Source organism: Nelumbo nucifera, chromosome 4 (genome assembly GCF_055504915.1).
Source record: "Nelumbo nucifera cultivar China Antique chromosome 4, China Antique-T2T, whole genome shotgun sequence".
In the NCBI taxonomy this organism is placed as follows: domain Eukaryota; kingdom Viridiplantae; phylum Streptophyta; class Magnoliopsida; order Proteales; family Nelumbonaceae; genus Nelumbo; species Nelumbo nucifera.
In genome coordinates this window covers 35,700,564-35,757,715 of record NC_142652.1, presented here as the reverse complement: position 1 = coordinate 35,757,715, position 57,152 = coordinate 35,700,564, and the positions used below count along the sequence as shown (strand labels likewise).

The window sequence follows — 57,152 nt, the reverse complement described above, 5'->3', positions numbered from 1 at the left end:
TATATTCACTAACTATTGGCCCGGCCCGGTTGTAGGCCCGGCCAAAACCAAAGCTAGGTAGACCTAATAAGTAATGGGCCCATCAACCATGATGACCCCTACTTCTCACCATTAAAAAGCGACAGAGTCCTTGCAAGTAAAAACTTCATACATACTCTGAAAGCATAAGAATCCAGTCGCATTGGGAGCATCTCCCCTTGAAAAAACGGCCTCTGAACGCTAAACATTTTTCTGAGGAAAGGCCTCAAAAAGAAGAGTTGTAGGCGCCCGGCCCGGCCCGGCCTATGAGGACCCCTAGTTCAGTAGTTCAGTAGTTCAGTAATTCTCCATCGGGCTTGAAAGAGAACTGGTTGCAAGCCTGCAATGCCAACTCACCAAGCACGCCATATGTCAGCTTGATTGGACCGGTTGCTAACCCTCTCAACGCATGAGCATTGAGTTTTTACAATTTCATAATTATTATTATTATTAATATCTATTTATTATTGGTGGTGGTATACGGAAAACTGTTGAGTGTTGACTATGGCTCAGCCTTGTATTTTCACGGTAAAAATTCGACAAATAAATATTTGGCAAATGGCAAGCTTGTATCATCCCTTAGCTTTTAATAGGCACATTTGGGCCCAATCCCTCCCTTAAAAACCCTTTTAAAACTTTTATTCTTTTATTCAAAATAAAAATTATGAAAAAAATAGGGAGAATGACCGATACCCCAGTGTCAGAATTTGTAGGTTTAATGTACGGTCAGGATAGGTGCCAATTCGGAATTGATGTCAATTCATAAGCGGGCGTGGATGCATAGAATGTGGGTATCAGTCAATTTGAATGTTTATAGCCCTTTTTCAAAAAAAATATGACTAAAGGCATCCTCATTGTGATCAACTCATCATTATCTTTATCCGAGCTTTGTTCCAACCATATTTACCAAAAATGCCTCGTCCCCACTATATGGGTCCACAACGGTTGTATTCGGTAGTAGTGTCATTCTTCCTAACACATTTGGGGTTGAAACAATAAAAATTGATGGGACATGCATTTTTTAATAGATGTGTGATTGTTTAGTGGTACAACATCAAATTTGAGGTTTCATTTTTTATGTGATGTAAAAGTTAGACCTGTTCATGGGATGGATTAGTTAGTTGGGCTTGGGCATGCCTGCGGTTTCGAACTCGGTCCCAAAACACCAAGTTTCTTTGTTTTTTGGGTCAGGATTTGTCAAAAAAACCTGAGTCAAATTTATTTTATATAATAAAAATATATAAATATTTATATATAATATTTTTGAGAGAATATTATATATAAAATTGTTCATATATTTAAAATTTTTTATAATTATTATTATCTCAAAACCCTAAACGACATTTCCCTTTTCCCTCTTTGTTCGACCTAGAATTTCTTACTTCCAAGTTCTCTTCTCACCCACTGGTGGCGGTCAAGGCAAGGGTATTAGCAGCAGTGCCCCTTCTCTTTGTTCAACAGCAATGGCGGTAGCAGCACGCTCACCACCACAACAGAGCACCACCTCCCCAATCCCAACCAAGCAATGTTATTAGCACCACTGCACCCCTTCTCCCCATGTGGCAGTGACGATGATGCCCCTTTTCTCCACCCCTTCTCTCTGTTTAGGCAATCTCATTGGCACCACACTCACCATCACAACACCTCAGTGGCCCCACAACCATGACACCTCAATGGTGCCTCAACAACATTCTAGTTTCAACTTATATTGGTGCTCACTGCTCATCCCAACCAACCACCATCCTTCACCTCCTTACTGAGATTTCATCTTGGGCTCGAGCTTTGTGCTTTTATGAGTTGGGCTTGGATAATGGTCGGACTGAGCTAGGGCTCAGGCTTGAAAAAAATTTGTTAATAAAGAGTGAAAACTCAACCGTAGAACAGGTCTAGTGAAAACATATTTTTTTATCAATTTAAATTGATTAACCCCCACCATTTCAAGAAGAAATGACAATGATACCAAATACAATCTACATGAATGATCCCTAATGTTCTTGTGCAAGTCTGCTCCTTGCTGAAAGAATTTATAGAGTTTTAAAGAAATTATTTTATCTCATAGTCAATGGATAATGGGAAAAGGTAATGTTTTGTTTTGGTTTGACAATTGGACTAGTCAAGGGCCCCGTTTTTTAATTACAAACATGCAAGATACATTGGACTTCTCTGTTAAAGGACATTTTAATGCAAGGTAGAAGTTGGCACTTTAATGTTATCTATCTATACTATCTATAAAGGTGCAAATAGGTGTCCCTGGTTTATCAAATTATCAATGGACAACAAATGTCCCCTTTCTAAAGTTCAAATTGGAAAACAAGGAAAATTTGTTATTTTACATATTTATTTAGTAATGATTATTTGATAAAAAGATACAAAAATATTTTTTTTTTGTTCAATAATGGAAAACAAACTATAGAAAAAATGTCATTTTACACTTTTCATTTAATGCTTATTTATACTATTATTAAAAGTGTGAATAATGGTGTTGAACTTTTGTTTGACTAAATTACCCCAAATTTTGAATTTGATCCTTGTCTAATTTTAAGGATGGAAATGTAATTTGACAAACCACTTTTCTCTTCATTCAAGTCCCTCTCATTAAGTCTTATTAACTCCTATTAACATTCATTGGATGTTTTTCTCGTCTAGAATGTCCCTAGTTTTGAATTTGGTTCATCTCTAATTGTGAGGGCACAAAATATAAATTGAACTACTACATTTTATTTTTTGTCATTTAATTCCCTGCTATTAAATCTTATCTTAGGATATTAACACCCATTCTTTTGTTGACTCCTACTATTTAAGATATTATTTTCACAAAATAAAAACAGATAAATTCACATCCAATCTATATATACTACTTATAAGAGTATGAATGAGGTCTTATTTTTTGAAATTTTCATTGAATATAATTAACACTTTGATCTTAAGCTCTCTTAGCCTTAGGGATAAATTTGTATTTTGATAAAGAAGCTTTGAGATCATTAAAAGTTGTAGCAGTGTATTGCTCATGAGATTAAAAGTTACACACGCCATTTAACTCCACCATAAAAACGTTCCTTCACAGACACGATTACCTAATTAAGAAACCTCTACATAAGCTAAAATATAAATCAAAATTACAATACAAAGAGAACCAAAAAATTAAGGCCCACTATGACTGTTAATAAAAACCAATCTTCAGTTTCCCATCCATTATTTGCTACGTTATATTCTATTATATACAAATTAAAAATAAAAGATGATGAAAATTTAAATGTCATTTGCAATACATTAACACATCATATCCGTTCGTATTCAATACATTGTCGTGCACAATCCCTTTAGATGCAGAGGGCAAAGAGCGTGGATCAATCCCATCAAATATATTATTTAGAGCGTTCTGTCAAGGGAGCTTCTTGCTCATCTTCATTAATTTACAAGAAGGTAAAAACAGCGAAAACATATGTAAAAAGGAGATTTTGCAATTTAGTTGAGTGTATTTTGGGTACGTCGGTTAAAAAATCATTGTAAGGTCATATGAATAATCAACCACACTGCATAAATGAGGAATCCGGATCTCCTGCCCACATGTACAAACTCTGCCACGTTTATTGCAGTTATACATGGAGAACACCTCATCCTCTGCATGGTATTATCTAGGGGGAGATGTTCTCAATTCACGGGGGTAATGTGTTGTGGGTAGACGTGGGCAGAAGATCCGGACTCATAAATGAGCCAAATGCACGATTACCAAATTCGTGTTGATCTCACCACATGTCCATGCATGATGTATTCAAAATCAACTTGTGTATTCAAGATCAACATGAAAAGTTGAAAACTAAACAAACTAACTTGCCCTTTCGTTTGGGTAGCGATAAATTGTTCAACAATCTGCCACCTCCAATGGGCCAACCAATGGTCTAATAGTTAAATAATAAAAGTTTAAAAATATGAAAGTTACAATAATTTTGTAAAAAAATTATGTATAATATCTAATATTATATATTTATTATATTAAACAAAAATAAGCTTGATAAATAAAAAGTATTTTTATTAATGATGAAAATGAAATATAAAATTTAAAATTAACCTAAAAACTATTTTCCTATTCAAGTGGTGGGTCAATGGTTCAACCTTTTAGGTCAAATGGGTAAACCCATGATATCATAATTAAATAATAAATTATTTTTATAAAAAGATAAAAATTATAGAAATTTTGTAGAAGATATTTGGATGTATCCATTATATTAAACAAAAATAAGTGATGAATAAAAAGTTATACTCGCTTGAAAGGAAAATTGTTTTTTTGATGGTCAATGATCCATAGGGTACAACTTGGAAAAGTTTAACTCGAGCCCAAACTGATAGTGGTTACAATTTTAGATAAGTTCGTTTGGATTTTTGGTCCTTGAGCTGGGCCTAAGCCTAGGCCCAAAAGTCTAGGCCTTTTTTGTTTTTTGGGCTGGGCCCAAGCCTAACTCTTAGATAAACCAAGTCAAGCTTGATTATATATGTGCATGCATATATAAATACATATTTGCATACACAAATGCATAACTCAAGCCCAAACCCAATTCGAGTGCATTATTTCAATTTGGATTGGGCTTGAACCTCACACCCAATGCAAAGGGTTGGGGCTGGGTTAAGCTTAAACTCAGCCCAAGTTACCCGACTTGCACCACAATGGCCTAATCATTTAGGTAAAATGGGTCAATCAATGATGTCATAATTAAAAAAATTACAAAATGCATAAAAGTATAGAAAATTTCACATATCTAAAATATTTTGAATTTATCATATTGGACAAAGATAAGCATGATAAATAAGAATTGTGGAAATGAAATAGGAAACTTAAACTTGCCCAAAAATGAGTTTGCTTTTTCTTTCAAGTCAAATAGGTCAACACATGATGTTGTAACTATATCATAAAAGAAACACAAATAAAAATTATAGAAAACACAAAATTTTGTCAAAAATATTTGTGCACATCTCTAATACTATGTATTTATCATTTTAAACAAAAATAAATATGATAAGCATTTTTATTAACAATGAAAATGAATAAAAAAAAATTAATTCCACTAGAGCACCAAGCTTTGATAACTTATTAATGGGTTTTGATAAGGATACTAAAATTATTATTATTATTATTATTATTATTATTATTATTATTATTATTATTATTATTATTATTATTATTATTATTATTATCTAGAATTGTTACGTGCACATTTCTCGTTGGATTTTAATCTCAAATTATTAAATTTATTTTGAGTTTTTAAATAGGAGTTTATTTACACTCTTTAGAAATATAAGAAGAGAGTATGGAGGCTTGCTACTGTGCAACACGTGCACATGCATGTGTGTGGCGCAATGATGTGCTTTAGACGCGCACTTTGCGTGCACCGGCATGGTTTGTGAAAAGTGGCTTTTGACTTTTGATGTGAGGCTAACTATTGATGTTTCAACAGTCACGATTCGAACGGATCAAGAGGCACTATTCAAAATTAATTAATTGTTAATTGCCTTTTAACAATCATAATGTTTGAAATTGTGACTAATCAAAGAGATTTTTCTGAACGAACACCTTCCTCTGCTCCATGATTTTTCATAAATTACTTAAGGAGCGTGAATCAAGAAAATGAACACAAGAATTTCGAAAATCACTCTTGTCTCTCTCAGTCTCCTACTGTCTCATAAAATGTTTCATCGAAGACTTTTCAACTTTGTTGATTGCAGATTCTCGCCCAAGGCTCTATTATATCATGGGAATAGATTTTCTTGTAAACCAACAACAAACTCAGTAAAACTGAGTAGGGGCAAATAACATTTACCCTTAAAATTTTTGAACTAATTTGGGAGTAGTTTTGACATTCCTATACATAGATCTCAACATGTTAGACATCGAGTCATCAAGTGGTGGGATCTATGCGATAGAGATATCAAATGAAGACAAGTGTTTAACTATTCTTTCAATTCTTCTTTGGGAAGTGATGATGCGCGTTTTGACAGCTCCTGTTGGATAGCAGCTCAGATGCCGAGCAAGTGGCTTTCTTGTTAAGAGGTGATTCAGATGTCGAGTTGGAGAATTTCTTAACCGGGAAATGATTCGGATGCTGAGCTGACTAGGTCGGTGTGCTATATATCCTTCCAAAGAGCCCTGCAAGGAGGCAGTGTCAGAGTATCCCAGGTTTCTTTACTCAGGGTGGGTACTCTGATGCTTAAGTCAGTGACTTCAAGATTTTATGAGAGAGTTGAAAGTAAAAGAGTTAGAGGGCTGTGAGAGCTGAGTTGTGCATCTTACTTCTTCCCCTATCAGGTTGGAGGTTAGGCCTTTATATAGGCTTTGTTTGGTGTGGGCTTCACGCATTGTGCCCATGTTCTCCAGGAGGTCATGCCCAACTGGTCCGAAGTCCACAAAGGTATCTATACACGTAGACCAGTCTTTGCACCTTGCTCAATCTCCTTTGGAACATTTGGTACAAGGGCCAACTTTCGAGAGACCCAGTAGTGACGAGTCATGTATGCAGAATTGGTCAACAAGCACGTTTCGCAGGTCGCCACCTGGACTTCAATCAGGTCGGCAAGCCCTCGAGGGAGGTCGTTCCTCGTGTCAATGTCACTTCGGCAAGTGACGAGGTGCTACAAGTCGGCCCTGGATGAGGTGCTTCTAACTGGCCTAAGTTGTGGTCGAGGTCTCTAGGTCAAGACGAAGAAGAACCACGATCTGAGACTCCAAATCATTGCTTAAGTAGTATTTGTGTGTCATCTAGCTGTTCCAAGATGCTATGTGTTATGATATCATTGGAGGACCAAATGCACTCTCATCAGGAAGCTTGGCTTGAAAGATGTCGAAGAACCTATAAAAACATTTGTATAACGATCACTAAAGTTATTAAGAAAATCAAAAGTTGGATCCAAGAACTGAACAAGGCTGCTCCTCCTCCTCCTCCTCCTTATGAAGATCCATTGTTTGACTTGTTTAATTCAAGTCGCAAGAAAAACCACTTGCAAAACGAACTGTGAAGTGGGTAAAATGGATACCTCAATGGTAGCATGGTTGCAACTTTCTCGATGTCTTATGATTTTTACTCTTTAACTCAAGTTGAGTTCTTTACGGTTCTGGGTGGATTAACTCTTGGCCTCCAACTTTAGCCATAGCCTGTAATAGTGGAGAGTGATAGTAAAATTTTGGTTGAAGTGATGAATGGTTTGATCTCAGTTCGATGGATCATTCATTATACCTTCGTCAAGATTAAAGATTTGGTCTCTTCTAGGAATGTTATTTCCATTAATACTTTCCGTGAAGCTAACAAACCAATTGACACTTTAGTAAATACAGGTATTGATGAAGAGGTGTTTTGTGTTTATTTTAATCTCACAAAGCTCCTAAAACCAAAATTTTAGTTATAGAGGGCCTAATTGGTCTTCACTTTGTTATGATTAGATGGATGTAATTTTGTCATTGGGTTGTATGAGGCCGGGAAAATTCGTAATCTCGAGTTTTGGGGCAAGGATGGCTAAGTCCTCCCTTCTGTGTTATAATTTTGAGTTAAATTAATAAAATTTTTTTGCGTCACCTCTCCACCTGGAACAAAATTTGGAGTTAAAAAAGAATCATCTCCTTTTGTTTAATGCAATATCCATTGTTAAATTATGACTTCTCAAGTCATTTTTCACTATTTTGTCTGATAGCAATTTTTAACCCAACCCACTTGATCCATCCATCTATCTTGCGAGTGAATCTGGGTCAAGCAATCCATTAGGGTTAGGGTAGGTCAAAGGTACCCGTAGTGTCATCATTCATCGTTTAGGTATACGGTTTGAATTTTGATTCTCTTGTCTTCGTCACCATTGTTGCCATTGTCTTGAAAGAAGAAATGTAAAAGCGAAGAAGGTGAGAGAGAAAAAGAGAGGAGAGAGAGAGAGAGTGACCATTACAAATATGATGGTTTTTTTCATTTTCCTTTTGCTTTCAAGGGTTCTTCTTTTGTTACAAACTTATAGATAGGAAAAGGGGGTGATGATTTGTAGAAAATAGGGGCACCAACTCCACATTTTTTTGTTGTTCTTCTCACCGAAGTTAGGGCTTGCTACTTGATTGGACTCTTCACTTAAATGCCTAGATTGAATTGTCAATACTCAGCTTCGTTTTTCATCTAAAATCACTTTTCTCCAAAGTTCAAACCATTTAAGACAAGAGCAACCGATTGGTTCCTGGATTGGCTAAATTATGACCCGACCCTCTGGCCAGTTCAGTCGGTTTTATGAAAATGCCTGAGTTATAACATAAATAGAAACTTCAAAATGATGATGATAATATTTGAACCCAATACCTCTTATTTATATAAATATATTGTCTTTGATACCATTAATCAATCTCTTTGATCGCTTTTATTTGTGCCTCTTTAATGAATTCAATCATTTATTGCTTAAGAGAATTTAAATCATGGTCAAACAATGATGATGTGGCAGTGGCATATGCACAAATGAATTTAATCATTTGTGAAGTTCTTTTTTTTTTTCTAAAGCATATATTTTTTTATCAACTTATGTAATTTTCTGCAATTTCTAGATATTGATTCTTTTTTCATTTTTCTATCGTTTCTCATTTATGCTTTTGTTTCTTAGAATATATGGGTTGGCACCGACCGGCTGTGATGGATGGTTTGACCCGAACTTGGATGATGTGGCAATCAGCAGAATGTATAACATTTTTTTTTCTTTTAAATTTGGTCAGTTATGGGTATACAAGTTGACCTGGCCCGACTCTACAACTTGCTAGTCAAGAAGGACAGGCATCTCTGTTTTTTCTCTTCGTTGGGAACTTTAGTAAGCGGGACGACATGTTATTATCATATTTAATTTCATTTATTTTATTAATTATTAGAGCTATTCCTTTGTTCCTTCCAATCATTTTATTTTCTATGATCCTTTCTATCTATTTCAATTATCCTTCCTCACACATATATACATACATACATACATATTATATATATATATATATATATATATATATATATATATATATATATATATATATTAAGCACATGCGTTGCATGTGAGAAATTTTTCTTTATATTAATTACTTGAATTTTAGATATATCATAGTTAAGAGTATTTAAAAATTAACAAAAGTAATAATATGATTAAAAATAAACTTAAATATTTATTATTCAATTATAACATCATGGATTTCGTTGAAAAGTTGGATCATTGACCCACTATCTAGATAAGAAAATAGCTTTGCTTTTGGATAAGTTTTAAATTAGGGAAAATTATAGTCGGAGCCGACTGTACATTTAAAATTAGGCTACAAGTTGGTCCATAAACCAAAAAAACTCTGACAAGCGACTCTATATTTCAAATTATAAAAACCATTGCCATGTCATCAGAGGCTTATGTGGCTATTGCCAACATGAGAATCTTAATTAGACTTGTTCATGGGCCGGGTAGCTCGACAGGCCAGTCCAACCCGACCTTATCTAAGTTGGGCTTATACAAGATTTTAGGCCTGCGGGCTTGGGCATAAAATATTGGGCTCGGCTTTTTTTTTGGTCTAGGCTCGAGCTTTCTCAAAAAAGCCTAGCCTGAGCTCGAGCCTGACTTGATAATGTATTATATAACAAAAAATATATAATAATTTTTTCTTTATTTTTCTTCTCTTTTTTCAAGTAATAATGAGATCCTTCATTTTTTTTTAGGTTTTGAGGTCTTTTAATATAAATAAGTTAATTTTTAATTGAATTAAAAAGGAAAAAATATTTTTTCCAAATTTCTAGTTGGGTTCGGGCTCGAGCCCAGGCTTCGGGCTTTATATAAGGATCGGGCTTGGGCTCAAGACCTAGGCCCGATGGTTGGGCTAGGCTTGGGCTCGAGCCTGAGCATATTTTGTTAATGTAGAGGCAAAGCTCGGCCTAGCCCGACCCATGAACAAGTCTGCTCTTAATCCATATTGGACACAACAAAAAGCTTATACTGAAATTGCCCTTCAATGTTGGGCAATTGAAAAACAAAAAACGGTTTTTAGTCTCTCTCTTTCTCTTTCTCAGTCTCCCTCACACTCTCTCACTCATAGTTATCTTTATCTGCTCAATGACTATGTGATTTGAAAATAAATAAAAAAAGTTTTTTTTTTTTGTTTCTATATTTACATTCTCTATATCAATTTCATTCATTCTCTCTCTCTACTTATCGTTCTCCCTTAATCTCCCTCATTCTTTTTCTCAATTTCTCTCATTCTCTCTCATTATTTTATTTTCTTACACACTTATATGGTATTAATCAGATTGTATAAAAGAACATGAGACCAACTTGGTATAGTTAAAAAATTATTACGCTAATTTGATAAAAATTCACAAGAAGCTATTGGCATGGCTATGAAATTTACACCAACTAGAGAATGATAGAGATTGAGGGAGAAGGAAATATTGACTGAGAGAGTGAGAGAGTGAGGGAGAAGAATGAGAAAGATTGAGGGAGAACAATAGAGAGAGAGAGAGAGAGGTTTTGATTTAGCTACAGGCTAAAGTTGAGAAAGTGGGGGAGACAAAGGGAGCAGGATATCGAGAGATGACTGTGACAGTGGGAGAGAAACTGAAAACCTATTTTCAGTATAGGTTTTTTTGTTGTGTCCAACATGGACTAAGAGTCCCATGTTAGCAACAACCACATAAGCCTCCGATGACATGATAGGGATTTTTATAATTTGAAATGTAGAGCCAATTGTCAAAGTAGTATATCGAGAGATGATTGCGACAGTGGGAGAGAAACTGAAAACCTAATTTTGGTATAGTTTTTTTTGTTGTGTCCAACATGGACTAAGAGTCCCATGTTAGCAACAATCACATAAGCCTCCGATGACATGGTAGGGATTTTTATAATTTGAAATGTAGAGCCAATTGTCAAAGTTTTATTGGTTTTTTGACCAACTTGCAACCTAATTTTAAATGTACAATTGACTTTGACTATAATTTTCCCTTTAAATTATATATTTCATTTACATTATATAAAATATTTTTTATTTATCACACTTAATTTTTGTTTGTTTATGGTATCATTTGACTCAAACCACTAACCCACCATCTAAAAATAAAAATTGTTTGATTTCTATGTTGACTATATTACATTTCCATCATTGATAAAAATATTTCTTATGTATAAAACTTTTTTTCAATATAATGAATGCAGAATATTAGAGATGTACCCAATATTTTATTTTTTATAAATATATAACATTAGATTTATGCCCAAAATTTTCTCTATTTTTTCTTATTTTTGTGATTCTTTGTATTTTCTATTGTTAAAAATTTTATTATTTGACTATGATATCATTTCATTTCTAGGTAGATTTTGAATTTGGCATTCCATTTTCATCATTAATAAAAATACCTCTTACATTCCATAGTTATTTATGTTAATTTTTTATTATTTAATTATGACATTATTTATTAATCCATTTGACCCCAAATGGTCGAATTGCTTGCCCACCACCGGGAGAGAAGAAAATGGTTTTATTTTCAAATTACTTTTCAAAATATTTTCTTTTATACTACTAAAATTAATATTGTAGATTTAATTACAAGAATTTAATGATAAGAAAAATATATCTTAAATATAGGATTTAATAAGAGATAATAGGAAAATATTTTTATTTCCAATTGGTTTTAAATTTTACGTTCCATTTCCATCATTAATAAAAATATTTCTTATTTACCATCCTTATTATTGTTTAATATGTATGTTAAAAATGTTTCCATTTTTTTCACTTTATCTATTTTTTTTATTTTATTATTTAATTGTGGCAACATGGATTAACCCATTTAACCCAAAATGATTTAATTTATTACCACCACCTAGTTGAAAATACTATTTTTTGCCATTTAGACTTTAAAAGTATAAGCTTTTATGTTATTAGAATTATTAATTTATTAAGTATGAATTTAATTAATAGAACTTAATAATGAGAAGAAAAAAAAATGACTTATATATATGATTTAATGAACATAAATGCAAGTTAATAACTTAAATGTTGGATTTAACGAGAGAAAATTGAATGCATTGAATATCTTTAAATTACCTCTTTTCAACTTATTTAATATCAAGAACTGATTATCTTATTTTCCCTCATTTTTTATCAATAAATTTAAATATAAAGGGGTGAATTTTGTCCTAAGAAAATTACAGAAATATTCTTGAGATCATTCGTGCTTTTTAAAGTAGTATATATATATATATATATATATATATATTTTTGCTACACTCATTTTCTTAACATGTTTCTTGACGCGGAACACTCTTCTCCATACAGAATATGTGACCTTACAACTGTTCTATAAAATTTTCTTTTTGATCTATGCATGGTTAAAGACAACTTAATACAAATAAAGTTATTTTAAAGTAATCGGTTTGCTCTATAATGAATCATGTGGTACACCTAACTCACTCTCTCGTTCACTTCTCTCTACTTAAAAATCTCTGCTATAACCTACACCTAACTCCTGAGAATTTATTCCCTCCCTCTCTTAGATTCTCTTACTCTCAGAAGGAAATTGAACTTGAAGTAAACAGTACTAAGATGAAATCAAATAAGATGCAGTTTTCTTCTCCATTCAACCAGACTATTCTTCAGTGAACTTCAGTCTGAGACTTCATCTGTTCTTTGCCAAGTTGCCAACTCAGTTCAGCTGGAAAATGGAGCCCACTTAACAACACCAACTTGTGCATCAGATAGGCAGTAAGGAAAGCTTCCTAAACGCAACCACCCACTTCTGCCTCATGAAATAATAATGCCAAGAATGCAGGACATCAACTATGAACCACCCAATCTTTGTACCAGACCTTGTATTGAAGTTTGCACATACGTTCAAAATTTCAACTCAAATTCAAACGATGCCCATATATATTGTACAACTTTGGAAGAGACAGAGCTGTTTTTAGGCTGAGAATTGATCTACCGTTAAATGATGGTGACTAGTGAGCCCAACCCCTTGAATATCGAAGCTGCTACCTTATTAATTTTTCATCTGAAGGAGTAGATGCTTTTTTTCCTTTTTTTTTTTGTGAACTGAAGGACTAGAGATCAAACCAACTAAACGCCAGCCAAGCTTATAGCTCAGTCTGGGCTTGGGTTGAGCTTCTGGTCCAGCTTGTAATCCTGAAAAATTGAAAGACCAAAGGCTTGTGCAGATGGTTAGAAACCAAATATTAAGCCATTGTTGCGGATAAATGGTTCTTATATATAGGATAAGTGTTTATCCTAATAAGGATAAAGTGTTTATGAGTAGGGGTGGATTCGAGCCGAGCCGAGCGAAATAGTACGAGGCTTGAGCTTGGCTCGCCAAAGCACTACAAGGCTCGAGTTTGATTCGAGTTAGAACCTTGAGCTCGAGCTTGGTTCGAGTCAAAAATTCGTAAGTTTGAGTTCAATTTAAGAATTTTTTTTATAAAAATAAAAAAATATTATATATAAAAAAATATTAAATATTTAAAAAATTAAGAATTATAATATTTTTATTATATATATTGTTTTCTAAAATACATATATTCGAGATCGGTTCGCGAGACGAACCCTATTAAGCTCAACCTCAACTCAAAACTCGATTAAAACCAAACCGAACCGAACTCACATAGCTCATAAAGAGCTCAGCTCATAACCACCCTTACTTATAAATGTTTGGTGAAAGAACATTTATTTTAAATGGGGGATAGTATAGGTGTTCTGAAAGCATTTGAAAAAGAGCCAAAATTTTAAACTTATTAAAAATGTTTATTTCCTGAACAAGTGCTCATTCGAACTTATTTTAAAAACATATATAAGTGCTTCTTATTGTAGTTCCGGCTTAAAATAAGTGCTTAAAGATAAGCACCCCAAATAATGACTAAAACCCATTTGTTATATTTTCTTGGTTGGTTATTTTTTTCTTAAACATTTAAAATTAATGTTAATTTTCTCTAAAATATTGCAATTTTAAGATAGTTTCGTTGAGAAAAAAAAAAAAAACCTTTATTTTACCTCATGTCATAATTACTTATAATAATTATTTCACGTTAAAACTGTTACTTTCTCTGCGGGAGAAGAAAGAAATGTAGGGAGGCCAGTCACATACATTTTAAATGATGGTTGATGACCAGGCGAGCCCAGTCCAAGATGGTGCAGCGCCTGGTCGTACTGTTTCTCCTGCGTCCGTACTCCGGACGGTAGAAAACCATATCTTGCGTGAATGGTTTGATACTTTTTCAAAAGCACGGGCACGGGTAAAGTCAGGCAATGGCGTACCAATAAAACAACTAATATTTGCTACCACTCTAGCCTTTGATTTGTTGTCAACTTGTCATTGCCCCCACATTAAATTAGATATGAATTAACTTCTGCTTGGTGGGCCATTGCAGTACATCAATGTCGTAGCAAAACGGAATCTCGCAATAAAAGCCATTCTTCCCCACGTAAAAGTTTCTAAGACAATAGTGTATTTAACCACCAAGGGATACGTTTATTTATAAGAAGATACCTGTCTAAGTGGTTTACATATATAATTAATCCTCACCGATCTATCAACCTTATTAACTAATATACGCACATGTGGTAGGGCCTAGATCATGCCATGTGGCAAGGCAGCAAGCAATCATGGCCATCGGCCCCTAACCAACTCCAACTCATCCCTAGCGAGCTCAAGTATAAATAAGTGGCGTCACTCTTTAGGTAAGTTATCTTGGCTTCTATTGTTCTAACCTCCCTACTAGTGGCTTCATCTGAGCTATCTCTACTTAGGCCTCATCCGACCCCTTGCTACACATTTACTAACTTGACCGTCCGAGTCTCTGCACCCAGGGCCTTTGACGTGTTCTCTTGCTCACAGGTCAGACATTGGAGTCCTCAGATTTATCAACCCTTGGACTCAATTAGCCATCGTCTAGGAAAACACATCTGTGGGAATAGTAAACACTTGCTTTAAAAACAACTAAGCTTCCAACGCAATAGTTGATAACTAGAATAACATTCAAAATGCTTAGGACCTGGTCACCATGGACCAATTCAATATGGTCCTCGACCGATTCGACAACATTACTCAAAGGTTGGAGGAGGTGGGACGCCTGATAGGAGGCCGCCCACAGGGTAGCCACCCCCGCTAGGAGCCATGGGCATCACAATGGACACTCCGCACACGCTTCGCTAGTTCAACGCCCCCTCGGCCCCAAGAAAGTTGAACCCTCTGTATCCAATAGTAGCAGTCAACGCATCAGCCAACCGCCAAAGACCTCCTACCTCCCTAACCGATGGGGGAGGGGGGGAGATCTAGCAGGGTCCTGTGATAACCGCTGGTACCATGAACAACATTATCGAGTGGAGAGCCCCCGGGGCAAAGGCAGGTGCTCTGACCACTACAATCCCTCTTCGAGGGTTGGAGGCCGATGCCATGCCTCTCCCTCAGATATGTCAAATCTCCGCGACCTCCTTAATGACTATCGGGCCCAAATGAACTAGGATGTGCCTGCGTCAGAAAACTCTGGGAACCGGTCAGACCCATTCTGCATTTAAGAGGACCATGACAAGGGTTAGGCTCCCATCGATTGTAGGATTGTCAACCTACAAGCGTAGATAGGCGCCATGCAAGATGAACTTAAGCAAGTTAAGGAGGGCCGAGGTGATGCTTCCACAAGTCAGAACCCTCGTCCAACAAATGTCTTTACTGACTCCATTACCTCGAAGCCTCTTCTACCTCACTTTAAAGCTCATACTTTGTAGATGTATGACAGAACCACTAACCCGGACAACCACTTGGAAAGCTTCAGAGCACTCATGCTCCTTCACATATATTTTGACGCCTTGATGTGTCAAGCCTTCTAGGCGACCTTCAAGGGAGTAGCCCGCCGATGGTTCTCCAGGCACCCACCTTGATTCATAAGCTTGTGGGAGCAATTCGCCAATCTTTTCCTCTCCCATGTCAGCAGCCAACGGTGCTAGAAGACCGTCATCTCCCTCATGTCCATCTGACCGAAGCATGGAGAGAGCTTGTCGTCCTAGATTGACCACTTCAAGAAGGAAGAACTTGAGGTCTGAGACCTTTACCCCTCAGTTTCAATGCACACAACAATCAATGGCCTCCATCTTGGACCCCTCAAGTGGAGTGTCGCCAAGACACTACCCAAGACCAAGGCGAAATTTTTGAAAACGGCACAAAAGTACTTTGCTGCCGAGGAGGCCTCGGCCGATGAGTGCCAGGAAGGCGAGGCCAACCCTAGCCAAGAGGGTCAGAAAAGAAAAGAAAGGATAGAGATGATCGCGACCATGGCCACAACAACAACAAGGATTCCGACAAGAAGCCGCCGACTCTGTTATTCAATAAATATACACCACTCAACTCCATTACATGAAGTGGCTGACAAAGATGAAGAGGAACTTCAAGAGGGGTAACCCAAAGAAGTGCTACAAGTATCACCGCATCATTGGCCATGACACGGAGTACTGCTATGACCTCAAGGATGAGATTAAGTCCCTCATCTGCCGTGGTCACTTGAAGAAATATGTGGGGGGCGACGCTGACACCTCATCCTCACAATAGCAACAACAACATCACAACAACTTGGTCAAGGTCATCGACGTCATTATGGGGGGCACGGCTTCGGATGGAGCCTCGGCCTCAGCCCGAAAGGCCTAATCCAGGCAACTCAACATCCAAGGGTCGGCTCCCAAGAAGACAAAGAAAGAGGAGGTCATCTCCTTCTCAGATGATGCCCTGAAAGGGGTCCCCCATAATGATGAATTGGTGGTGCCGACCATCGCCAATTTCATGGTGAAGAGGATCCTCATCAACAGCGGATCATCAATCGAATCCTCTTCCTTAACACTTTTGAGAAGATGAAGCTAACACCAGAGCGGTTACAACCAGCCAACATGTCACACGTCAGATTCTTTGAAAATGTCATCAAATCGGAGGAAAGAATCACCCTACCAGTCACGTAGGAACATGGCCTTGGAATGTCACAAGGATGACCAAGCTCTTGGTCGTGAAGATAGGCTCCCCCTACAATGCTATCATCGGGAGGCCGGCCCTTCATGCACTCAAGGTGGCCATTTCCTCTTACCACCTCACCTTGAAGTTCCTAACTGAGCACGGCATCAGAGTCGTTTGGGGGGATCAACAAACAACTAGATAATGTTATGTGACAGCACTAAAGGGAAAGAATAAAGAAATCTTGTCGTTAGAAGGGCTTGATCTCAGGGTGAACCAGCGAACTAAGGCTAGCCGGCTGAGGACCTCATCTCAGTACTCGTAGACGAGGTCGAGCTTGAGAAGACCTCGCCTACGAGTAAGCATCCTCAAAACTAATGCCGACATCTTTGCTTGTTCTGCTGCTGACATGCCCGAAATTGACCCCTCGGTCATTACTCACTAGCTGAGCATGGACCCGAGCTATAGGCCAGTTCGACAGAAAAAGAGAAACTTTGAACTGAAACATTGGAAAGCCATCGAAGAGGTGGTAGATAACATACTTGACGCCGACTTCATCCGAGAGGTACACTACCCTACTAGTTGTCCAATGTGGTTATGGTTAAGAAGGATAATGGCAAATGGAGGATCTATATTGATTTCACAGACCTCAACCAATCCTGTCCCAAAGACAGCTTTCCTTCGTTGAGGATTGACCACCTTGTTGACGCCACCACAAGGTATGAGCTATTGAGATTCATGGATGCCTTCTTCGGATACAACCAGATCAAGATGCATGTCGAGGATGAGGAGAATATGTCATTCATCACTAAGCATGGCACCTATTGCTACAAAGTCATGCCCTTCAGCCTAGATGGGAAGAATGCTAGAACCACTTATCAACGACTTGTGAACAAAGTCTTCAAGCACTAGATGGGAAGAAGCGTCGAAGCCTATGTGGACAACATGGTTGTAAAGAGCCTGAAGGTTGACTAGCACACCTCAGACCTAGCCGAGATCTTTGCAATACTGATGAAGTACAACATGATGCTTAATTCTAGCAAATGTGCTTTTGGCATCACCTCAAGAAAATTCTTGGGCTTCTTCGTTACATAGCAGGGTATTGAGGTCAACACAAAGAAGATTCAGACTATACTTGACATGGCACCACCTTAGTCTATCAAGTAGACATAGAGACTTACCGGCCGAGTGGTTGCCCTCACCGGATTCATGTCGAAGTTGGTTGACCACTGCCTACCATTCTTCCAAGCCATCAAGAAACTGAAGGATTTCCAATGGACCAAAGAATTCCAACAATCCTTTGATGAGCTGAAGTCTTACCTTGCCTTGCCCCCTTTGCTCACTTGGCCGCTTCCAGGAGACACATTGCTCCTATACCTCTCCATCGGGGATGATGCCGTCAGTTTTGTTTTGTTAAGATAAGGAGTGAAGAGACCTATTTATTATGTCAGCAAGGTCCTAAGCGACTCTCAACTAGTGGTGAACCAAATAAATGGCGAGTTTGAGGCCAGAGAACCCAACATGGCTAAGTACATGGCCAAGGTGTGAGAGCTAGCCCATCACTTTCAACGCTTTGCCTTGCTACAAGTCCAACGGGTCGAGAACATGAGGGCTGACACCCTATCCAAATTGGCAAGTACCTCGGGTCCAACCCTCGGCCACACTGTCTGTGTTGAAAAGCTAGCACAACCCAACACTGAAGATGTTCAAGTGCTCCCTGTGTAGGTCGATCCCTGTTGGATCGATCCCATCCTCGCCTATTTACAACATGAGCAACTCCCCTCTGACAGAAATGAAGCCAAACGAGTTCGATGGTAGGTAGTCCATTATGCTTTGCTTGAAGGGAAACTGTACAGAAGTCCTTTACCTTACCCTTCCCTCGATGCCTTCTTCAGGAGGAGGGTGAGTATGTACTTCGAGAGACCCATGAAGGCATCTGTAGCAACCACCTCGGAGTTAGAGCCTTAGCCTAGAAAGCACTAAGGCATGGGTATTTTTGGCCGACCATACAGAATGATGCAATTGGGCTAGTGCAGAAGTGTGACTGATGCCAGAGACACTCTAACATCTCCCATCAGCTAGCCACAACCCTCTTAGCCCTCAGTAGTCCATAGCCCTTTGCCAAATGGGGAATGGATCTCCTCGAACCCTTCCCTCAAGCCACTAGGAACATTAAATACCTTGTCCTCGCAATTGATTACTTCACCAAATGGGTCAAGGCCAAGCCCTTGGCAACCATCACAGCTAGGATGATTTAGAATTTCTTTTGGAAGAACATCATTTGTCGCTTCGGCATCCCCTACATGCTTGTCACTAACAACAACAAGCAATTCGATAGGGGTGTTCACGGGTCGCGTTGGGTCGGTTTGACTCATTTTATTCAACCGACCCAATCTAGTCGGTTTATTTATTGACACTTTCATGGGGAGATTCATTGCCCTGCCAGCTGCACTCGATGCCTCTAGGAGCAGTTCTCTCCTTCAGAACCTAGATCTCGGGCCTCGAAGGTAAGCCCTCGAACTCACTACTGTAGCTCTCGCTATTATTGACGGATGTGGTGGTATGAGGTGAGCTAGCGCTTGAGAAGTTAGGAAGCTCGTAGCACTCAAGGCCGGAGTTAGAGTAAGACATGGCTAAGGTTGGAGCCTTTACCTACTGGTTGAGGTCTCTAAAGGTTAAAGAATTGGCTAAAGATGATGGCCAGGTCTCATAAAGCTCAAGACGAAGAAGGCAAATGGTGATCTTTGCCTCGAGTGCTACGAGCATCCGACCTGATAGCCCAATCCGACGCATAACACACGTCGTCGACCTAGGGGATGCAAAACGATGTTGAGCGGTTCAGCCAGTTCGTCCACCGACTCTAGGCCAGGAATGACCCAACCTAGACGAATCGACACTCATCTCGGACATAGCTACGACCAGTCAACGCCGACATATGTTCCACATATGGTCCCAACTCATTGATGCCAACATTTGTCTCGTGCACGACTACGACAAGTCGATTCATCGCTTGCATCACACATGACAACAATCAATCGATGATGACGCTTGACCTGCACACGGGATCGTCAATACTTCTACGAAGCACATGACCGAGGGCACAAGCATCTCGTACCCGTATTAGGCACGGTACCGAGCCCTTGGCCCACTCTAACTCTCTCAAGAGGTGGAGTCATTAGCAACACATCTACCATTAAAGCAACTAAGGGAAGCCCTTGGAAGTCGATGTCGACGCCTTCGTGCATCTAATCTAAGGCTATCTCCGACAATGCCGAAGCTGAGGTGCTCGCTGAAATACACCACTTAGCGCCTCCCGATAATGGTGTTATGTTCTCTTCGACCAAAGCTGAGGTCCCTACTCAGACCTCCACCACGGCCTCAAGAGTGGGGGGGCAAATGATATAGGTGCATGTGGCAGGGCTGGGGAGTAATCCTGGCCGCTTGCTGCTGACCAACTCCAGCTCATCCCTGGTGAGCTCAAGTATAAATAAGTGGTGTCACTCCCTAAGTAAGCTATCTTGGCTTCTATTTCTTTATTCTCCGTAGCTCTCTACTAACCTCGTCTAAGCTACCTCTACTCAGGCCTCATCCGACCCCTTGCTACGCACTTACTAACTTGACTGTCGGAGTCTCGACCCTTGGGATAACACCCGGGGCCTTTGACGTGTTCTCTTGGTCACAGGTCAAACATTGGAGCCCCTAAATCTATCAGCCCTCGGACTCAATTAGCCCTCATCTATGGAAGCACAATTACATTGTTTCCCTTGACCCAACCTTGGCAGCAACATTAACTAAGGAAAATTTATGATGCGGGAAAGACATGTTATGGGAAGAGTTTTAACCAATCAAAACCCACCCATGAATTTTGATAAGTAATACCTGATTGGCTATTACGTTTATGATTCCATTGGACTGGTCATAGGGATGCAAATGGATTTGATCAGATTTGAATCAGGGTATGGGTATATTCAAATCCAATCCGACATTGTTCATATTGAATATGATCTTATCCAAAATCCAATCAGATCTTATAGGACTCGATTTGAATTTGAATCCTATCGGTAAGTCGGATCTTTTGAATCTGATTCGGTCCGACTTGTTTTCTTTAAAAATTAATAAATTATTAAAAAAATATACTAGTTTAAATAAAGTAAAAACAAAAAATACAAGTATTTTTTAATTATTTTCATCATATATACATGTTTTTATAAAAAAAATAAATAATACGATTTCTAAAAATAAAATATAAAAATATTTATAAATAAATAAATAACATATATATGTATTATATATATTTATATTTATAAATATATAATATACATCGGATCGGATCTTCTCGAATTGGATAGAAGGGATCCCCGATACAATTTCTAATCGAATCATATTATCCGATCCGATCCAAAGATCCAAACAGGGGTGATCCAAATTTGACCAAATAGGATCGGATCTCGAATAGAATCGGATCATGATCCAATCCATTTGCACCCCTAACTAGTCAAAATTTTTTTAGATATCATGTCTTTCCCATATCATAGTCGAACCCATTTTTCTATATTGAAAATATCCATAATAGGGTGATCAATGGGTCAGGTATATTCGGATAGTATAGAACCAACTAAATCAATTATATCAGTTTTGGTTCAATGGTTTTATTCCAATTAATAATTGGGTTGGAACCGATCCAGTTTTTGTTGTTATAAACGGATTATATAGTTAATAAAATAAATAGTTTATTAGTTTATTGTCATTTGTAAGTGAAATATCAACATGGATTCTAGGAAGTAGGGTTGTCAATGGACTCCAAAGGCCTGATGCCCAATTCGACTCTGAATTTGACTATCTTGGATTTGGATGTTAGAATTTACATTTGATTAAAAATTGGATCTAATATGTACACACAATTGATAAGTTTAATATTTTACATTAATATACATTTATTATACATATATAAGTTTAAAATAATTAAGTTTTTTGAGCTTTTTTTTAATTTTGTAGTCATTTTAAACACAATAAGATGGGTATGGATTACATTTGAATCCAATCCAAATTAGACATGATAATTGGATGCAAATGGCAATCGAGAGGTTTTGTTATCGGATGTATATGTAATTGGATCCAATCCAAATCCAATGAGTTTATAACCCTAGTATCAAGGTAGGGGGCATGGCTCCCCTCCACCACCCTTGGGCTTGCTCTTGTGTGTGTATGGGTGTTCAAATTTGGTTTGCAAACTTAATAAGTCAATTTGGTTTGGTAATTTTATAAATATCTGATCAGGGGTGATTTGGCCCATCGGTGACAATACGCCAAGTGGCATTCTAAAACCATTGCATTACATGTTGGCACCACGTAGGCAGGATACGATCGACAAGCTCAAGACTGTGGGCCGATTGGTGACCTACACGATGCAGTGACCGACCTCCACTATGTGTGGTCTATCGTCGTCCTCCAGGATCACTTTGCCTTATTGACAGAGCTGACTTCCGCCCCACTCGCTTCGGAAGCAACCGGATAAGTTCTATCGCTTTATGCAGAAGCCGTCTCCGAGCACGAAATCACCTCTACGCGAGGCGGGCCAATAAACCATGCCCTCCTGGAGATCTCGGACACGCAACATGAAGGCCATGATAACTGTGCCTATATAAAGGCATCCCATTGTTCAGAGAAGGTATGCACGATTTTACTCTTACAATTCTCTAGCTCTCTTAAAGCTCTTCGTTGACGTAAGCATCGAAGTGCCCATCTCAGGTACTCTGACTATTGTCTTCTTACAACTTGGCTATCCAACCTCGTCAGACTAACGTTCGAACTGTCCTTCATCAAAGAGTACTAAATCGCATACCATCAATATCGATTGGGAAAAATTTGAATCGAACCAAACTGAAAACCAAATTAACCTGAACATATACATATATTTATATTTTAATTGTAAATATTGACATTAATATTAACATTACTATCTATTAATATTAGCATATAATAATATTAATACATAATATGTATTTTAATTATAAATATTGATACATTTTAATAATAATATAACATACATGCATATTTTAATCAATTAAACTAACCGAAATGTAGTTAGGTTCCATTTTCCAACGGAAGCGACGGATTAAACACCTCCCACCTGCATGAAACTGATTAATAATTGGTTAGGTATTGGTATTACCCTGTACTATGCTACGCTAGACCCCAACATTGACAGATTTACCTAAATTCATTTCTTTTCATTCTGACTCTGCCACAAACACTGACATATATAACAGGCTTGCATAATCAAACACTAGTAAACACATATATGGGACCACGGAGCACAGTACTTGAAGAGGGTATTACGGTAATTAACCTTGTAGAGACCTGTTTGCTTTAACAGAAAAATGCCTGCCCGGGAGGTGTTTTAAAGTTCCCGAAAAAGTGAGGGAGATTTTCAGATAAAAACCCTAGAAATTACACAACAACAGGCACCTACCGCTTACCATGGCCCACCTTAATATTTGACTCCGTCAATCTGAAAATCAACCGTTGATCATGTGTTGGGTAGAAAGTAGAAACATAGAAAAGTGCCTCGGGATAATTCCAGTCAAAAAAATTACTTTTCTTTTCCCACTTCACTCCCAAAAGCTGGTTCTCTTTTCGAATTTTAATCTAATTAAAAACCTCTATTTTTCACAAAAAAAAAGGAATATCTATCTTGTACAATGGACACCTTTTGTTCTATTCCGCCTTGATCACAGACAGAATATCCCTTCTCCTTCCATTAATTTTGTACTGGCAAAAGAGATTCCAATCCATCGGTTAGTTTATTTGGTCTACAGTCTTGAGTATAGATTATATATTACAGAACCGAACGTGCATGCCACTGAGGAACCTTCCAAGAAGTTTCCAAAACCAATTAGGATAGTTAACGAAGATATATCGGAATTTAAGAAAGATTAGAAAACCGTGTGTCCCTCAGGAGTTATGCTGAGGGAGTCTGTTAAATACTCTCTCTCTCTCTCTCGTTGGGAGTTTTCCGAACTCGAAACTCAACCATCTAAATTTAGATTGTAACGCTCCAAGTCTACCGGCATACAGATTCACGCAACTCCTCCTGATAAGGGTTCTTGTTTTGACTATTAACCACCTTGAAGCTTTACCTTTTTTATCTTCTTCATCCCTAGCTAGCTGGCTAATATACACACTCTCTCGCCGTCTATCTCGCCTTGTATCGTTTTGGGTCTCTATATCTGGAGTCTTTCTTCTCCGATATCTGCTGTTTTTCACGCTTGGAACACATATCTGCTGTTTTTCACGCTTGGAACATAGAAGAGAATTATGGGTATTCGATCCCCTTTTTCTCGGAAAAAGAAGAGCAAGTCTGTTCCGGGCTCCCCTCGCGAGAACTCGGGTAGCTCGAGGTCGTCTTCTTTGCACGAGCCGGGGAACTCAAGAACCCTGGTCGAGGAACTTGGAGCAGTTTTCAAGAAATTTGATATGAATGGGGATGGGAAGATTTCTTGGTCTGAACTGGGTTCGATAATGGAGAATTTGGGAAACCCGGTGACGGAAGAAGAATTGCAGAAAATGGTGAAGGTGGTTGATTTGGATGGCAATGGATTTATCGATTTAAACGAGTTTATTGACTTGAACACGAACGGGGTTGATTCGGAAAAAGCTGTAGAGGATCTGAGACACGCGTTTATGATATTTGACACAGATGGAAACGGGTCTATATCACCGGAAGAATTGCAGGCGGTGTTCAGGAGTCTGGGGGACGATAAGTGTTCGATCGCAGACTGTAAGAAAATGATTCGTGGCGTTGATTGCGATGGAGATGGGTTGATAAGTTTTGAAGAATTCAAGAATATGATGATGAACTCGCGCTCTCCCGTTCATCCTCTCCAATAACATCATCACTTCAAGTTCAAACAGTAATGGTGAACAGTGATGGCTGATAATGCGTATCTTTGATTTTCTCTCTTCAATTCATCTGTTTGTCTCGTTTTATTTAGAGTAGTTTTTGGGTTGTTCATACCGTTCTGACTTCTGAAATTGGTTTCACTAGAGGACATCAACTGGCTTTTTATATTGGGCACTCTGTATATTCCGCACCTGACGTTTCTTTAATCTTGTTTGTCAAAATGCCATCCCAACGTTTCTTCTAAAACCTTTTACACAAAAGGCAAGCTCTCTCTCTCTGTTAATTCTTGAATGATTTTAGTCTTTGTTTAGCCTTGGCCTTTTTTTTGGTTTTTTGATGGCTGCCTTGGCCCTTGTGACTTGATCTTATAAGAGGTTGAATATGTTAATGATATTAAAAGATTCAAACTAAGAAATTCTTGATGAACTTCTTCAAGTGTGTTAAGATTAGATTATAATCATGGTCCATTGGAGCCATATTCTATAAATGTTAATATACGTGAGTGGGCCATGATTGCACTAGATTGATCCACTATGCCCACCAACCGGTTGGGTAGTGCATGCTATAGATTATGTTTTAGGTGCTTTTGTGGGTCCCTTTTAAAAGATTATGTGGAGCCAACTCTTATTGTATTCAACTGTTCAAACTTTCACATGGAGACTTGGAGTGATGACTTGATCAAAGCCAGACAAGCAGGCACCAATTACAGTGACCAGGAAAGCCCAGGGCCAGAGAATCCATTTGCATCTCCCCATAGCAAGCAGCATTTCTACTACAGTGATATAGAATTCTGAAGAATTATAGAGGTACACTACTGAATTGCAAAGTTAAATTGGTTCGGTTGGCAAGAAAGGGACTTTTTCTTTCTTTCTTTGGCAACTTATCTCATGGATGGATCAAACTCCTATTGAATTCATTTTAAGCCTTAGAGGTGTTTGGAAGTATAAGTCTGAAAATTATTTTCAGATCTGAAATAATAAGACTTGGGCCAGGTGCTGAATGTGTTCAATGCGTTTCAAACCTGATCAAAAGTCTAAAATACCCTTGAAAACATGCTTGCATTTCTCTCTCACTGTTCATCTTCTCCACTTAACATAGCAGCGAACCAATGGCAACAAGTGACTCCTCTGACGAACTAGCGACAACGAGTTCAGGCCTTTTTCTTCTTCCTTTATGGTTTCGTGGCTTCCGTCCATTGTTTTTCATTTTCGACCACCGCTATAACTCTTGAAAGTGGCAGCAAGTGATTCCTCCGGCAAACCTGCAGCGGTGACTCCTCCGTCGCAAGTGACTCTCGTGAACCAGCGGCGGCAAATGTCTTAAACAAGTGACTCCTCTAATACAACTCCTCTGTCGTCCACTGTTTTTCCTCTTCTTCCTTAAGACATTATTTTTCTAATTATTAAATACTTTTTATTGTTTTATGGACTTTATTATTATTTTAACTTTTAATAATTTATTTTTTTATTTTTATAATTTATTCATATTTTTTAATATTATTTTGAATTTAATAAATTATTTTTATGAAATAGTACAAGTTGAAATCAAAATTACCGAATAGTCTAATTTTGGGGTAAAATAGTGAATTTTAGATGTTGAAGGTTTTATCCAACACAAGCAACCTTTTTTTTTTATTTAAAGCCTCTAAAAAGGCAAAAAACAACTGTCTCTTTTCAAATTTCATACACTTTTAATATCTTTTTAATTTTAGAGATTTCAGATTTATCAAATGCCACATAAGGCCATGTTTGGGATTGCTTAAGGCTGCGTTTGGAAACGATGCAAATGGAGTGTAAATCCGGTTCAGGGTAAATTTGCATTCTGGTTCACTTTTGCCTGTTTGGTAAGGAGGTAAATTTGTTAGTGCAAAACTAACCCAACTTTGCAATTTATATGAACCATTTTACATTCTAAATATTTGCATTCATATTTATTTGCATCGTTTCCAAACGCAACCTAAGTTAAAAATAAGTGGTTAAAAACAAGTGATCAGAAAAAAAAAAAATGTGAAGAATTGTCTCAATAACAAATCAAATCTGATTTTAGTTTCTTGACTCGGATAAAAAATAAGAAAAATTTTCAGCGGAATGGGACATTCTTCTTGATTGACTTAGGTTGTATTAATTTGTATCCTTGATGTTTTTATCGTAAACTTATTGGGCTGATCAAATTAGTGAAAATGTGTTAATAGCAATTTGTATTGATGAACCCAAAACGTTTCAAGTAGAAATAGAAATGACTCCAAAAACAACCTTAATCTCTTTTTTAGTCATAATGGTGCTTCAATGTTTATCCCTTGCTCCTGGGTATTGGATATTGGGTCTCAAACAAAATATGTCCAAGGTGCTAAATGTAATGCGGATTTACCGGATTTATAGATTTTAACTGCATAGGGCTCTTCTTACCGTGAGCCCTAAGTACAAAAATACAAGATTTTTACACTTATTTACTTATGTACTCCTTACAAACTGAGCCTAAGAGTTGAATGATTGAGCTTCGCTTGGGCTAAAAGCATTTCTACGTAGTACGTAAGCCATCATAATTCATAAGCTTCCCCAGCGTAAAGCGTAGCCCAACAGATGTGAGCCTGAGCTAGTCAACCCAAGCCCAAATGCATTCAACTTGGTCCGGGCCTCACAGTTGAGCCCAGGTTGTTTGAGTTCTAAACTTTTTCCTGCTTATATATATTTCGGCCATGTCTACATACCTAGGTTCATTCCAAACTAAAGAGAAAATAATGAAAATATCAAAAAAAATATGTGCCAAATCCAAAAGAATACCAAATCGACCCTTTCATAGTTTCATTGTTGAGGGATGAGGATTTTATGGGAAAATTGGTTTCACAAATTTCTATAGAAAACGATATACGCTTCTTTTCTTTTTCTTAGATCATAGAACCAGTCAAGACCAAGTTGATTCCTAGTGTCTTTTAATGTATCTATTTCAATTTCTTAAATCGTTCTTGCAAATCACCAACCTTTAGCAGCAGTATGTAGTAGAACGGAGAGTGGGTCACTCGAAAAACACTCCATTATATGACTCCGGATCTCTTGCCCACAAGAACTCTGTCCAAGCCTACCTACAATACACTACCTCCCGTGAATTGGAAACATCTCCCCTACATAACACTATGCAGAGATAGGTAAGTTTTGTACCCACACAGCTACACCACACCATGTTAAAAAAAAAATCCAGCCACGCACATATACACATAGGGCTAGCTAATTGTTTGAGCATCCAAAAAAGACCTAGCAAAAGGTTAACCCAATCACCCAATCCGATCTAACCCAAAAAAAAAAATAAGGTTAAGGTCCAATATTAACTATCTGAATTTGAGAATAACTTCACTCGATCCAACTTGAATAAAAAATGAGTTGGGTCATGGGTTGACCTGTTGATTCTGTTATCAGGTCTAATTGGAATTATTTATGTATTTTTAAAAGTTTGTACTAATCTTTATTTTATGAATTTTTGTTTTATATTTGAGATTTTAAGATTAATTCCTTTGATTTTGTTATATATATATATATATATATATATATATATATATATATATATATATATATATATATCAGTTATTTTAAGATTGACTTGAATTGCCCACGGATCAATCCTAACCTAAACAATTTAAGGTTAGGGTGTAGCATATTCTGATCCAACCCAATTGGCGGGTATAATTCCCATGGATTTTGACTTACTACCGCATTAGGTGATGCCACCTCTTGACCATTAAACTCCTTAGCTACTGCTTTAATGCATGGATTTCGAAAATCAAATCCGATCTTTATTCTCTTGCCATTATTTACCCGCCCACATTCCAACAAGATCTTTATCTTAGAATCTTCCTGCCTATCAACAAACTCTTTACACACACAAAAACAGCTATGCTCGGACTTGGTTCCACTTAAAATTTTTATTATCAAAAGAAAAAAAAAAATTGCTTCCACTTACTAGAAGCCTTTTTTTAGGGTAAAATACAAAAATCATAATTTTTTTCCAAAATTCCTGTTTTACCCTTTTATAAAATGGGTACTGAAATCAGATGCCCTCGGGTACTGAAATCAAATACCCGCTACTATAGAAGACTTTCTAGTTGAAAGTCGCTCTTGCTAGGGCTGTTCATAAGAAGATCCAATCCGACCAAATCGACCAACTCGGATTGACCCAATCCGAGTCGGCCAGGTTTTCTTCAGCACCGGTCGGTTTCGGGTTATAAAAAATCATAAACCGATGATTCGATTCGTTTTCGGTTTTCATGTGTGAAAACTAAAACCGATTTGAACCGAACCGACTTAGTAGTTAGCTCCTAGTTAGTAGTTACACTATAAATCTCTCATATCTATAGTGTAAGTGGACACCAGTTGGCAAATAGTACTCTCAAACTCTACTCCTTTCACAACTGGATCCATGGATGGGCAACAAAACATTAAGGAAATACTGGTTTCCTTTGAGAATATAGAACCAGAAATGAATACTTGAACAACAACTAAGTCACCACTAAGTAGAGCAAAAACTAACCCAAACTGACTCAAATTGATCAGGTCGATTTTACTTAACACAGGGTTGGTTTTGGTTTCAATTTCAGGTAACCCGACTAGGTCGGATTGGTTGGAAAAATATCAGTAAACCAACTCAACCCGACCCGTGAACAGTCCTAACTCTTGCTTCTCCATTGGCATCTCTCCGCAACTCTGGCCAAGACTTTGAGAGCGAGAGCTCAACAACATTTTCCCTACGATAGTTCTCTTCATCCTCATCTTTAGTGCTATCCTTTGGCGTGACTTTTTGGAGACTTTCTTGTCACCACCACCAACAACAGAGGAGCTTTTGGAAGGACTTTTGCAGAGATTAGCCGTAGAATGAACCCAAGTGAAGTTCTTTGATTTGTAACTATTATATCAAAGTGATGTGAATGCTTCAACTTTTATATGGTTAGTGATGAAGGGAAATTTGGCTCGACCTCGCAATCACCCGACACGTGGCAAAAGCAAGCAACTCGGGGCAGCAGAGCGCCCAAAACGAGCACCGAAAGTAACGAAGTCCAAGCTCACTACTGAGCCCGAACTCCACCAGACCGGATTCTCTACTAGGAGCCCGAGCTCCCTACCAAGAATCCGAGCTCCTACTGGGAGTCCGAGCTCCCTACCGAGAACCCGAGCTCCCTACTAGGAGTCCGAGCTCCCTATTAAGAACTCGAGCTCCCTACTGAGAACCCGAGCTCCCTACAAGGAGCCCGAACTATCTCGGGTTCTAAGCCACAGCCGGGACCCGAGCTGGCCCATGGCAGCTCGGAACACTCCCCAAACCGAACTCAAGACATCTCGCTCGCCACTCCAGCACTTCGCTTCCGAAACACCAGACTGACCAAACATACCTGACACCGAGGACGTCCGTATCCAAGGGCGGCGCACATGACTGATTTGGGATCTGACGCCTAACAGCCGCACTTCAAACGGCCTCCTGCTACCGCCACCTGCCACCGTCGTTACCAGCCGCAGAGACGGCTCCGACAAAAGGAGCAGTGGCGGTTCTGTCCGGCTAGAGGGGATGGCATCCGAACTGGCAGGAGCTCAGAGATAATCATGCCCGATCTGACAGAAGCCTGGAAGTGAGTGCGCGAGGTGGTTATAAAAGGATCCCTACCCCCCAAGAACAAGGTATGCTAACTTTTGCGCTATCTGGCTTATCTTGCCTTTGAAAGATTCTAACTTGAGCTTCGGAGCCCTTACGCCGGGTTCTCCCCGGAGCTTCTTCACCCCCTCCGTTTCAGGTCCCCTGCCACTCAGTTCAGAGGCAAGATCGTTGACAGCTAAGACCGGCCGGATTGTGCATCATCAATTGGCGTCGTCTGTGGGAACGCTTCAAAAACTCAACACTCATGGCCTCTTCCAGCAACGCCGGACGCGGCACAGAGACAAACACCACCGGGGAACAGCCTCAAGTTCCCGTGGTGTGCGTTGGGCAGTTCACCATCCCCCTCTCGGTGGACGGAATTCCCAATCTGAATACACCACAAGCAGTGGCGCCTGTAAACCTTCCTGCCACAAACATCCCCTTTCCTCTCCCCAACGAGACTACCTTCGTTGAACCAACCGCCGTTCCCCTGGCAGCTAGCCAAAACCAATTGGACGACCTGATGCAGTGCATGCAACAGTTCCAGCAACACCAGCTTCACCAGCACCAAGTGTTGCACAACCTCTCCCAGTATCACTATCAACAGCAGTTCCTCCAACTACCACCGAACCAACCACTACTTCCACCTCGCCACCCTGCTCCGATGCCGGTCAAGGCCTCTCCGCAGGATGGGCACCCCCACCAAGGAAAGGCCTCCAGGCCCCAGAACCCCCCAAACAGCCAGGCCTCATCCCCAGGCCGGAGAGAGAGAAAAGTCATCCCCGCCTCGCAGCTCGCAGGCGGGTCGGAAACCTCGCCTGCGAGATCGGCACCTCGGGGCTCCAAACCGGAGTTCCCACTCATGGAAAACCAATTCGGCGCACTGGCAGCAGCGGACTACCAGCATTCCGGGCCCATCGAGCTCGGCAACACGAAGGCCAGCAGCGCTAGCACAAGGCCCACTCAACAGCGAAGGCGCCGGCGAAGTCGACGAACCACCACCCGTGTTCAATTAGAGCTCAGAGGCAAAGGCGAGACGAGCTCAGACGAGGTAGGAGTTGCCCCAATTCTCTCAGTTCCTTCCCCCCTCGCGTCAGAACTCCTGGCAGTCCCCTTGCCCAGAGATTTCAAGCTCCCACCTCTAGACAAGTATGATGGGTCCTTCGACCCCAGCGACCATGTTGACGCTTTCCAGTCCCAAATGCACATCGCCAGAGCCAGCGAATCATGCATGTGCGTGGCTTTCACCACCACCCTCAGGGGGGTAGCCCGCACTTGGTACAGGAACCTGGCCCCCGGGTCGATAAAGTGCTGGGCTCAGTTCGTGCAGGTCTTCACTGCACACTTTGTCACTAGCAAACGGTGCCCCAGAGCAGAAGAAAGCATCTTCGGAGTAGTCCAAAGGGAAGGAGAACCCATACGGGGCTACATCAAACGATTCAATGAAGCATGCTTACAGATACCGCGGTTAGACCCCGCGGTGCAGCTCGCGGCAGCAAAAAGAGGGGTGACGCACAAAGAGTTCAAATGGCACATGGTAGCTAACCAGCCCACGACCGTGGCCGAATTCCTCAAGCTCGCGGACAAGTTCCTGAGGACGGAGGAAGAAATCAACCAACGAACCGAGGGCGGAAACGAGAAAAGAAAAAGGGATGGCGAGCCCTCTAACTCAGTCGACCGAAAAAACCCGGCCCGGGACCCAAAACCGAACCAGTCGTTCCAAGCTCCCCTACCAGTTCGGACGGATTACACGCCACTGAACACAAGGCGGACCGAGATCTTAATGACGATCAAGGACGCCCCGTACGTGAAATGGCCACCTCGCCTAAAGGGAAATTCGAACGAAAGAAACAAGAATTTGTATTGTAGTTTCCATAGGGACCATGGTCACAGTACCGAGCAGTGCAATAATCTCCGAGACGAAATAGAGGGGCTCATCCGTCGCGGATACTTGAGAAACTTTGTACAACACAACAATAATAACAATAAAGCAGATCGGCCGGGCAAGCACGAAAAGGACGCCTCCGAATCTAGTAGTAGGCCTGCCGAACCGTTGTAGCGACAGCCTCCGGTAGAGAGGCCAATTCGGGGAACCATCCATGTAATTGTGGGAGGTTCGGTGGTAGCAGGGTGTACCTCGGCAACAGCCCGAACTTCAGTTCGCGAAGCGGTCCTCAAAGAGCAGAACCCTTCGAAAAGGCCAAAGACCGAAGAACCAATCCTCTTCACAGAAGACGGCGCACGAGGAGTTCGCTACCCCCACGATGACGCGCTTGTCATTAAACTAAGGATCAGCGACTTCGAGGTCAGATGCGTACTCGTAGATTCGCGCTACCCCCACTGCCGAGGAGCGAACTGAAGCCCGCAAACACTCCCCTGGTGGGCTTCAGCGGAGAGGAAGTCAGGCCCCTCGGAAAAATAACGGTACCTGTGGAAGTCGGCACGTGGCCTTGTGCGGTCAGACTCAACCACGACTTCCTGGTGGTCGCGACCCCCTCCCCATACAATGCCATAATAGGGTGGCCAATCACGCATATCCTACGAGCGGTGGTCTCCACCTACTATTTGGCCATGAAGTTCCCTACGGACTTCGGTGTGGGGGTAGCGCGGGGCGACCAGCTCGAGTCTCGCAAGTGCTACGTTGCCACCCTAAAGGGAAAGACCAAGGCAGCAGGCGACCTCGATCTGGAGCGGCCCACGGAACAAGGCGAAGAATGAGCCTTGCCCACAGAGGAAACAGTCGCGATTCCAACCTCGCCTACGGACCCAGCTCGCACACTCCAAATCGGTGCTTCCGTTAAAGAACCCCTACGGACCGAACTGGTAAGTTTTTTACTTCGAAATTTAGATATTTTTGCATGGTCCGCGCCCGATATGCCCGGTATTGACCCTGGCCTTATAACTCACAAACTTAACACTGACCCTTTAGTCAGACCCGTTAGACAGAAGAAACGGAACTTAGCCCCAGAACACTGGAAGGCGGTCGACGAGGAAGTCGAGAAGCTCCTCACGGCAGACTTCATAAGGGAAGTCCATTACCCGAGCTGGGTGGCCAACCCTGTCCTGGTGAAAAAGGCGAATGGCAAGTGGCGCATGTGCGTCGACTACACAGACCTGAACCGAGCTTGCCCGAAAGACTGCTTCCCCCTCCCCAGGATTGACCGCTTAGTGGATGCGATCTTGGGACATGAATTGCTAAGCTTCCTAGATGCCTACTCAGGCTACAACCAAATCCGGATGGACTAGTCCGACGAGGAAAAAACCAGCTTCATAACCGAGTTCGGTCTGTACTGTTACAAGGTCATGCCCTTCGGATTAAAAAATGCCGGGGCGACCTTCCAAAGACTTGTAAATAGGCTGTTTCGGCCCCTGATTGGCACGAAGATAGAGTGTTATGTAGACGACATGGTCGTCAAGACACGGTTTTCACAAGAACTAATAAAAGACTTGGATTCTGTCTTCCAAATCCTGCGTCAGTTTAGCATGAAATCGAACCCCAACAAATGTGTCTTTGGCATCACCTCGGGCAAATTCCTAGGCTACGTTGTCAATCAGCGCGGTATCGAGGCCAACCCGGACAAGATAAAAGCCATCCTTGATATGAGACCGCCTCGGAAAGTAAAAGAAGTTCAGAGGCTAAACGGCCGCATAGCCGCTTCATGTCCAAGTCGGCAGATCGCTACCTACCCTTCTTCAAAGCAATCAAAGGCAAAGGGTTCGAGTGGACCCAAGACTGCTAGCTCACGTTTGACGTGCTAAAAGGTTACCTCGCCAATGTGCCAACCTTAGCTTGGCCCAAGGAAGGCGAAGTCTTAGAACTGTACATCTCGGCTAGCGACGAGGTGGTCAGTTCGGTACTAGTAAAGGAAGCAGACCGGGTCCAACGGCCCATATATTATGTTAGTAAAATCTTGCAGGGAGCAGAGACAAGGTACCCGCTGATAGAAAAGCTAGCGTATGCACTGGTGATAGCAGCACGGAAACTCCGCCCGTACTTCCAGGCTCACACCGTCATTGTCCTGACCGACCAACCTCTGAGACAAGTTTTACTCAAACCCGAGGTTTCCAGCCGACGGACGAAGTGGGCCATCGAACTCAGCGAGTACGATCTCCAGTACAAGCCAAGAACCGCCATTAAGGCCCAAGCCTTGGCAGATTTTATCGTAGAATGCACGTTTAGCCTCGAAGCCCCTGAGCCGATTGAGCCCGAGATCCCCAGTTTGGGCGAACTCGGAGCTCCCAAGCCAAACGAGTCTGAACCCCGTGAAGTAGCAACCAGTGTAGCATCCCTCCTGGTTAGACCAAGCACGAACTAGGATGAGGTGCCCTGGATCCTTCACGTAGATGGCTCCTCGAACCAGCAAGGCAGCGGGGCTGGAATAGTGCTACACGGCCCGAGCGGAACAAAGCTGGAATATGCACTACGCCTTGAGTTCGCGGCATCCAACAACGAGGCGGAGTACGAGGCACTGATAGCCGGGCTAAACCTAGCGCACAAGGTTGGAGCAAAGCACATAGTTATCTGCAGTGATTCCCAGCTCGTGGTCAACCAAGTTACAGGCGAATACGAAGCGTGCGAGCTCACAATGATTGCATACTTGGCAAAGGTAAAGGAGGCTCTGCTCAACTTCCAGTCACACTTCATCAAGCAAATCCCGAGGTCAGAGAACGCTGAGGCCGACGCCCTGTCCCGACTAGCTAGCACGAGCCACAACGCCAGGAGAATCGTGTACGTAGAGGACTTACCTCAGCCCAGCATTCTCGGTGGGGCAGAAGGGGTCGCTCCCGTCACTGAAGTAGAGCCGAGCTGGATCGACCCACTCGCGAGCTTCCTGCTAGACGGAACCCTCCCCGCGGACCACAACACAGCCAAGAGGGTGCAGCGCCAAGCAGCCAAATACGTCATGATAGACGAACGGTTGTACCGACGATCCTACACGCTCCCCTACCTGCGATGCTTGCGCCCAACCGAAGCCGGGTTGGTACTCCGCGACACTCATGAAGGCTTGTGCGGCGGACACCTGGGGGGCAGAGCCCTCACCCAAAAAGCACTTTGACAAGGATACTACTGGCCAACGATGAAGACAGAGGCAATCGAGCTCGTCAGAAAATGCGACAAGTGTCAGAAGCATGCAAATATCCACCATCAACCCGCTGCCGACCTCAAATACCTCACCAGTCCATGGCCCTTCGCCCAATGGGGCATCGACCTCCTGGGGCCATTCCCACCAGCGACAGGCGGGAGAAAATTCCTAGTGGTGGCAGTAGATTACTTCACAAAGTGGATAGAAGTTGAACCCCTGGCAACAGTTACAGCCCGAAACATACAGAACTTCTTTTGGAAGAACATTGTATGTCGCTTCGGGCTACCTTGGGTACTGATCTCCGACAACGACAAACAGTTCGAGGATATCAAGTTCCAAGAATGGTGCCAAAGTATGGGAATTAGTCAGAACTTCACGTCGATCGCACACCCGCAGGCAAATGGCCAAACAGAAGTAATGAACAGAGCCATCCTCCGCGGACTGAAAGCACGATTAGACCGAGCCAAAGGTTTGTGGGCAGACGAACTACCAAGTGTTCTATGGGCTCACCGAACCACGGAAAAAACCGCCACAGGAGAGACCCCCTTTAACCTCACCTACGGCACCGAGGCGGTGATCCCGACGGAAATCGAAGTACCTACGCTGCGACTAGAAGCATACAACAAACAGACAAACGAGGGCGAGTTACGCACCAACCTCGACCTATTGGACGAAGTGAGAGACCTCGCGCACATCCGAACTGCGGCCTACCAGCAAAAGGTAGCTCGGTATTATAACGCGCGAGTAAAGAAGAGGAACTTCCGCGTCGGCGACCTGGTTCTCCGTAAGGTCATGGTGCCCGAATCCGACATAGGGAAACTTGGGCCAAACTGGGAAGGACCCTATAGAGTAAAGAAAACACTCGGTGGGGGGGCATACGAGCTCGAAACCCTAGAAGGAAAACAAGTACCTCGAGCATGGAACGTCATCAACTTAAGAAGATACTACCTATAAACCACCAAGGCAAGTATCCCGAAGCCAAGGTAAAAAACGAATTAAAGGACCGAAATGATCAGTTCGGCAAAAAACGCAGCTCGAGGACAGGACAACCAGCACTTAAACAAAAAATCCATTTCATTTCAGATAAAGGTGTACATTCAAAAAAAAAAGCCACCATCTTTTACAAGTCAGGGGCTACTTCATCGTTATCAGAAGCCACTTCGACAACACCCGAAGGACCTGCCTCCCCCTTGGAGTCCGGTTCGGCATCCGCAGGATTAGCCATCTCTTGAGTAATGCGTGAAGTGGATATGGCGCTGGTATCAAGCTCGGGGTACGTATTCCGGATCATCCACCGGCTTAGCTTGAAACCCCTCCTGTAGGAGTCCACCATCAGATCATCGAAATCCAGCGAAGCGATATAATCACTGACAACTTTTTTCTTCGCGTCTTCGATGCCTTGAGAGAAGATCTGAGTCCTCTCCCTGATATCCTCTCGAAGATACTCGACCTAATGCTACCTAATGCTGCAGGTCCAGCTTCAATTCCGCCATATGCTTCACCACCACTCCCATGGCCTCAGCATCTCTCTGAGACTTCGCCTGCCTAGACCGCACGAGGCGAGCAGCCTCCTCAGCAGCTCGAGCAGCCTCCTCGGCATCTCGCGCCTGCCTCGAGCACCTCTCCACCTGGTTCGCCAAGGCGTGAATAGAAGAGTTCACCTTCCAAAGGGAAACAAGGGATCAAAGGAACGAATAGAAGAATAAAGGCCGAAGAACTCTAAAGAAGGGAGCACTTACCACCATGGCATGGGTAACGGCACGGCAGGCCACTTGGTGCAGAGGGAGCTCGGTCCACGCCACGACTTCCTCGGGAAACATGGCCTCCTTACTCCGTTGAAGATCGTGAATAGGCGACAACACACTCCTGAAGTCCCCCGGGGCCTCCGAGCCCGACGGCCCAACTCGCGTATGGGCAGACTCGGAGTAAGCGGGAGCCCCTGTGTGAGTAGTTTCGGCATAAGGAGCCCCCGCCGGCTCCTGCATAGGAGGAACCATCTCGGGCTCCATAGGTTGATCCTTTGCCAGGTAGTCCGGTACCTCGGGTTCCGCAGCCTAGGGTGGCTCGGCGCGAGCTCGCTTAGCCACCCGTTTTCTCCTCTTCATGCCCTGGAACAAGTGCCCACCTCGGGTCCCTCGAGAGTCCATCGTACCTGCGAAAAGGAGTTCGGCATCAGTAAAACAGGTAAAAGAAGAGCAAGACAGGATCGCTAGGGGAAGAACCTACCCGAACTCAGGCCAGCAGCAATAAGCTTGGCCTCCGCCAGATACCGTTGACACTCCAGCCCAAGCCGCACCCATTGCCGGAGGCCCTTCGCCGTCTCTTTATCGAGTGTGACGCCGGAGTCGGGAGCGGCCATCCCCCAGCCGGTCTGAAACGGCCACCCCAGCGCACTTTGCACCTCGAAATAGTCCCGCTTCCACGTCGGGACCTTATTAGGGAGTCCGTGTAAGAGCTTGAAACCTGGGCGAGGAGACAGGTAGTATGCTCGCCTACGCCCAGGGAGGGGACCCGCTTGCTTTTTTAGCATTAAAATAGAGGAAAAAATCTCCAAATCCAAAGGAAAGTTCTCGTCATAGAATAAGGAGATCGTCCCCACTAAATTCCTAACGGAGTTCGGGTGAAGCTGGCCGACCGTCACACTGAAGTGGTTTAGAACCTCGACGAGAAGAGGATGGAAAGGCAATCGCAGCCCCGCAGCGAGCTGCTCCCGGAAAATCACGATCTCATCAGGACCGTGTTCCCAAGGGAAGCTACCCGTAGGGATGAAGTAGGCGTGCTCCCCGGGCAAGTTGTAGTAGTTTATGAGGGATTGAAATCCCTCAGGCGTCATAGTTGAAGGGCCGAACTGATCTAAAGCCCAGCCACAACGGGAGGTGGACGCCGACCTACCCGAGGCACCTCGGCCTGTTGGTTCAACTTCTTCCTCAGGACCTACATCGGGCTCACTTGAACTACCGGGGGACGCAAATTGGTTCGTAGAACCTACATCAGACCCGCTTGAACTGTCTGGACCCTCCGAACTAGACATCAGGGAATGGAACGGGATTCCAAGAGCACTCACCCGAAAAGAAGACTGAAGTAGACCACGAAAGCTCGAACAAGCAAGGAACCTGGGACGCGAGCTGAAGAGCCTGGACGCGAGTTGACACTTAGGCGCGAGCTCAAGAGGCACAGTAGCAAGAACTGGGCCCCCCCCGCTATTTATATCCACAGCGGCCGGAAAGCGACGGCCCAGATCGAAGCCAATCCAACGGCCCACAGCAGCGCTAACCGCACGTCTTCCGAAGCTGACCAGCGCACGTCTTTCCGAAACTGATGAGGCGTCGCGCACGTCCTGTCAGAGATGACGAGGTGTCAGTACGCATCTTCTCGAAACTGACAGGGTATCAGCGCACATCTCCTCGCAATAAAAGCATCTGCAGCACGACTCCCGAACGGCTACCATCACATCTCCCAAACGCGCGCCTTTTTTGAAAATCAAATTAAAGCGAGCGCCCTCAGTACGGACCAAAATCCTCCTGCTACCTTACGAACTCCCCGCGCTAAGACAGGACCCTTGTCGCAGGGAGTGGGGGGCAATTGATGAAGGGAAATTTGACCCGACCTCGCAATCACCCGACACATGGCAAAAGCAAGCAACTTGGTGCAGCAGAACGCCCAAAACGAGCACTGAAAGTAACGATGTCCAAGCTCACTACTGAGCCCGAACTCCACCAGACCGGATTCTCTACTAGGAGCCCGAGCTCCCTACCAAGAACCCGAGCTCCCTACTGGGAGTCCGAGCTCCCTACCAAGAACCCGAGCTCCCTACTGGGAGTCTGAGCTCCCTATTAAGAACCCGAGCTCCCTACTGAGAACCCGAGCTCCCTGCAAGGAGCCCAAACTATCTCGGGTTCTAAGCCACAGCTGTGACCCGAGCTGGCCCATGGCAACTCGGAACACTCCCCAAACCGAACTCAAGACATCTCGCTCGCCACTCCAGCACTGCGCTTCTGAAACACCAGACTGACCAAACATACCTAACACCGAGGACGTCCGTATCCAAGGGCGGCGCACCTGACTGATTTGGGATCTGACGCCTGACAGCCACACTTCAAATGGCCTCCTGCTACCGCCACCTGCCACCGTCGTTACCAGCCGCAGAGACGGCTCCAACAAAAGGAGCAGTGGCGGTTATGTCTGGCCAGAGGGGATGACATCCGAACTGGTAGGAGCTCAGAGATAATCATGCCCGATCTGACAGAAGCCTGGAAGTGAGTGCGCGAGGTGGTTATAAAAGGCTCCCTACCCCCCAAGAACAAGGTATGCTAACTTTTGCGCTATCTGGCTTATCTTGCATTTGAAAGATTCTAACTTGAGCTTCGGAGCCCTTACGCCGGGTTCTCTCTGGAGCTTCTTCACCCCCTCCGTTTCAGGTCCCCTACCACTCAGTCAGAGGCAAGATCGTTGACAGCTAAGACCGGCCGGTTGTGCATCATCAGTTAGAATCACTTATTTGGTATGTTTGATTATGTTAGGACAACTTCCAGATGGCTATGTGGATTTTTGTGTTATGTCCTAGTCTGTATTTTCTTTTTTGTTTTTTTTTTTCTCTTCTTTTCTTTTTATGGTAGAAATCCATTACTTATTTCTGGTTGAGGAAGAATTGCTCATCTGGTCCCGTCAAGATGATTGATAATGATGATTCTGTAAAAAACAAAAGACAATAACTAGTGCAATTGAATGCTTAAATTAATATCAATTAAAGAAGAGGAAAAAGAATGAAATTCACTTGGCATATCTGCTATGACCTCTGGTTTCCTCATCGAGGATAAATGGTAAGTAAATGGGTCTCATTGGATGGAATCCAAAATCCTTCAATCTGCGGATGGCCTCAAGCTACTGCATGCCAACACATTCTTGGTCGAGGTGGGCATTGAAAGGGAGGTGGTTCCATTTCCGAAGCTCAATGGAAGCAATGCTAGTGTGTGAGTTCAAGAGAATTGAAAGCAAGGTCCAGATATTCTAGGGCTAAGGCTTTAGCTTGAGAAAGGATGAAATTTGTAGCCGTGGAGGAATTAGGATTTGAATAAGCTGTGATGATTTGTAAGTTTTTCTGGAATCTATTGATCACCCACCTCCATTTGGTTGTCTACAGCTGAAACAAAGATTAAGGACTTTTCTGATAGGAAGAACACAACACACATCCTCTGTATTCAGTATAAAAAAAAATTAACGGAAAACAACGATTAAGGACTTTTTTGATGGGAAGAATAGAGCTCACATCCTCTATATTCGGTATAGAAAAATTGTTTGTACTTTGACTAGAGGAAGTTTTAGGGGAGAAAGAGTGTATGGTGGCTGAATGCTACTCTCTCTTCGTGGCTCGATGGAGTTTCATGATAGGAGATTAAAAAAAAAGAAGAGGATGACAAATGGGTTATTTCAAGTTAAAATGCAAAGGGTAGAATAGGTATTTTGTAAAACATAATGCATCGGTTGAATGCTTTTCATCTAGGTAAGTGACGGGAGGTATGTGTAGAGTTTTTGAAAAGTTTAAGGGAGGTTTTTGTTAAAGTAAAACCTGAGGGAAACTCAAAACTCAACCAAACTCAAATTGAGTTTCAAGCTTCCAAACTTTTGAGTCGAATATCTGACAAAAAAACAAACACTTTTGAGTCGAGTCAAGCCTGAATGCTTAGCTGGATTCGGCTCTATTACACCCCTAACTGACTCAACGGGTCTGGTTCGGTTTTGGCCTTACTTACCCAAACCTAGAGTGGAATTGTTGAACTTGATCCAGCCCATTTATACTCGGGTTTAGCATGATTCCACCTCAAGTCTTCAACCTGATCAAGACAGACCCGATCCTAATCCGATAGTGTCGATTCTTCCTTGCAGGTTTACCATTTAACCCGACCCACTGACATCCCTCGACGCCTCTTTTATGTTGGTATCACGTGCAGTGCACATACCTACTTGCTAACGGTGTCCGTTAAATTTTATCTAACGACACCGTTAACTGCCCGCCCAAATTCAAACAAGAACAGAAGAACTTCAGATAGAAGATTGATTTTGACAGACAAGCGGTGGGAAAAGGAGCGCGACAGAGAACGAGCTTGAGCCATGACTGGCGAGGAGAAGCTACTGATGCAGAAGATTGCTATTGTCTTGGACGAAAGCCGTGCCTCCTACGCCATACACAACAGAAAGCTGAAGGAACTTTTGGCAATTCGTTCTTCTTCCCCTCTCCATTTCTTTTCGGCATTCTCCAAAACCCTAACGCCCCTCTTTGACTTCCAGAAGAGAATAGCTTCTGCCGAAAGGGTTGTCCGATTTATCGCTATCTTCTCTGCTCACCGCGACGGAAAACATTCCGCTGATTGTGATGCCTTCTTGGAGGAATTTTTGCGGTTTCTTCTGGTCGCTGCTATTGCCTCCAATAAGACCGCTAGGTTCAGATCTTGCCAAATAATTTCTGAGGTGATGTTTACTTTTATATAATCTGAAAAGTTTTATCTTTTTGGTGTCTTAACACTTCAGTGATTGCCATCAATTTTCATATTTTCCAATTCAGGTCTCTTTAATTTTATTGATTGGTAAACCCGAATTGTACTTTACTTGGGTTTTTGGTTCAGATGCTGAAATTTGATTTTTTTTTCTTGGTTCTGTAATTATAGATTGTAATGCGGTTGCCAGACGATGCAGAAGTAAGCAATGAACTATGGGATGATGTAATAGATTGCATGAAATTACGAGTAGGAGATAAGGTCCCAGCTATTCGTACATTTGCAGTTCGAGCTCTTGCACGTTTTGCAAATGATTCAGAGAACAGTGACGTTGTTGATGTGTTTCTTCAGGCCTTATCTGTTGAACAAAACCCGGTAAGATTTCAATAGAATTTGTGGGAATTAACTGCATGATGCCTTATAACAATTCTTCACTAGGCTCAGTTTTTGTTTTTGTTTTTTTTTTTTTTTTTTTTTTCTGAATGATGCCAAATAGGGGACAATTCAGGATCCATTTTCATAAGACTTTGGCAAAAGTTTTAATGCTTGCTGTCAACCTGACACAACCCTCCTTTGTCAGGGTTGGGGAGTGTTATATAAGCTTGCATGGTGGAGTTGGATGAGTAGGAAAACCACAAAGAATAGGATCAGAAATGAACTTATTTAAAGGAACCTAGGAAAAGCTCAAATAGGTGACAGTGATGAAAAATAGACCAAAACGGTTTGGACATGCTTAAAGAAGACCATCTACACATACGGCACAGTAAGAAGTGATCTGAAGTTGAAAAAACTATTTTTTTTCTTTTTCAGAAAGGGAGATCAAGTTGGACATTGAAGTAGGGGGAAATGATTTAAGGGCCTATTGTTTAACAATGGATGTTGCACTGGATAGAATGGAATGGTAAAACAGGATTCATGTAGCTAAGCTCAAATAGTTAGGCAAGGCAAAATAGAGGAAAACTCCTACTTTTGTCCATAGAATGAAAATCCAACATACTTGCCCAACTGAATAACTTATGATTTAGAGCAGTGCACTGAACTGGTTAACCTCTTGGATGGAGTGAAATTCCAAAAGAAATTACTAAGTTCTCTCTACAAAAACTCCAATTTAATTATCCTTGAATGCTATGTTCTGATCTATGTTTTCTAATTCCTTAAAAAACATCTAAGCTATTTGATAAGCCAGTTGGACTTAAATAATCTTTTTTCTTCCTGTTGTTTTAGTTACAAATATAAAGGTAACTTAAAAGTTGCCATTTTCCTAAAGGTATAATAATGAATAGCCAGAAATTTTTAGATAAGAATATGGTTTCCCACCAAAAGCTTGATAAGTATTTTTTGTTTAGGAATGTCTTCAAAAGTTCCATTCCTACCTTGATGCTGCATTCTTCTTGTTCTTAGTAAAAATCACTTCTACTTGGAGATCAACAGTAAAGTGTTTGCAGGAGGTTCGCAAAACAATAGTACTATCTTTGCCTCCTTCCAGTGCAACATCAGCAGCAATAATTGAGTGCACACGCGATGTAAGTGAGTTGGTTCGTAGAGCAGCATACTGTGTTCTGGCTAATAAATTTCCCCTCCAGAGCCTCAGGTAATTCCTATTTTCATACCATAATCTGCATTCATTTTAAAAGATGAGTCTCATAAGGCCTTATCTTTAGTTATATGCCATAGTTTGTTGATTATGTGACATGCTAATATTGATTATTGACAGTATTATTCTTCTAAGTTGTAGTAAGAATTTACTTCACTTGATTAAAGGAAAGAAAAACATGATTTGGTGCAGCATTTTTGAATCATAAACTTTATGATGAAATTGTTTTAAGCAAATATATGCCTCTCTATAAGACATATAACATGGTTTATTGGCTTTTGTCTCTTCTTTTCTCAATGTCAGCATCAAACTTAGGACAATTATTCTTCAAAGGGGTCTTGCAGACAGGTCTGAGTCTGTAAAGAAAGAATGTCTAAAATTGATGAAAGATGAGTGGCTTGTTAGACGTTGTAATGGAGACCCCATATCCCTTCTCAAGTTTCTCGATGTAGAAACTTATGAATCTGTTGGGGAGGCTGTAATTGGGACTCTCTTAAAAGCTGGGATGGTGGATCTGCAGGATGGACAGAGTATCCGACAGTTTTTAGTATCAACCTGTGATACAAATGAAGGTTTGTGAAGTCATTCTATGGCTTTGTATTTTTTTCTTGTCATCCAATTTTTTGGGTAGAATGGAAAGGAACCCATACTGTTACTTATCAAAAAATAAAAGGAAGATTTGTGAAACTTGTATCTTTTATTGCTTTTCTACTTGAAGCCTTGAACATATTTTAGATACTTATCACTGATGAGTGGCTGTGGAATATAGATGGGCCCAACACTCATGGATGCAATCATATGAACATGCATTTATAGCATGTAATGCAAGTATAGATAATTAATACTTTCATATGTTTGTCACTTTGTTCATCGGAGATTGGATTTTGGTAGTAGTTCTTGAAGCCTAATGTTTAGTATCTAGTATAATCATATTTATCTGTTCCTTTGGTTCTTTTTGAACTTGAGATAATGGGATTTTAATCATTTTATTAAAAAAGGCCATACAGTGTTGGTCCCGCCATCCCAGCTATCTGGGATCTTGGGAGGAGTAGATGTGATACGGTCCTAACTTTTTGGCATTTTTTTTTTTTTGCACAAAGTGGCTGCTCTCGGACTAGATCCTGCATTCTCATACTTGCCAGTCCAAGATTTTATCATTACACCAAGTAATGGCCCCTGGTATCATATATTATGTGGTTTATGAAACTCAGAGACTAGAAACTCAGAGAATAAATAAAATGTTTGAGGAATGTCAAGCTTTATGAGATTTCCTTTTGCTGTCCAATTATCTAATGTGATCTCTTAGAAAAGGGCAGGATATAAGATGGTTTGGGAAATATCTAATGATGAAACCTTGGTGGAATGTTTACTGAACAGAAAAACTATTTTATTTACCAAACATGTTCAAAATATACCATCTTTTATAACCTTTTTTTAGTCCAATAAACTAAAAGTATGGATGGCTGTTATTAATTGGATTGAACTCCAATACAACGTTTTAGTATAGGGTTGGTATCAACTTTGATATTGATTTTGTGGTAAATGTAGTGGGTTATGTAATGGATGGTTTGGATTGGCCACAATATCTTTCCACATTGCAAAATTAAATGGTGTTCTGAAGGGAAGGTCTCTACTTGACCTATTAGGACATCTTTTGCCATTTATGTTATATAAGTGGGGTAATTGTTGGAAAAGGAAAGAAATTGAAAGTAGAAGCATAAATCAACACAAGCAATACTGAACAGTTAAATACTTTGACTTCACAATTATCAAGTATTTTGACTTCACAACTTTTTTTTTTTAAATTTTCTATCACTTTGAGGTTCTTTAATCAGCATACTTAGAAGAGTACCCTCAATTGTCATGTTGGTATCGGAATTTATGTAGCATAGTTTCAACTCAGACCCCGTTTAACAGCTTACTGACAATTTCCACAAGGATTAACAGTTTGTATTTCTTGTGTATACCATTTATTCTTACCATTCATTTTATTTATTTAGTTTGGCTTGCCCATGCCAGGACAATGTATTCCCAACATTCAACTAATGGAAGCAGAGGTTGCTATTTATTGGAGAATTTTATGTAAGCACTTACAGACTGAGGCACAGGTAAGAAACTTCAGTTTTAGTTTAATATGTTCTGTCTATGAGTGGTATGTTTAGGGAAGTAAATCTACACTCCAAAAAATCTTCCTCCAATGCAGTTTATTGTCCATGAGTTTGACATAATATTATAACCCAAAATCCTAAGTTTCCTTGCACAAGTATTCAATTTCTAACTTTCCTTTTCTCTAAACAGCTGCCTACAGTTATTTGCTTTTGACCTATATGATGTAACTGCTCCCTAGTCTTATCAACCTTTCAAGGTTCTGATAATGGTGTTTCAACTTAAAATTTTCAGCTCTTCTCTGCAATCCTATTATTAAAATTTGTTATACAAAATGATTCTATATTTGTGCTTAGGATGGGACTGCTTTCCATTAAGTTTCCAGAGCTGTACTTAGATCTTCAGGTCTTTTTGAAGTCATTTAAAAAATGATGATCTCTTGCAGATTGGCACTCTTGAAATCAAATATGTTCTTATTATTAATAATACAGTATGTTTTCCTTGTATTTATCATCTAAATCATTAGGTGGATTACTTCACAGGCAAAAGGCTCTGATGCTGCTTCAACAATGGGGACCGAGGCTGTAATATATGCAGCAGAAGCCTCGGATAACAATGAACTTCTAGAGAGAATCCTGCCCTCAACAGTTTCTGATTATGTTGAATTGGTGAAGGCTCATCTTGCTGCAGGTAGGATAAATTCATAATAGTCAATATATACAAAGTACTTGTGAATCTGAGCATACATGCTGATCCCAAGTAATTATTTCAGGACCAAATTATCATTTTGTATCTCGGCAGCTGCTAATGCTTGGTGTTATGCTCGATTTCTCTGATGCTACAAACAGGAAAGTTGCTAGTTCATTTGTGCAGGAATTATTGCATAGACCTATTGAACATGAAGTTGATGATGATGGGAACAAGGTTATCATAGGAGATGGCATTAATCTAGGCGGAGACAGGGAGTGGGCATTTGCAGTTTCAGAGTTGGCGAGGAAAGTACATGCTTCTGTTGGAGAATTTGAAGAAGTGGTTCTTGGGGTTGTTGAGGAGCTTGCTCGGCCTTGCAGGGAGAGAACTGCAGACTTTATGCAATGGATGCATTGCCTTGCTATTACCAGTCTTCTCTTGGAAAATATAAAATCTTTTCACTGGGTGCAAGGAAAGGCCATTGAACCTGCAGAATTACTGCACTCGGTACTGCTTCCTGGGGTATGAACTTTAACAAATTTCCTTTGTGTATTGATGTTCTTGTTGTTCAGTCTAATTCTTTATATTTATCTAGATCACTAGTTCTTTTTCTTTTTTTTTTCAAATCATGTTTCAAGCTTAAATTCTTCTGGAAGTGGAATTCTCAGTGTCTTTATTGAATGCAGGCAAAGCATGTTCACCCAGATGTACAAAGATCTGCTACAAGATGTCTTGGTCTCTTTGGGTTATTGGAGAGGAAACCAAGTGAGGAGCTAGTAAAGCAGTTACAGCATTCTTTTGTAAATGGTCCTAGTCCTGTTAGTGTCATGGCTAGCAAGGCACTGGTTGATATTGGAATGTGGCATGGTCCTCAAGAAGTTGACAGAACAACAGGACAACATCTCTCACAATCTCAGGATGATAAAAGAAATTTTACTCTTCTTAACTTGTGTGACTTAAATGGGGATTTAAATGTTCAACTCTTAGATCTCTTATATGCTGGACTTGACCAGGGTGATTGGGTTGAATATGTAGAAACTGATGATCATGAATCAGTACAAGCTATCTTAGGGGAGGGGTTTGCTAAGATTCTTCTTTTAAGTGAGAGCTATCTGAGCATTACTTCTCCTTTGCATACTTCAATCCTCATAAAGCTAATCAACCTGTACTTCAACAATGAAACAAAAGAAATGCACAGGTGATCATTTTTCCTGCTTGCTGTTTTCCTCCCTGCATGTGTTATTGATTAAGTTGTATTGACAGTTATTTACTCTTCCTCATTTCTGGTTACCAGATTGAAGCAATGCTTATCTGTGTTTTTTGAGCATTATCCATCACTCTCAACTGATCACAAGGCAAGTAACTTATATATATTATATTATATTTTATATATATATATATATATTCTAGTTAATTTGCTCTTTTGGCAGAATATTTATATTATATGGATTTCCTTCTTGTGAATGACTCAAATTTGTCTTCTCCATATGTGTAGAAATGCATTTCCAAAGCGTTTATTCCAGTCATGCGTTCAATGTGGCCGGGTATTTATGGGAATGTGGGTGGGTCTTCTGTACTTGTGTCTAATATGCGGAAACGTGCAATCCAAGCATCACGTTTCATGCTGCAGATGATGCAAGCTGCTGTGTATCCAAAAGAAAATGAAATGGAGGGTGACAATGACAGAAGGAAGTCACCAGAAACTCCTGATAATCCTGAGCAGCTGCCATTTGACTTTGATAGTGGGGAGGAAGGGCTTGCCATTCGCATAGCTGCAGAGGTTATATTTCTCAATTTAAACCCTGACATTTTACTAACACATGAGCCTGGCATTATGCTTCTCTCTGTAATCGTCTCTTCCTATTCTCAAACAAGGATTAGGCTTTTAGTTTACATTTATTTGTACACTATCAAACACTGATTATTCCACTTGTTATACAAATCTAGGGCATGGAAAAGGCTATTACCCAATGTTGTTGTATATACAAATCTAGCACTTGTAATTTTCTTTTCATGGAAAGAACTCTAACTTTTCTTGCATGTTGTGGTTTATCTTATACATAGTGCTCTGACTAATTCTATTTGGGCTGTTATAATTAGGTGGTGAACTTCCCTACAAAGAAAACATCTGCTGGAAAATCTTATATGTCAGCATTATGTAGGATTGTCATCTTGCTCCATTTTCGGTCATCTGAGCAAGAGGCGATTAAATGTATGAGGGGATTTTTGAATCCAATGGCAGAATTTGTGCTTACAGACAAGGAGCTTGTGAAGGAGTTGACACGAATGGCAGATAAACTTAGAGTCCTGGACAAACATCCAGATCAGAGCTTATCAGAAGATGAAGTTAATCTTATTTTTGGTACACCTTTGCCACTTGTCCCCATATTAGAAATCTAGATAGATGGTTCTATTATGTAACTAAATATAGTTTTAATCACTAGCAATGTTTTAAGACCCGGACCGGACAGGACGGTCGAGTCATTAGACCCAGGAATTGGAGACCATTCCGGTGTTTTAGATCCCTGGGTTTCAGATTTCTGAAAAACCGGTAGAACCGGTCAAAACTCGGCAGAACCATTAAAAACTGGCTGGGTTTTGATGATACAACCGGTTTTAATGACCCACCTGGGTTGGTAAATACTTAGAAACTTAAAATGTAAGTCTCATGGTTCAAACTCACAACCTATCAATTAGCCAAGTTACTTTATTACCATTAATCCATAAAATGTAAATGGTGAGATCTGGATCCCGCCAATGCACTAAGACATGTTATGTTTTACAAAAAAGTGTTAAATATATCGAATATGTCAGGCATGGTCAAACCATTTGACCATGACCCAGAAAGCATTCCGGGTTTGTGTCTGGTCCAAGTCTTAACACATCGATCACTGGTACGGATTAGTTGCAGTTAAAATGAGAGAAGGCTTTGACCATTATTTTTTTTCTTCTCTTTTCAATTGTGATCTGTTTCTACACTATGATGTCAGGAAGGTTAGAACTGGACAGCAATATTAGTATGGATGTTTCAACTACAATGCCACCAACACCAGCACCACGATCAGTCAGATCCATCCGGCTTAGGAGACAAGCAAGGCAGGAGTCTTCTTCAGACGAGGGAGAAACTTCACCTACTTCTGTTGTTCCTCCCACTCCTTCCATGTTAAGCACCCGCTCTCAAAGGGCAAGCAAGACTGCAGCACTTGATAAGATTACTGCTAAAAGAAATGTCAGGATTGAGGAGACTGATGATGAAAATGATGCAGTGTCAGATGTGACATCTGAAGAGGACTCCAGTGACTCTGAAGATTATGCTTAGCAGTGAAATGAAAACTTTCCATCACCCAGGAGTTTGATTGGTTGTTAGCAGGATGAAGATTGGTTTCAGTTGTAAATTGTAAAGATGGCATCAAAGAAACAGGGTTTCTAAGAAATGTCAATTGTGCTTATTTTTTGGGTTGTGCTTGTGAGTGTGACTTGATATAGCAAATGAAAGGAAGGAAACCCAAACCAAGATCTTTTAATTATACCACCAATGTCATATGTTCTGTATTCTGATTTCTGCCCCAGATCATGTAGGAATGATCTGCATGGTGACCATGTCTGTAGCAAGAATTGTCTGTAACAATTTATCCAAAATTGTCTGTGGATCCAAGTATTTGAGTAATATCCATCCTTTTTAGTATTTCTGTTTTTGTTTTTATTACTGTGTTGTGTTTGATTATTTATAGCAACGTGATTTGGACCGTAAGCTAATGCTTCAGTGGTTTGTATTGTACTACTGTCAGTATGATTCTATATTTCGGCGCCTTCCATCATCATATTTATCAGAGACAGGCAGAATATCAAATGGAGACGGTAAAATAAACAGTCTGAGTAATCTCAAGTCTTACATCTAAGAATCCTCTGGGGATATCAAATGAAATATCTCCTCTTTGCACTATAACTACTTTTTCTGTGATTGCACGAATACTTCACCAACATAATGCAGAATGAATGGCTGTTGCTTCAGGCTCAACTGAGTTGGCTATCATATGCCGCATCCAAAAGGAAACCTATAATCATAGACATTATGAATGATCTTATCCGCAACTGGTGATACAGTTGTCAAAGATTGTTATCTTTGAGATAGGCAAAAATTTTCCTCCAACTTTTGGTTGCTGTTTTCAGCTGCATCTTTAAGGTTCCACTATGTTGCCGAAAGACATGATACCAGAAACTTATTACCAATCAACTGGCATAATAAAAGTGGTAATCAATCAGGTGGTTTATTTTATCAAAACTCATGGGTTTTTTTGATTGATCAAAGCTTTTCCGGTATCGTTTCTTTCGGGCATCATAGATTTTTCCTTAATTTTATTATATTTCGTTCCAATTTCCTAGCATGCATTTTTCCCAGCATGGTGGGTATTTGGTTGTAGAAATCCATTTATCTCCCAAAGATTTTGGGAATCACCCTAAATCACGAAAATCAGCCGGATTCCTCTAGTCTTAACAAATCGGAACGCGTTCCGATAACAAAAAACCCCATAATCAGTGGTTGGGATTTTAATCTTGAGTTATCGCTATCTTATGGAGATTGTTGGCGATCTCCTAACTAGGATCATGATCAAATAGGAACATCCTTTAATGGAAGACGGAGAAATAAATATTTTTTCCCATACCATGTCGGATGAGTTTTGACCAATCAAAACCCACCCATGAATTTTGATAAATAACACCTAATTGGCTACCATATCATATCATAGTTGAACCCTACATGAAAACCAATGACAATTAACTTTACTGGTTAAACTTCCTCTGTCACTCCAGACTCCTTTGAATAGAACAATTAATTTAGATGACAGTCAAAAACAAATATTGCTCTATTAATCCAAGCAAGTGGAGGACTGGGGATCAGACAGCGGATTGCATACCATATAATAATAAAGGAACCAATTTCCTTCCCTGAAGAAGGAGGGAAGGTGTACCACCGACAAGCAAAAACAAAAAGCAGTTAGACGTTACTCTAATAGAGAAATCTCAAACTCAAATACCCCATTAGAATCCACATTGATGGGAGATTGTCATAGGCAGAATGGAATTGTAAGACCAAAAAAAAAAGCTGTGGCTACAAAGAGTGCTTTCCTGTACTCAGATTTTGCTTTCAAAGAAAAGCAAGAACTTTGCCTTCTCATTTTGCTTCAAAATCAAATTCTGAGATCGAGATATCAAATGTACTCGGTTCTCTCTGCCTCCTCAAAGTTAAAAGGATTTGTTCCCAAAGCTTCTACAAACGCTCCCTATTTTACCAAAACAGATAAATCCTATCTGTGGAGTTTTTGAATTGCATAGAGAGAGAGAGAGAGAGAGAGAGAGAGAGAGAGAGACGGCAAGCTCTAGTTTGCCATTATTTTACATACTTATTTATATACAAGGTTAAACCAGATGTTCCCATTACTAACCCACAGAATTTAAGAAACCGGAAGAACAGGATTCAGAGATATCCTCTGGTTCCTCTGTGCAAAACTGGCAAGGATGAATAAAAAGCCCGCTAACTCAATCCATCAATTCAAACTGAGAAAGCATGGAAGTTACACACAGAGACCTAAAAAGAAAAGAAAAAAGAAGATTTTCCTCGTCATCATCTGCTGCACCAGTCGGCAGTCATGGGAAGCTGCTCTTACCTCTAATAAAGGTTTTACAAGTGAAAGTAAAACCAAAAGACAAATAGAAAAACTAGACCCCCTATGCTCCCTACTGCTAGACAGACGCCTGGAGCATCCATCTCCAATCAAACTCTACGAGTCTCCAACAGAGATGGCTCGGCCTACTCGTCCCAGCGGCGAGCGAGAGAGCTGCCGGGTGATCTCCCGAAGAACTGGTCTGATCTCTAGCTTCTGCGGATATGGGTCTTTGATATTCTCATATTCTTGCTTGATCTTTCTAACTTGACTGTGAACTGGGGTACCCATTTGATCATTGTTGCTACTCTTCCTCTGCTCCATCTCTTCTTCCCACCCAAATCCCAATACGAAAGAAAGAACCACGCTTTCTTCTTTAGCGAGGATTCCTCTTCACCTCTCTCTCTCTCTCTCTCTCTCTCTCTCTCTCTCTATGTATATATATCTACTAGTATTTATATATATGGAGGAAAGAGAAACATGGTTTCATCATGAGTTCCATACGAGAAGGGAAGGTGGTGGGAAATCCTCTCTTTTGGATGAATACGAGACGACTCCTTTGAAGTTGAACTCATATAACAATTACCTAAATGCCATTTTATTCCCCAAAACTTACTGACATATGCGCGTGGTATTAATCCGATTCCATTGTTCTTGAATCTTGACCTCATCATTCAACCCTGAACGCTACAGTCGGGACAAACTCGGGTCAAATTTAGCGCCAGCAGCTCCTTTTACCCGCCCATCAACCCAAAGATTCCTTAAATTGACCGGATTCTACAGTGGAGACCTACGCGTACGCCAAATCGGGCGACATATAATAACCGTAGTTTTCCGAGTATTTCTTATTTGGTCCCTCGATTCTAAACTGTACGCTAAATGACGATATGACCCTCGTTCCCTAGTTTTCCAGTGTCGGTAGCCGACATCAATGTGGTTTATTAATTGTGCACGTGTAAATCGTGTCGTTGCCAAATCCCAGGTGGTCAATAGGGGTATTTTCGTCATTTCAAATTTCACTGGTCCAGGTCCACCGTCGACAAAAGGGTAGTTTCAACATTCAAAGTGCAGTAGGCGGCTTTTATGTAATAAACCATTTTTGCCTACGTTCTTAACTAAGAGGGTAAATTTGATATTTAAATGAAGGAAAGGGTTACTACGTGGATGGGTGGATGGGGTGGATCTTGAGGTTTTAGCGATGTAGGTGTGGGGAGGCAGAAGGAGTAGTTGGTTTTACGTTAAGTTTGTTGGTCGACAAAAGGCGGGCGTATGCGTGAAGCAGCAAAAAAGCTTGCCACGTGGCAACTTATCCGCGTAAAAAGCAACGGAGGACCGAAGAAACATATCACTTCAAATGTAGTTTGGTCTTACCGACCGCAGTTATCATCCTATTCGCTCATGGGTTGGAGAATTCAACCTTTGAGTCTTGGACAGAATCTATTTTGGTCTAGTGACTGGTGTGGAGCCACATGACCCCTTGCAAATGGATTTTTTTTTGGCAATTTTTTGGATAATTAGGGATCAACCGTTGGATATTTGAATATGATGGGATGATTCATGGGTTGCGAGTTGTGACCTACCCTAGACATGGTCAATCTATTGAACAATAACTATTGAAGTCTAGGATTAGTTTGATACTTTGGAACCTAAAACTAGGATCAATGCCGACTTTAGCCTCCATTGACTGAATATTGACCACCTGCTCAGGGGGGAGAGAGAGTTTTAATACCCTTTAATATGGGTGACACTTAATTAAGATAGGTTCTCTCTCTCTCACAGATGTTTTTGGTTCCATCTTTAGTTGCCACGTGTCAAAATCATGTACAAGTAGGATTCTAAAGCAGCAAACACTCCTCTTCTGCCTAATAATTTTACTTAAAAATGATATTAGTTAACAATAATATAATGCATACAGATGTTTTAATTAGGTGTTGGGTTGTTAGGTTGTAGAGGTGGCGACATAATTGAAATTAAGCAAGTCTTAATTAACCCATGCTTGCGTGATCCATTCAGTGATTCAGAGCATTGGATTGGTGGGCCACAAAATGCAGCTCTAATTAAATAACATTTCTAGCTTTTGACACCTGATTGGTATGAATGGGTCCATGGATGATTGCTTGTATATAAAATATTAATTAATTTTGAAAACAAGCATCTATTATTTATGTGAACAATTGTCAATTAATAATTTTTGAAGATGATGAAGAACAAAAATATAGCAGCCGTGTGAACATTCTTGAAAATTCAAAGCTAGATATATATGGTCTCAAATTAGGGAGGTTCTTGGACCTAAAGGTAAGGTTCAGCAGCTGAAATAGGCCACTATAGCGTCCCTCCAGCCATGGAAGCGAAGCATTATTAAATTTGCTGAACTGCAGGTTCTCTGTGGTGAGGTCAGTGAATCCTTCCTTGTCCCAATGTCTAATATGGAATACCAAATATAAATAAATAATAGAGTGATTGATTGAAATGAGGATAAAAATAGTGGAATGAGTTAGGTCAGCAACCAGCCTCAACTGAAGCTTACCTAACATTTGATAAGGTTGTTCTGGTTTATTGAGCTTTTAGTGACTATTAAGAAGAAACAAACGTCTGTTAACATTCCTCAGTATTAAGAAGAAACAAAGTCTAAACAACCACTGCCAATTGTGGTTGTTTAGACTTGTCTATATAACCATGTATTTGGTCCATTAGCACTCTTTCTTGGCTCAAATTTAAGACCTTGAAATAGGGGTTTTCATTCATAAGCAGCTTATGTTGAATGCTCAATTAGGATAATCATTTATTAAAATATAAAAGAAAGTAAGAAAGAAAAAAGGGAAATTAAAATCAGTATACAGACCTTGGTTGTTGGATGGTAAAAGTCCTTCCATAGGATCAATGTGTAGTGCCAAGTGTAAAGTAATTGAACACTAGTGAGGACAAAGTTTCTATTATCAATAGAATACGCAGTATCTGAATTCATTAATTTTTCTTATCCAATATAGGGGTTTAACCATTTACTCATGCATGTGGTTCTAATAGTAACCAATTATATGTTTTGTAGGGAAATTTTGGTTGTAGAAGCAATTAAAAAATTGAATTTGAATTTTGAACATTACATGGTAATGGGTTTCTTTTTTCATGGTCAGAGAAACACCATTGAAAGTTTGAAACAAATTAGTTCTTCTTTGATTTCTTAGGGATAGTAAACAATATTGTAATTAATTAATTAATTAATTAATTGTTCACCTTGGCTAATCCCATATTATATTTGCTAAATATCTATCTATATTATAGTCATGGTTCAAAGTATTTTTGGTAATAAATAAAAAATAAAATTTATTGATAGAAAAAGAAGGTAGAATTGAGGGTGATGAGAGATCACCAGAAATACAAAGCAGTACAAAATGTAGACAATGCAAAGAAGAACAAGACAAAAACTAAAGTCAATAAAAGGACAAAGCTTTTAAGTTAACTTAAGAATGTTTCAAACTCCAGCACCAAGATCTTCTTTTGTAAGAGTGATATGGTCCCTTGATTGAACTTCATCTTCAAAGATTCTCCTATTTCTTCTTTCCACTCTTTCTCAACAAACAACAAAAATAATGCAGCTCCAAGCAATCTTTGCTTTGATGTTTTCCCTCACACTTGGCCACCTAAAGAATTGTTCTTCTACTGAACAAGGGTCCATCCACTTAGCTTTGAAGAGTCCAAAGAAAATGCCCTAGATGAACTTACAGTAGGGATACTGATAAACATTCTCCTTTGCATTCTCACATAAGTTGTGGGCAAATTTCACACAATTTTTTAAAGCCCAGCCAATCTTCTACCTACAATTTAATTGTGGATCCATTTCCAACTTTGAACGACATGAAGTTGAGCAAAGCCGATTGGACACATAATACCTTTCACACTCCATAAGATGACTTCACTTCTTTGGAATCCCACTTGAACCCAATTACCCCATATTTGCATGCCACAACCCTCCTCCAAAGAGCTTCCCTCTCATATATAGCTAAATCTCCATAGTCATTTTCTAAAAGATCTTTACTGAAATGCTTCAATTTTTTAATTCATAAACCTTCATCTTTCTTTTCCTAATAGACCTTCGTCCCATTTTACCAAGTGAAATTTCTTTTTAAACCCTTTGACTCCCTATAAGAACCCCCTTTGCATTTTCTTTAATTGATCTTATCACAGAAGTTGGAGCTGTTGCACACCCTACCAAGAAACTCAAGGCAGTTGCACACTCTTCCAAAAGAGACTTAGAAATATTTCCTAACCTAATGATCACACTTTTCTTCAAGTTGATCGTTTGCCTTGCCAACATTTCAAACTAAGGATCACTCTTAAGTTCAGCACTTGGAGATGAGTAATGAGGAATCCATTTCTTCCTACTTTAAATTCTTCCAACATCCCAGCTTTTTCTCCATTACATTATAACCGACTTAAAACTTCTGCCACCAAAACAAACAACCAAGTTCAGCACTTGGTTCAAAGCATCGACATTCATGATACAAAAAAAAAGAAGGATCCTCTTTGATGCATCCATAGAGATTCTAGATTATAGATTGTTTCAAAAGAAGCTTTTGGGTCTTACCATGCAGTGAATTCCCTTTAAATGCATTTTAAAATTCTGATAGATCATGCTACTTATGAAACAAGCTTGATCTTTCAAGACAAAACCCTAAAAGCTCATAATGTTTTTTGGCCATTTGGACTATCGTTAAATCTTCCTAAAATGACCTGTTAAAAAGCTAATAATTAAGCTAGAGTGTTATCATCTCTTCCTTGATGTTGCCCTCTCTTTCCTTCTCCATAATCTCAGTTTCCTATTATTTGCTTCTCCCATGCATGTTGGTTTCCATCTCTTTCTTTTTCTCTAACTTCAGTTAGCCTCTTTGTTAATAGACTTTGACTATTTTTTTTTCTAAAGCAAGAGGACAAAAATATTCATATTGAGTAACACCCCCAAGTAATATTTTAAGTGAAATGTCAATCAATTGTGCTGGATATTTGATTAAAAATTCAACCTTCTTATTAAATAACACAAATGTAGTCAGATTTGTTTCACCTT

The 57,152-nt window shown here is 40.5% G+C and overlaps 2 protein-coding genes and 1 pseudogene across 2 annotated transcripts; 2 read left to right on the top strand and 1 right to left on the bottom strand.

The window, feature by feature from the left end:
- The first annotated feature begins 23,931 nt into the window (after window positions 1-23,931).
- On the top strand, window positions 23,932-26,296 carry LOC104607402 (uncharacterized; annotated as a pseudogene).
- Window positions 26,297-41,584: 15,288 nt separating this feature from the next.
- EMB2656 (ARM repeat superfamily protein) lies at window positions 41,585-50,115 on the top strand. Its single transcript, XM_010273041.3, has 12 exons — window positions 41,585-42,014; window positions 42,212-42,415; window positions 43,486-43,631; window positions 43,938-44,206; window positions 45,654-45,742; window positions 46,283-46,430; window positions 46,513-46,952; window positions 47,117-47,628; window positions 47,725-47,785; window positions 47,926-48,210; window positions 48,531-48,792; window positions 49,421-50,115. Exons 1-12 carry the CDS (start codon window positions 41,658-41,660, stop codon window positions 49,747-49,749), a joined length of 3,102 nt encoding a protein of 1,033 aa, XP_010271343.1. The 5' UTR covers window positions 41,585-41,657; the 3' UTR covers window positions 49,750-50,115.
- Window positions 50,116-52,050: 1,935 nt separating this feature from the next.
- Window positions 52,051-52,530, bottom strand: LOC104607400 (uncharacterized). Its single transcript, XM_010273040.3, has one exon. It carries the CDS (start codon window positions 52,415-52,417, stop codon window positions 52,211-52,213), a length of 207 nt encoding a protein of 68 aa, XP_010271342.1. The 5' UTR covers window positions 52,418-52,530; the 3' UTR covers window positions 52,051-52,210.
- Between the last annotated feature and the right edge of the window lie 4,622 nt (window positions 52,531-57,152).

Coding starts and splice junctions, on each gene's coding strand:
- EMB2656 (XM_010273041.3), top strand. CDS start 41,658: ATGACTGGCGAGGAGAAGCTACTGATGCAGAAGATTGCTATTGTCTTG. Junction 46,953..47,116: donor ACTCGGTACTGCTTCCTGGG/GTATGAACTTTA, acceptor TATTGAATGCAG/GCAAAGCATGTTCACCCAGA. Junction 47,629..47,724: donor GAAACAAAAGAAATGCACAG/GTGATCATTTTT, acceptor TCTGGTTACCAG/ATTGAAGCAATGCTTATCTG.
- LOC104607400 (XM_010273040.3), bottom strand. CDS start 52,417: ATGGAGCAGAGGAAGAGTAGCAACAATGATCAAATGGGTACCCCAGTT.